At 32.9% G+C, this 70,152-nt stretch overlaps 4 protein-coding genes across 11 annotated transcripts in view; 2 read left to right on the forward strand and 2 right to left on the reverse strand.

Annotated features, from left to right (window-relative positions):
• Positions 1 to 3,674: 3,674 nt before the first annotated feature.
• LOC127728240 (uncharacterized) lies at positions 3,675 to 7,244 on the reverse strand. Of its 2 annotated transcripts, none has more exons than XM_052235510.1 (2): positions 7,136 to 7,244; positions 3,675 to 5,547 (listed from the first exon to the last, which is right to left on the reverse strand). In XM_052235510.1, exon 2 carries the CDS (start codon positions 5,545 to 5,547, stop codon positions 4,000 to 4,002), a length of 1,548 nt encoding a protein of 515 aa, XP_052091470.1. In that variant the 5' UTR covers positions 7,136 to 7,244; the 3' UTR covers positions 3,675 to 3,999. The 2 variants fall into 2 exon arrangements, with proteins under 2 accessions (XP_052091470.1, XP_052091471.1); XM_052235511.1 differs by lacking the exon at positions 7,136 to 7,244 and adding an exon at positions 6,383 to 6,601.
• Positions 7,245 to 20,311: 13,067 nt separating this feature from the next.
• On the forward strand, positions 20,312 to 56,959 carry LOC127728235 (far upstream element-binding protein 1-like). Of its 7 annotated transcripts, none has more exons than XM_052235482.1 (21): positions 20,312 to 20,446; positions 24,347 to 24,428; positions 24,730 to 24,771; positions 30,473 to 30,512; positions 30,928 to 31,109; positions 31,502 to 31,573; positions 32,420 to 32,477; positions 38,141 to 38,363; positions 38,679 to 38,777; positions 39,381 to 39,428; positions 44,976 to 45,029; positions 46,294 to 46,396; positions 47,318 to 47,415; positions 48,521 to 48,719; positions 49,203 to 49,366; positions 49,799 to 49,944; positions 50,272 to 50,322; positions 51,502 to 51,680; positions 53,651 to 53,815; positions 54,326 to 54,500; positions 55,229 to 56,959. In XM_052235482.1, exons 1-20 carry the CDS (start codon positions 20,372 to 20,374, stop codon positions 54,484 to 54,486), a joined length of 2,241 nt encoding a protein of 746 aa, XP_052091442.1. In that variant the 5' UTR covers positions 20,312 to 20,371; the 3' UTR covers positions 54,487 to 54,500; positions 55,229 to 56,959. The 7 variants fall into 7 exon arrangements, with proteins under 7 accessions (XP_052091442.1, XP_052091443.1, XP_052091448.1 ...); XM_052235483.1 differs by having other exon boundaries at positions 30,931 to 31,109; XM_052235488.1 differs by lacking the exon at positions 53,651 to 53,815.
• A 6,946-nt stretch (positions 56,960 to 63,905) lies between these two features.
• On the reverse strand, positions 63,906 to 67,462 carry LOC127728243 (uncharacterized). Its single transcript, XM_052235514.1, has 2 exons — positions 67,415 to 67,462; positions 63,906 to 65,707 (listed from the first exon to the last, which is right to left on the reverse strand). The coding sequence occupies exon 2, from the start codon at positions 65,703 to 65,705 to the stop codon at positions 64,320 to 64,322; it is 1,386 nt and encodes a 461-aa protein (XP_052091474.1). The 5' UTR covers positions 65,706 to 65,707; positions 67,415 to 67,462; the 3' UTR covers positions 63,906 to 64,319.
• A 212-nt stretch (positions 67,463 to 67,674) lies between these two features.
• Positions 67,675 to 70,152, forward strand: part of LOC127728242 (uncharacterized) — a 4,505-nt gene continuing 2,027 nt past the window's right edge. The window contains exon 1 of the mRNA XM_052235513.1: positions 67,675 to 67,891. The gene's annotated coding sequence lies outside the window, so the exon portion shown is untranslated. The remainder of the gene's footprint in view (positions 67,892 to 70,152) is intronic.

The following is a 70,152-nucleotide window of genomic DNA, read 5'->3' on the forward strand; positions in this document are numbered from 1 at the left end:
AACAACAAAAGGGGCTACTACATAATCACGATTGTGTAATCCCAATTCAAAATAAAGTTGAAATTGACAAGTAGCTTTGCAACCACTGTCATGATGATGGGTGTACTTGGTTCATTGGTCAATATAAAATAGGAGATGTGGTATAATTGCCAATGAGAAAACAATTAAACAATTTTAAAGTCCAAATGAAGCAGATTCAAGCAACTTTAGGTCACCATACGGCCTTTAACAATGAGCAAAACAAATACAGTATAAAGGCCCCGACATGACAAAATGTGAAAAATTTCAGACGAAAAAGCCAACGGCCTGATTCATGACAAAACAATAAACAAAAAAATAAATAGCTACCAACGAAAACTACTGAATTACACGGAGACTAGGGACAGGCAACCCTCCTCTAACCCGGGACAGTCATGTAACAGAACAACATAACTTTTAGTATGACTGAAACATAATCATCTCCGTTCATTTGTTGTGGACTTTTTTAGTTCACATTGAGGAAAATTTCCTACTCATGAAAATCTGAAAATCTACAATAGTTTTTTTTTAAACTTGCAAATAATCTAACATGGAAATAGTATAAAAAAATCCCTAGGATAATATAAGAACGAGACAACCAGACATAAATGCACAATAAATTACGTGTAACAGACAACAATGAAAAGATTGAACAATACGAACTCCCGTAAAAGTAATGCTTGGTTATTTTCAAACAAGAATCAGACGCGGTTGTGTTAGAACGACAGTGGTTCTCTATTGTACTAGTAAGAATATACAAGATGAGGTTTACTTAATCACTTTAGTAATACCTGTCAAGAGACATTACATCATCGATGTATAGCAGAAAACAATTTTGAAATTTAAGCCGAGAACCAATCCCTTTGGATGGACGCTGTTTTCTTAAAATATATATATATATATATGTCAAATTTAGAATTAAAATCTAAGTTGAAGGACAGTGTCTGCATGTGGCGTGTATATTCTCCTCACGTGTGGCATTGGTTGCATTATGTAAGATTTTCTGAGAAGATGTATATGTTTTATTCTTTTATCATGTAACAATTGTCAATTTTTAAAATATGATAAACAAATGGAGGTAATTTAAGCAACTATGTCTTCTTTAACAATCACGTCAAAGAATTGTTTTTGCAATATTAGGGCTTTTGAAATACCGAATCTTTCGGTGCTAAATTATCATTTGAGGACGTCAATTTATAATTCTACCGAAATATAGATACGATGAATCCAGTACATAAATAATTAGTTAACATGAATGCAATCTGTTATGTTATAATGATAAATATTTATTTCAGATTAAAATATTAAAATTGCAATTTCTGTATCTAAAATTATGTTAAAAATTTGAAGTAAATAATATTTTTTCACATGTTGCGTTTCTTTTGTTGGAGAGTATACAAGTCGTCACATTAATGGTTATTGACTAACTGGAACGGTTATTTTGATTCAAACACATTTGTAAAATCATGGCCAACGATTATGAATAAAAAGACATAATGGTATAGGTCATTAAGACCCCAATGCAACGACAAAAGTAACATAATGAAATGTGTTTTGCAAAATAAATGCTATTCACAAATTTCTTCCCAAAAGGTTGTGGTTGTGACCAGTTGCAGACCACATGAAGTCCTATGTTGCAAATGAATGATTAGAAAATTAAGAATAGCAGATTACCAATTAAGGTCAAGGTACAGTAAATGGGCTATGATGGTATGATACTAAACACCTAACGTGAGGAATTGTGTTTGATTTTCATATGATGAAGACATAATCTTTCAATCAGTTTAATTGAGGTCTGGAGCTGGCAGGTCAGTAACTGCTAGTAGTCCTTTGTCAATGTATGTATCATTGTCATTTTGCTTAGTTTCTTTTGTTACCTATTCTAATCGGATTCGGACTTCTTTTAAACCGAGTTTTACTGTGCGTATTGCTGTGTGTTTGTTTATTCTACATTAGCTAGAGGTGTAGGGGAGGGTTGAGATCTCACAAAACATGTTAAACCCCGCCGCATTTTTGCGCCTGTCCCAAGTCAAGAGCCTCTGGCCTTTGTTAGTCTTGTATGTTTTTTAATTTTAGTTTATTTATATGTTTTGGGGTTTAGTGTGACGTCCATTTTCATTGAACTAGTACACATTTTTGATATAAGGCCAGCTGAAGCCGGCCTCCGGGTGCTGGATTTTCTCGCGGTGTTGAAGACCCATTGGTGGCCTTCGGCTGTTTTCTGCTCTTTGGTCGGGTTGTTGTCTCTTTGACAGATTCCCCATTTCCATTCTCAATTTTATGTCACAGATTTTGGTATAATTTTAACTCATTGAACTGTCACTTAATATAAAAAAAAGTAAAATCACAAAAATACTGAACTCCGAGGAAAATTCAAAAAGGAAAGTCCATAATCAAATGGCAAAATCAAAAGCTCAAACACATCAAACGAATGGATAACAACTGTCATATTCCTGACTTGGTACAGGCATTTTCTTATGTAGAAAATGGTGGATTGAACCTGGTTTTATAGCTAGCTAACCTCTCACTTGTATGACAGTCGCATCAAATTCCAAATATCGAAGAAATAATGTATTTATCTCTTCTTTTTTCTTAAATTACATATATTCACCTATTTTGAAAGAATTCATTCTGTAATATTTTAGAAAATTGAAGAGATAAATGCATCATTTTTTCGATATTAAGTTATAGTTCAACGAGCCAAAGTTGGGCCAGGATCCCAGGCTAATAGAATTGTGTACCAAACTTTACAACTTTATAGACATCTCTATATGATTCATCTGATCTGATCAACTGATACGTGTTTGTGCTTGATTTGTATTCTCTCGTGTTGTTACAGTTAAAGCGTGTTCATTCTGAGTTTTTGTGCTTGATTTGTATGCTCTCGTGTTGTTATTAAGGTTAAGTTTTCGTGATAAGTTCCATTTCTAGGATAAACTATAAGCAGTAGATCAATTATATTTAGTGTATGGAATGATTGTAAGGTGTATGCCCATCTGTTAGGTTTCATCCGTCCGTGACCTCATATATATAATTGTAAGGTGTACATATCTGCCTGACAGGGTTCATCTGACATTGACCTCATTGTCATCGTTTATCGGTCAACGTTAAGTTTTTTATGGTTAGTCTGTTCAGGGAAGTAAAATGAAAAGGTCAATACAATACTTCCATGGTCTGTTTCTCATATACTATTATTAATAGGTAAACTAATTTTGGTGTGTGGAATTACTGCATGGTGTTCGTGTCCTTCTGGCAAGGTTCAGCTGACCTTCACCTCATTTTCATGGTTCATTTATCAGTGTAAAGTTTTCATGGTTAGGTCTGTTTCTCATAAACTATACGCAATAGATTAACTTTGTTTGGTGTATAAAATGTTTGTAAGTTCTACATGTCCGTCTGACAGTGTTCGTCTGACCTTAACGGCTCCGATTTACATGGATCATGGAAAATGTTAAGTTTACGTGACACTTGTAGGAAAACGTTAATCGTATAAGAGACTTTCAACATAAATTCAATCAAGTAAAGAAGGCGAGATATTTCTGTGTCTGTACTCTTATTGATTTTACCATAGATGTATTTTACCATTCAAAGTCGCGATCGGATAATTACAGAGAGACTAAACAGGGTGATAAGGAGAAGGAAAGGACGATAAATGATTTGTTTAATTTCAAAAATTTTAATAGTCAGGCTGCCCCATAACTTATCGTCATCGTTTTTATGCAAAGAATTCAACTACCAGTAAAATATCTTCCAAAAAACTATCAATAAAAAACCTTCCAAAAAAGTTTGGACTTCGATATATCCCTATTTTTTATCCAAAAATATCCATTTAAAAAGATGGAGAACTGACACACAATTGGTATCGTCATTAGGCAAACATATTAATGCATCCAAAAAATGGTGAGATGTCTTTTGTTGAATTATGACGTAAACAAGTCGAAAAAATGGAACGTTAAGAAAATAAGACTGTTTTTTGTTTTTTTATATTGGAACAAATTGTGATCTATTCGATATAGAGATATTTCCACGGATACCAGATGTGACACTTCCATGGATACTAGACGTGATATTTCCACGGATACCAGATGTGACACTTCCATGGGTACCAGACGTGATATTTCCACGGATACCAGATGTGACACTTATACGGTTACCAGACGTGATATTGCCACGGATACCAGACTTTTTATTACCGTCGAGTTCGTTCCTGTAATTTATAACCTTGAAAGTTTTGATGGCACCATTTTGCGGATCACTACACCATATACCTCCTTTCTCGTCAATTGTAACGAGTCTTCCAAAGTTATCATTGTCGTCTGTCTGTCCAACTCCAACCAGTTTTCCGAATCGATCTACCATATGTAGACATTCATCGTTGGAAGTCATCATGAAAAGTCCATTTGAACTGCCACAGAGTCCTAATGGAAAAAACTGTACACGGCAACTGTCACCTATTCCAAATAATGATAATGGAAATGGAACAATCGGCCTGCCACTCCCGTTGTAAGTATAACACGATTTGTCTTTTTCGTGAATCACTATCATTTCTTTGTTTTCTTGGTCGACCACAGATATGGCCTTCCTATTTTTGTCGTAAGCCAGTATACTTGGATATGCTAAAGTCTTAGTGTTGCCCAGTAACTTATCTAATCTGAACAATGGTTCTCCTCGAATTGAGTATACCTGCAAATTCCCTGTTCGTTTGATAAACTTTTCCTTACGCACCAGCAAACGATTTGGGCCACACGCCAGTATATTTCCATTGGACAATTCTACCAAATCAAGTGGATGAAAGTCATAGCAAGTTGCGAAGATGGACCAGCAACTGGATGCGTATTTCAGTATTAATTTCTTAACAGGAAATGTCCCCAGCAAAGTGTTAATGTCCGTTTCGATAACTCCACTACACTGCAGTTGGGGCGGTGTCTTTATCCTTATTTTTTCTTGTATTCTATCAGTCTGATCAAACTTTAAAATGAAATTAACTTGATCGGGCACAACATAAACTCCTCCATATTTAGACGCTCGTACAGAATGAATGATATGACTCCCGTCGTTGTTTTGTGGAATGTCTATAACAAAGTAAGATTGCAGTTTACAAGTAAACATTGTTCGAACTCCTTGTAGCAACAAGTGTAGTGGGATTGAAAGTTCATCCTCGTCGTTTTCGTCATCTGGGGAGTTGTTATTAACGATTGAGTGAATGTGAGACTTAAAGCACTTTTTACAAAATAATGAACCACAAACAAGACAAAAACTTGATATTTTTTCTGTTTTCTGGCAGTTAAGACAATACTTTTGTGGCTTTGGTATATTAACGAAATAATTTGTGATTAACTGACTAGGTCCTCTCTTTGGCAGGTTAAACTTAGATCGACACAGTGGACATACTAAATCTCTATTGTCGGTTTTTATGTCGTCGGAATAATCTTTTATGCATTTTAAACAAAACGTATGCCCGCATTCAAGTATCTTTGGTAATATGATTCCGTCAAAACATATTGGACATGTAAATTCTTCTGTCGTCATCTAAAAACAAAAAAGATTTAACTATTTTAGTGTGGTAGAAATCTCTTTATCAAGTACCATAATCCTAGCTGCAAATGATAATCTCGTACCGCAGCATTCGATGAATTACGATAGAAGTTGGATGGAATATACGTATGATTGCTTACATCCACGACATTTTGATTTTGGTGGGAAATTGTCTCATTGGCAATCGTACCATATTGATAAACTGTTAGGATTTGGCAACAAACTGTAGAGAGTTTTCTATCTGGTTCGGAAAGTTTAACAATTAACATTTACGTGAGTAAACAGATGGGTTTTTTTTTCAATTTCCCATTTATTTTATTTTTATTTACTGAAAAAAGCAATCATCAAAGCAAGATGAAAATTATGCCAAAGCTACATGGGAATTTGTTTGAAATGAAAAAGAAATAGAATTATGCAATAATTGAGTTTTTCTTTTTCCAATTTATTTTTTTTTAAGTAAAGTTGGTGTGGGGTAAACGTCAATGCGGCAGCAACTAAACGACGCAAAATCCATCGATGGTCTTCAGCTGTAGATAAATGTTTATAAAATGTGTAAAGCTCTGAATCACTTGGTGTCTGAGTAAATATGAATAATTTAAAAGAGATTAAAAACATATGGCATAAACACCATATATCATAAAAGACAAAATAAAAAACATTGTATTAACCGAATCGGTTCCTGGCTTGGTTCAGGCATATGAATTAATATGTGGTGGGATTAAAGTAGCGTTTTAGATGTCACCCCTTTTAATATAGATCAATGGAATAACAAAAGATACACAGAAGAATGCACAATAGAAAAAAAAAACAGTTAAAAAAAAGCACTTACCTCTGAAATACCGATAAAATAAGTAGGGAAAACATCAGGTATAAACAAAACAGTAATACATTATAGCATGTCAAATATTGTTCGTAATCACTGAAATCATACTCAAATTACTTCAAAAATAGGCGGAAGATGACTTCAACTTTACCACTCGGAACCCTTGATTCAATATTTCCTTGTAAGCAGTTACCCTCTATCAAGGAAATCATGGTAGGAAACGCAAGCAATGGAATATCTGGAATAACCTGCTAATAATATCTATAGAACATGACGTCCTATACTTTTATATTCGAGCGGCGGCACTACTTAGTAAATTTCATACTGTAACGTCTGAAACAATTTAGCAAGACATGTTCTTTTGTAATGCAAAAAGTAATTTGTATTATATTTCAATGCAAAAAAAAATATGTTTTTCCATGTAAACAAATTTCCTAATATATGCAGTTAACAAAACGAAAAAAGTTTTTCAATGAACCAATTTGTGTACGTTTATTATACTGTGTTGGAAAATATCTAAGTCTTTTAAATAGGGTTAAAATATTGTATCAATTATCAATTTCAATTTTGTCTTAATTCATATGTTTTATGATTCTGGGAAAAATAATAGGAAATAACCCAATGTCCTTCCTTTCAAAATTTAAATAGCCGAGAGCAGTTGCTATAAATTCATGAAGGAGAAATGACAAGATTCTTATTTTTACTGCACAACTTTTATGAAACTTTTAGAGAAAATGTTATATAAATATTACTAAGTACCTTTTACACAACACCAACGATGTTTGACAATATTTCCGTCTTTATCACCACCCCAGACACACAGAAACCTACAGTAGACTCAACACATAATTCAAAACAAAACCACCTTAATGACATGGATTCAATTCATGTTTCCTCAATTTCCTATTCCGCCTTTATAGTTGTTTAAATAACCTCAAATCTGCACTAAGGCTAGATGGGAATATTTATCATTATTAAAAAAAAACGGAAAATAAACGAGAAATGTGAATTAGCCAATCTGCACTCGAGAGAGTCCCTTACGAGAACTCCTGATGAAAGGGCGTCCATTATGACGGTGCAGAATTATGAACAGATAATAAATATCAATAAAAGAATACAAATGATAATATATATGGATAGAATTTCAAAATAGATATAAATCCATTGTTATTTGATACTTACTGCCTTACGAAAATATTACATGAGAATGGAACATGCTTTCGATTTTTGTTTTTGTTTTTCGTCGTTTGGTTGAGGATTCATTGACCTATACCATGCAGCATCTACATTTTTCATACGTTGCACATTTTAGTGAGAATGATTAACAGCTTTAGAAAATATATTAGAAAATACAAGAGGAAGATAAATAAAAATAAAGAGAGAGAAAATATTTTGTCGAAATGGTACTGTTCATATCATTAAAGATGAAGAACACTTATATCTAATTAAATTCTTAAAGCAAGAATATTTCCACGCTGTTCCTTTGCTTTGCATGGGTTTTATAAAGTCAATATGGTTCCTGTGTCATGAATACTACATATATATCATTTCTTTTTCATTCTAAAAATTGTGAAAAAAATATAAAAATATTGGTCATATTAATAAAACTAACAAATCAATTATATCCTTGTCGTGCACACGGAAGACAACAATAGTGTGACACTGATCAATATTTGGTTTTCTGAATTGGGTAGATTTGGTGTCTTTCCATCTTGGATTGAAAAATAGCAGGTAGCAATCGGTTTAGATCTTTTATATGAAATATGAAAATTTTGAGAGAGGAATGCAGTCTATTTGCAAGACTTTTTAATCTAAATGAGAGAAAATTATATTTAGTATATTATCATTATGACTGTTTCTTACAAATACTTTAATACAGAATAGTTTTGTCTGATTTATTTTTTTCCTAACTTAGCCATATCGGGGTGGATAGCTCGGATCATCTTTAATAAAGAAATCTATATAGTAAATTTATCCATTTTGTTTTGTTGTGAGAAAACGTGTTCCATGACCCCAATTTTCAGTCTGGTACAAGTTTCTGAAAGCAAATTATAAGAAATATCTTCTCATATTTCATTTAAAACTTCGATCGTTTAAAGTTCTTTCTATTCAATCAAATTTGTTGTTTTTTTATGTCTAATCTATACAAAATCTGACAATTTTGCAAAACTTGTAGCATGAAAAATAGCTCCGTGACCCATACATTATATTACTTTTTTGTAAAAGGCATTATATAAACTATACAATTTGGCAAAGTCTTAAAACATTCTATCGTTTTTTTTTTTTTTTTATTTCATTTTATAAAGATCCCTACCAATCTTAAAAATAATATCATTGGCCAGAATGAGTTGTTTTAAAGACCCTTTCAGGTAGCTTTAATGTTGAAGACATTATAAATATAATAATACGAGACGTGGTTTGATTCCCAATTCCCAATGGCATAAGAGAACATGATTTATCTATTCCCTAATATGGAATTAAACTATAATTGCAATATAAAGTCAGGATTCTACTTCGTCAAAATTATCTCTCCATTACGCCACCTAATTTTTATAATCGTAAAAATGGAACCCATTGTAGTGATGACGCTGTCAATTTAGCTCTTGAAAACCGATAAATTTATCCACATAGCATCATTACGATTCTTCTATGCCAGTTGTATTTTAAATGACAAATTTATCTACTAGTTATTATGCATCATTAATGTACTTTTATGCATTTGGTCAAATTAAAACTATTGTCTGATCGGTTGTTAGGGGGAATTTTTCGAAAGTTCAAATATATTTTAAAAAATTCTAATTAAATATTTCATGGAAGGGCAGACTAAAAATTTTCAGAGTTTGAAGACTAATTACCCTAGATAACACACACAAAAAATGAACTTTTTTTGAAGTTATGCATTTTTAAGATCCACTTGAAAAGTCTGTCTTCAAGTAATTTTAGAAAAAAATTTGTTATTCGAACACACCTAGTCTGTTTTTATGACTCATTAGAAAGGTATTTCACTTGACCCATACATTTCATTTTTTAGTACGGTAAATTTCTAATGTTATTATATCAACATAGAGCCTTAATATATAAAAATAACAGAATCTGAAGCGAGATGATCATGTATCAAATATTTTTCTTTTATACGTTTTCAAGACAAAATAGTCAACTCAAACACGCCTGAATATAAAAAGATGTACTCGACTTTCTCTTTTCGATGGACTTATTGCACATTTTGGGATTTTTTTCCCAAAAACCTGTAGCCGGAGGCAGAGATGCAAATTAATGATTTAAAATGATCAATCTATTATATTTCTTTGGATTTTTTTCGGCGGAATTTATGCTTATGCACAAAAAAGATCCACATGTATTTGCACCTACTACAATCGACTGTTTTGTGAAAATTTGTCTATTATTTAAAAGATTACAAATATCTTGAAGTTTCATACAATAATTTAAAGTAAAAACACATACATAAAATGCTTAAAATCCTAAATTAGGCACATTCATTAATTAAACTTTTAAAGTCCATTGAAATAGATGTAAACAATTCAAATTTACCAACTTGTCCTTTTTACCTTCTCTAACAAAGAGTTCCATTTCTTTTGTTTAATTTCTACTGGGTTTCCACCTGAAGATAAGAAGATGTGGTATGATTGCCAATGAGACAACTCTCCACCAGAGACCAAATGACGTTAGATTTATAGTTCACACTTTCAACAATGAGCAAACCCCATACCACATAGTCAGCTACAAAAGGCTCCGAAATGATAAATGTAAAACAATTCAAACGAGAAAACTAACGGAGTAACGGCCTGATTACTCATTGATGTTAAGTTACAACAATACGAAGTCTTTTTGTAAAGAAGTTTCTCAGATAAGAAACAAAATATTTGTTGGACCGGACAAACAATGTGGTTGCACTCACTCCTAGATTGAAGGTATAATACAGACAAGTAATTCAATGATTATATGTACCGTAATAAAAAAAAAAACCCTGAAGACAAGCTTAGGTAACTTATCTATTGATACAGAATCATTAAATTTCATGCTCTTATATCGACTGCTGTATGAAATGTTATACTAGTACTACACTGTAATGGACTAAGCTGACCCGATTTAATGTGGGTATGATTTTGTGTTCATGTAATGCCTATAGAGTAGGTCGTTAGTTTTCTTGTTTGAATTATTTCACATTTTCATGTCGGGGCTTTTTAAAGCTGACTATACGGTGTGGCTTTTTTTTTTCTTTTTTTTTTGTGTTGAAGGCCGTAGGTTTACCTTTAATAGCGTTTATCTTCGTCATTTGAACTATGGTTGATAGTTGTCTCTTTTGCAATCATACCAAATGTCCTTATTTTTATATCATCCCCCTTACTTTATAATTGTTGCACATTTTGTCATGTCGGGGCCTTTTGAACAATTAAAACTATGTTCAAGCTGTGTTGTCTACATGAATTGTATGACTAATGTCGGACATGCAGAGATGCAAATTAATTTTTTTATTATATATATCTGTTTTGTTTCCGAACATGTCTTTTCTAAAAGTAATTTACTAGAATACTTTTTCTATCCAAGTTTCGTAACAATTCATAAAGGTTTGGCAAATATGATGCTATTTACGAGGAGCCAGCTTTATTAATTTTCATGATTAATATCATTGGTTTAAAAAAAAACACCTTGGCTCTACCACTGAAATTGACAACGTAGTAGTGAACGGCGGGAAAGATTTCACGACGTTGTTGCGAATAAAACTTATTCCAACGTAGTTTGGCGCCTTATTGGCGTCCCGTTTGCCAATAAAAATTAAGGTTTATTGCTTTTATTGAAAAAACAAGCACATGGACCCCCAGTTTTTTCTTTTGCAATCAATCAAGTTCTGTTTCAAGAACGCTCCGCCAAAATTTTAAGAAAAAATCAACCATAGAATTTTTTCTGCACTTCTGTGTAGACGCAAAAATATTTTCATCTTCTTTATTTCACTTGTATTAAAAGAATTTAGGATATAATTATTTATTTCAACCGTTAACTTGTTACAGCATGCTGATGCCATGGATCAAGGGAACATTTTACAAAAAACCCGGTTAAATTATGACTGTTCGTTCAAAAGTATTGGTACTTTTCTTAAAAGTCCTAATTTTTGAAATTTCAGGGTTTTTCCTTCAAATATGCAAATTTCGAACCAAATTATCTCAAAAAGTAAGTCATGAAGGTATATTTTTCTTTGCATATTTCAAAAGTACACATCGAAATTGACCTTCTACCAAAATTTCAAGAAAAAATCAACGAGGGATCTCTACTGTATCGTATGCCCTTAATACGTCGACGCGTTCAGCAGCCATGTAACACTTTTTGAACACATAGAACATGTTTAAAGCCAAAGTGTTAAGATTCAGAACACCAGACGTTAGCTTTCAGAACAGTTGACATAAGTGTTCAAAGTGATGGTGTTCAAATGTGGAACATGTTCTATTTTCAAGCGTACATAATTTTCCATAAGTACTCAACTTAAATAAACTGTTATAAAAACTATATTCAATCAGGCAAAATATAACAATAAAACATATTTTAACAAGCAATTCTTTATGTAATCAAATGAGCATATTATATGTAAGAAAAGTACACCAGATACCTTATGATATCACAAGTAATAGTCAGTGAAATCACATACATAATGTTTTTAAACTGACTTAAATATATATCACAAATAATGATTTTCCCCTACATGACTAGATAGTTGCAACATCATTTGTATCCTAACCAAAAAAGCATGTCAATGTGATAATTAGAAAGTTTATGATATAGGTATTTGTCACAATGAAAGTTTAAAAGTTTGCAAATTCAAACAGTTCTTGTACGATCACATACAATGTACGCTCCACTTTTCAGTGCATCTTCACTTAAAGCTATCAACTGGGTGGCATTTTATGTGTTGTTATCAACTTCCAATGTCAAAATCCTCCACAACAAGGAATGTCTATGAGCCTATATATCCTGCAAAATAAAATTAAAAATTAATAGAAGAGAGTTTTTCATAAAGCATCAAATTATGCAATGCTTATTATGCTTTAATGTCGATATATACTAGTGTACAAATTGATAGTCTATAGCAATGAAATGCAAGTTTTGACATTATAAATTACAAAAGTCGATTTCTTGACCTAAGGTGAACAGATAGAAATGATACACCCACATAAGCTATTAATATACATATATTGTCATACCTTTTTTCGACATCTTTCTTTTTTCCACCACTTTATAGCATGCAGAAATGACCTTTTTGGGATTATTGGCTACCGGTTCCTAATTCAAACATTTTAATCTTACGATTCCTGCAAATATAAAAAACAAATGCATTTTCTAAGTCAAAAATGGTGTTCCAAATGTTTGCACTAGTGTTCATCAATTGAATGTGTGGTGTTCAGTTTTTAATGCCTTTGTGTTTCATTTTTGAACACTTGATGTTAGAGTTCTTAACACTTAGTGTTCATCAATTGAATGTGTGGTGTTCAGTTTTTAATGCCTTTGTGTTTCATTTTTTAACACTTGATGTTAGAGTTCTTAACACTTAGTGTTCAGCTAACGTATGTGGATGTTGAAAATCATCATTTATTCTGTATAACAGACAGACTGTTTATTCATCAGTTTAGGAAATCATCAGAACAAAGCTGACAGTTATTTACGTTTATATATCTAAAGCCCGTTTTTTAATTCGTCTTTTATGTTGAATATTGAAAATTTGGATATAACAGTTATGAATATTTGACAAATATATATCTGGCATGAGAAAATAACAAGGAAGCCATCGAACTACCTATGGAGATTATTCTAACTTGTTACTTACTTCTTTCGTGTTCATATGGGATAGAAGTCCCTTCTCCAGTTCTCTTTCTTATGTGTATCCATTCTTCGTTTAACCGCCTAAATCGCCAGCCGATATCTGTTTCCGGTATTTGGTATCCTGGTATATTTTTTTTAACACGAGGTGTTCAAAATTTCGAGCGATTTGAACACTGATTGAACATGTAATGTTAATAAAATGAACGGATCATGAAATAAGATAAACATCGACATATTTTTATTACGATATTATCATAATAGGCCTCATTGATATGCATAATTATGTCACTTATAAGTAAAACTAGTATATATAAATAAATAATAAAATAAATTCATAAACTATACATATATGCCAGCTTGGAAGTTTAATATTCATTCATATCTCATATTTTTTAAAGAATTTCTTTTTGAATTTGCCAATTGGAAGGATAGAAAATCGGACAAACGACTATCTTCTTTTTTATATCAGAATTTGAACACCGGTGTTCACTGCGTCTGAACACACATGTTAATCTTTTTAACACAAACGTTAAAACTTTGAACACGTCTCTAAGCATGAATATGTGACGTTAAAATATTGAACATTCGGTGTACAAATTTTGAACGCGTCCGGACGCGTCAGGCGTCAGGTATATTTACAGTGCAGGATCGTTTTAAAAACGTAACGATTTTTACACGCAAATGCAATGGAAATGCACGCAAGAGTAATGATAAAGCGCGAAAATGAAATGCACCAGTTATTAAGAATCAACTTCGTGTCTAATGCTGATATATATCATTTCATGGAAGAAAACGTATACACTAAATGTAAATCATTTATTCATAACCGGTAGAGGACTGATTTTTTTTGCGGGTCGAATGAATCAAGAAATCGGTTTTCCTGCTGCTACTTTTCCTAGTTTCATTTTTTTCAGCTGACATGTGTTTCAATAACTAGACATGCTGAGCAATAACAGTTAAAAGTCGCATGAATACGTATTCAAATGATGTTGAATCATCGAATTACAAGCTATTTTAAATCGTTACTAATTTCCCTTTAAAGGAATTACGAATAATGAATTTAAAAATTTATATAAGATTACATATTCTGGATAATTTTCTTAAAAGATTCTTCACTTTTTTACACTTGTCCCTAAAATCAAAATGTTATCCAGCGCTATAAAGTTTTCTTCAACATGTCTTCTTTATTCATTTTTTTCTATAATTACTGAAAATTTGCCATAATCTTTAGAGACCCTGTAAAGTTGGAATTTTTTGAGCCATCTATACAGGGTCTCTAAAAACACCACAAAGGATATCCTTTGTGCACAAAGGAGCACAATTGTAGCACAAAGGTATGCGGTATTTTTAAAGACCGATCTATACAAACATTTATAATTTAATGGTAACATGTAAATACGCCATAATGTTGTTGGAACCTCAAAGTGCACACACATTGGACTGTGATACTGTCCATTTCAGTAAAGATTATAGAAGACTTATCAAAATATTCTAAATGTTAAACATCAAACTTTCATTGACTTATACTTTTTGAGATACTTGTATACGGTTAATAGTTGAAAATTCTTCCCCTTACCACTATCTAAAAATGGAAGTTGGTCTCTTGTTGGATTAAAAAATGTTCAATGAACAACTACGCATTGTCTTGCTCATCATGTTTGCAGTTTACAATTTTTGTTTATTATAATTAATGTTTGCATGATATGCAAAGGTAACATAAAATTATCATTAAAGGCCAATAACTGTAGATCTTATCCTGCTGATAATTTTTGAAATTTAAAGTTTCTCTTTGTCTATTATAGTTTTCACGATAATAAGCAAAAACTTAAATAATTGGTAAACATTGTCAATGAGGAACAAGATTTTGGAATAACGGTATATTGTCATTTACAAAGATTATACTTATGTTATTTATCCCTATGTCCGTTTCTACAAAGATGGCATATTCAGTCTAGTGGTACGACCTATTCGTGGGGAGGGGTTGTCTTTTTGACAGATTTTTTTTACACAATCACGTCCTATTTGAATTCTAACATTTGTTGAAATCATTATCCAGCGTTCGGATAGTGCCTAGCCCCGTTCTCTTTTTCAGCGATCCTATATGTACACATAAAACTAACCAATTAAACTATTTTAAAATACAAAATTACATAAGTGTCCTTCCAAACAACGTTAAATTGATGGATCATCTGCAAAGTGCTCCACAAAACCTCTTTTCGATTTGTTAACATCAATTGATCAGCAATCAAAGCCGTTGGCTTCAGAGTAACTGTAAACAAGCAGTGTGAATCAGATGTGAATAATAAAAAATTCCGAAGATTTGTTAGAGTACACTTAGTACATACAATCTAAGAATATTTCTCTTTGCAATTTCATTTCCCTATACTTTACACTAGAATTCCTCATTCTAAACTTAAAGTCAGATTGATTGAAATAATGAGTCCAACTTTGTTTATTAAAAAGACCAACAAAGATATAAATATCTTGTTTAATAGGAAGAGATAAAAAAAAACCAAAAACACTCTGATTTAAACAAAATATTCTCTAAAATTGACATCATCAAGATGTTTTTTGTTGACAACACATTTGTCATGTTTGAAGGACGTGTTTTTCTAAAAACAATCGGCATTCCTGTTGGAACCAATTGTATTTCTCTTCTTGTCGACTTGTTCCGTTAATCATTCGAGGCAAACCTCATACGAGAGCTTCTCAGGAAGAACGAAAAGGAGTTAGTACTATCCCTTAACTTCACGTTCCGCTATATAGATGATGTCCCCTCACTAAATAATTCAAAGTTTTGTGACTATGTCAAACGCATCTATCCCACCGAAAATGAAATAAAGGATACCACAAATACAGTTTAGTCTGTTTCATTTATTGACTGACAATGAGAGTCGGTTAAGAAGAAAACTTCACGACGAAAAGGAAGATTTCGGCTTCCCGTTGTGAACTTTCCGTTTCTATGTAGAAGCGATCGCATATGGAGTATATATCTCCCAGTTGATACCGTCGACATATTAGAGCTTGTACTTCCTATCATGATTTGGATTTTCCTTGATAGAGGATTGCTGCTACAAGGAGGCTGTTGAATCAACGGTTTCGAGTGGTAAAACTGAAGTCGTCCATTCGAAAGTTTACGGACGCCATCACGAATTGGTTGGCCGTTATGGAATATCTGTGTCATGGATACACATGTATTCCAATATTCGTAACCACAATCGTGTCCTTTTCATCGATTGTGACATCACTTAATTAGACTTATTTTTTATCACAGAATTTGTGCTTACCGTGAGCAAAATGACGGGTCACGGCTTTTAGTGTTGTATCATCTGCTTATCCTTCCGGTGCACTTGAGATCATCTGCATTTAATGGTGGGGTTCTTATTTCTCATTCTGTAGTTTTCGAAGTAGTTTGTTGTGGACTTGTTTGTCTTTTCGTCATCTTTTGTTTCGACTTATGAGTTTTTAATATCCCCTTCAGGCCTTGGTATCGTTCACCTCTTTTTTTTTATCGTCCTAAATATAACTCAAATATGTTTCTTCTTTTTCTTATACAAGGGAAAACATCAGCTTGTTGAACATGCCTAGTTGCACAGTATTCAGTTAATAATTGAAACTATTTTTTTTATATTTATATTTTTTTAATTATGTGTTTATTTGTATGTACAATTTTTGTTATTTTGTACGTCACATATTAAGAACACAACTTTCTGCAAATCTATGAAAAGGAAGACTAAACTTTTAGATATCGTCTAAAAATCATTAGAGAAATATAGATTCCACCACTGTTACAAATGTGTTACGATATTTCTCCACTCTCAACAGTTAAATTTTAATTATTTAAAAAGCTCGGCAAGCCTCGCGCTTTAAATATTAAAATTTAACTGTCTCGAGTAGAAATATATTTTAACACACTTGATGCAATGGTGGAATCTATATGTACCAGTCTACATGAGCTGGAATTTTGTATTATTTACCTGCCATCCGTCAGATTTATGCGTCAACAGTATCTGTATCTGTATGTCTGTATGTGCACAGTGCATGATCCGATCGCGGATATATGTGCACTGAAAGGTAGGCTCGTTGGTTATTCCAACTGTTGGAGGGCAGTTTTGAAATCCTCAGCTGTCTTTGAGCATGCTCTTTCAGATTGTTTGACTGCACTACTAGTATTGTTTTCGGAAGTAAAAAAAGTTCTTTCGGATGTCTGACAATCTATCATTTAAATGATCTGTCATTTTTGGTTTCTTGTCTTTCTACAATTTTCAAAGGCGGCTTTTATTTGGGGGGGAGAGACAGTTCGGGTCCCCTTATGGAACTACATATGGTTAAGCATAGATTTTTTTTATTGTCCAACTCCTTTCTTTGAGATAATGTGTCGGTTCAATAGCCGGCACCAATCCCTCAACCACAATCAAGCCTCTGACGTTTTCTCGTTCCTGGAGAGGTGCATGGTAGTTCATGCTTGGAAAGCATATTTGTCACACATCCTGTTTCTCTGGATTTGTAATCGGGCAGGATGAAACGTGCTCCTCTTTTCTGTATGCTATCTATCTTTTCTATTTCCCTGATGGCAAATTGGTCCCAAATGACAGCACCATATTCCAATACCGAACTTAACATGGCTAGGCAATTCATAAGAAGTAAAAAAAAAAACCAGAAACATCTGGAGTTTCTCCACTAAGAGGAAAGGATGGTCTATTATACAGTGACCCTAATATACAAGCAAACATCCTTAATGAACAATTTAAATATGCTTTCTCTGAGAAGATACATCTTCCATGACAAATAAAGATACAAATCCCCATTCCACCATGCCAGATATAAATATTAACAATAATTGATTATTAAAATTACTTAAAAACTTAAATCCCCATAAAACCACTGTCCTTGATAATCTGCCAGCATACTCTTTACATAATTTTTCAGAAGAATTGTCTCCATTTTTGACCCACTTTTTCCAAATATCTAGTGATTCCGGTAAAATCCCAATACATTGGAAGCAGGCTAATGTTGTGCCCATATCTAGATAAAGGTGACAAGCAAAACGCTATTAATTATAGACCAGTTTCATTAACTGCAATATGTTGTAAAATTTTGGAATATGTTTTAACAAGCAACATTCGAAAACATCTCACAAATAATAATATATTAAACGACAGTCAACATGGGTTTAGGAATAAAAGTTCTCGCGAGACCCAACTCATTATCAGTACAAGTATTCAAGATCTAGCAAAATCATTGGCAAATGGCAATCAAATAGATGTTATACTTTTAGATTTTTCTAAAGCATTTCATAAAGTCCCCAATCAAAGACTAGTTCAAAAATTAGATTTTTACGGTATTAGGAATCCAAACTTAAAATGGATCACACGGATTATTTTAACTGACATGCAACAGCAGGTACCTTTAAATGGTGTTAAATCTTCTAAATTAGCTGTTGACTCTGGTGGTCCTCAGGGAAAAGTATTAGGCCCCACATTATTTTTACTATTTATTAATGACTTACCGGAACATGTAACTTGCAATGCATGACTTTTTGCAGATGATTGCTTATTATATAGAAATGTAAATAATAATTCTGATGCACAATTACTTCAAAATGATTTGTCTAGTTTAAGGCAATGGGAACAGGATTGGCAGATAAATTTTAATCCTGAAAAATGTTATGTAATACATATATCAAAAAAACTTAACCCTTCTGCTTTTGATTATACATTACATAAACATGTATTAGAATCTGTTAAAGACAGTAAATATTCGGGTGAACCTATAAACCATGATCTCTACTGGGGTACCGACATATAAATAATATTACCTGTAAGGCACATAACTGAACCATAGGTTTTTCTCAAGTTCGTAGAAATTAAAAAAAAAACTGCACACGTAAGGTTAACCGTACACATCACTTGTCCGTCCAGTCGTCGAATACTCTTCCCCTGTTTGGGATCCTTACAAAAAGCTCCACATCACTCAGGTTGAGCAGATTCAGCGTAAAGCAGCCAGTTTTGTCTATAATGATTATAAAGACAGAATACCGGGTGCAGCTTCCAACATGATCAATTCTTGGCAATGGGACAGTTTACATAACAGAAGAAAAAAAAGTTAGATTAACAATGCTAAATAAAATTAATTGGGGTTAGTAGAAGTTCCAAAGGACAATGTAATAAAATCTTATAGATATACTAGGGGGCAACATAAATTCCGGAAAATTGCAACTAATAAAGACTTCTACAAATATTCTTCAAAGTTTAATCCAAACACCATCTCTGACTGGAATATTCACTACCTGAAGCAATACTGGGTATGTCTGAAACTCTGGAATCCTTCAAAAGTGACATATCCACTTGAACATTTGAAGATTCCACACCAACTTATTAAATCACTAAAGCCACTGTACATAATGTATATATGTTATTCAATAGACTATTTTATTATTTTTATTATAGTAATTTTAATTAAGTCCATATTTATACATAGCACACAATTTCCGGGAAGTTTTACACTCGGCTACCTAGGATTCGACTCCCGTGTTCGGAAGAAGAGGAAGGCTAGTTTTTTGCACTTTAGGGGCCGGCAGGTCGTAAGTTTCCTCTCAAAAAACCTAGCGTACAGCTTGCCTTGCTTGTAATTTTCCCTATATGGCTAGTCCACTTTTAGGTCATTTGATATAAATAGACCTAGGTACGGGTTTGTTTGAACTTGCTCTTATATGTGGCTGTCTAGTTGATAGGAGTGAGTTGATTTTTGTTTAAAGCTCATTATGTTACATTCTTGCGCTAAGTTGTCATTGATGGCCATACTTCCAGAGCTTGCAGATCTTCTTTGATCAGTACTTTAGTACTTCAGTGCTTTGATTGCCACTTGTTGACCAAAGATTGGATAATAAATTTGTTTCGAAAAAAAATGAAATTTGTTGTATAAGTTGCAACTAGTCTCATATGAAAGCCAGTGTTTTTGTCATACAGATATCTGTCTAACACTCGAAGCAGAGATACGGCCGGGATGCCAGACTAACAGTATCTACCCTTCGGGACCTCTACTATAGACTGCGTCATTGTTGAATGCGCACATGTTCAGTGGGGGGTTCACCTATTTTTATCCAATCAGAAAACCAGAAGTTATTCATCGCAAATTTTTATTCCGCCATTTTTGTTGTATCGGGAGATGGATGCGGGAGGCCCTGGTCAATTTGATGCACAAAAAGCTGCTTTTGCTGACGCTGTAGCCCGTGCCCGACAGGTATCGATAAAACAAACACTTTCATTTCAGTTTATGTCTACATAGCAAAGTATTGTTATATCTGAGTTTTGTTTTGAGGAACGTTTGACTCGATATTCCAACCGCGTGCGTTTCTTTTCCCCACGCTTTGCAAACCTCGTGCGTTTCTTTTCCCTATGCTTTACAAACCTCGTGGCCACTGAACAAAAGAACACATTACTTAAGAAAATCCGAACATTTGAAACTCTCACAGATACAAAGCATTTCACATTAATTACGTTTATCTTAAAAGTCCATTGTTTCACAACGAATTCCTGGATTTATCAGCGGTTTTCGGGGAAAATTGAATAGACGCTTTTTAAAAACATATATAATTTGGATGATATTCTTCAAGGTTCAGATAATTACGGTATTAGTAAAATGTTGTTGTTGATAGTTTCTTTAATCTATCTAATTATTGGATATGAATGAACTGTCCTGATCCTAAGGTCAAATTTGACCCAACAGTATTACTTTGTTTCCTCGTATGTTACATCGTTTTTTAAGAAATTTCTCACATAACTTTAGTTAAGGTGCAGGTTCGGGATTCAGGGATTGCACATCTTGAAATTGCCTTGATCTTGCTATATTTTCATTTAGAGCTGTTACATCGTAGATTTCTTTGTTGGTTCACTACCATCATCTGATCTCCTACCATAGTTTTAACTGAGGAACAACTCTCAAATATGAATGCTACTTATTATTTGTATTAGGGATATTATAAGGTCCACAGTTGTACAAATGAGACCCTTGTTCTTTCTGAGAAATTATAGGATTTTTTTTTTCATTGGAGACCAACGATTTCAGGCAGGATTTCGCCAACATATTAGTTGTCGTAACCATTAAATTATTTTATCAAAATATGAGACAATAAATCGATTCCATCATTGTCAATTTGTTCATTTACTGGGGATACATGTATGCAGTTTTTGTGTACATTGCAAGACTAAATCTGGCTAGTGACAAAATATTAGCTATGATTATGAAAGCACCTTGATATTTCCAAAAAGTGCTATTTTATAGGGTCTAATACTGGTTATCTATACTACTAAAGGAGGAGACCGATTTCATTGAGGCACAACTCATCTGAAACCATACAAAGTCGGAAATATTTGTGATATGACGTATAAATGTAATGTTTTGTACTTCCTAAATTTGTCTTGGAAACAATCTTTTTTCCACAGAAAATGCCAATTTTTGAGAAAATATCCAAATTCGGAGACCGTTATCAATCCGTGTCTTGTAACTAATTACAGACTCAGACTTGGAAAAACCATGATAATTTTCTGGATTTTGTTTACGATCTCACAAAAAAATAAAAATAAAAAAAAATTTCCGACCTACTGACCATATTTTTCAAAATGATGTTATTGGAAACCTATTTTTTTTATTGCTTATAAGATACTGCAACTTGAGTATGTCTACAGATTTGGAGTAGCGTCAACGGTTTCTGAGATACAAGAGGGGTTGATTCCTTATGAAGTGTTTTAGATTTTATTTTTCATCCGATTTAGATGGGATTTTTTCCATTGTGTTACACATTTTGATCCCTTTCGGTAATGTCAATGGATTTTACGTAGCTCATATGGTTGTTTAGTTAAAAGTGTAAAAAACTACTGAAAATCACACTTTTCTTAGGGTATTATAATATTTTTTTTTCCAACCAAGATGAATGGGGTCTTTTGCATTATGTTCCTCATTTTCATCTCTTTAAAGAAATAGAATTAAATGCATTAACAATGTCCAAATCCTTACTGTGTCCACACACTTTGTTTTTCCACACTGCGATTTTGCGGGCATCTTCTAGTATTGATAATCAAGACGATAGTTTTGAGATATGCAGAGTTCGCGAAAACTTATTTTGACCCGTTGATGGGACAGACAAAGCATGAATATTTGTCAGTCCTACAAAATTTTAGCCAGTCCTACAAAATCTCAATTTTATCCTGAAAAAAATTAATAACATATTTTATCGAAAAATAACTTTATTAATATTAGTTTTATTCTTCGCACCCACAGGCAAATTAACAATGAAGGACCAGTTCAGGTCTTCTGATTGTTCTTATTTAAAGTCATTTTCACTATCCATTTCATCATTTGAATCACTTTCTCGGCTGTTACAGTATTTGTTTGCTCCATTGTAGGGTTCAATCGCCGATTGTTTGCCAGGGATGGCTCTATGAACAAATTTAGTAGGCCACGTGTAGATCGCCACTTTGGTTTGTTTATAATAAATCTGTAAACCAGTCAAGGATGGGCGGTATTTACCACCCCTGGTATTTACCAGTGGTATTTACCGCCCCGGACAATACTACCCAAATGGTCAATACTGGCAAATACTGGTCAATTGAAATGTTCATGCTTCTTTTGACTGGCTTATCTATCAGTTCTAGTAAAAAAATGGTTGATGAGGGAAAACTTTATTCCTTTGGCATGATTCAGTTTATAAAAATGAATGATATTGGTATGTTATTAATTATTAAAACATTAAAAATGACTAATTAAGTTCTTGGGGGTAACTATATTGCATACTTTTGGTATACATATAAAATTGAGCAGCTATATCAGTTATTTTAACATGTATAAATCAAGATATTTTTTTCTTGAAAAGGTTTGAATTTTACAGGTAAATAGAATTACAAGTGACTAGCAATATAGATTATCAGAGCATTACCTATTATATGGCTAACAGGTGTCAAAAGTTTAATTACTATAACAACTGTCCCCTAATAAATGTTGACATAACAGGAAAAAAGTCATAAAAGTGATTTCTAAAGATTGTTTTAAACAATGAATTGATTCCTGGCTATTCAACAGCATGATAAAATTGTTCTAAATGCAGGAAATGTTTTTTTTTAATAAATATATAACATATATATATATAAAACAATTTTATTTAATTTTTTAATTGCATCTTTCAAAATAACTGTTAAGAAAACCAGATGTTATATAGTCTCTCTTAAGTGACTGACTTCATGGTGTTAATGACTATATCTGTTGTATGATTAAATTAATATTTGATAAATCTTCATTAAACCATGTTCATGAACTAATTAATTGTGACTTTTTGTCCTATTACAATGTAGTAAATAAGTGACTTTCTGCCTTGTGACTATATCTATCCATTTACCAAGTAATTGACCTGAGGTAGGGACTAGTTTTATAGTAAAGTCCTATCAAAATTTCAATTGACCAGTATTTCCCAGTATTTACCGCAGGCATGGTCAATACTAGTATTGACCGCTTTTTTGCCAACCTTGAAACCAGTACGGGAAATTGGCAGCGGGTACATCTGATAACCGATGTAAACACTTATTGGAAACAGTTGCGGTACATCTAATAACCGATGTAAAAAAGTGCCGAAATATGCACTACAACGGCCGTTTTTACATCGGTCATTGGGACCGGCACTAGCCTTCAAAATACTGGTCCGAGCCTCATTTTGACCGACAGGACCGACCATTTTCGCGAACTCTGGATATGTCATTTTTACTTGATTAAACTACATTTCAACCTCATTTATTCAATTTTCGTGTTTTGTTTGCAAGTTCTTTGTATATTGATTCGGCAGACATAATTATTCAAAAGCAAGTAACTAACAAGATTAATAACATCAGCCATATGATTATACAAGGAACTTGCATATAAGACACGGAAGAAGTTGAAATAAGTTTTAAGTACTTAGATGATGTCCTTAATTGATCTTATGTAAACAACTTGGTTCTGTCAATTTTTTGCTGTAAATATCTGTGTAAATATTGTTGATTTTTACAATATAATTACTACTTTTCTTCAAGACACTTGGTCAGTTTACAAAAAGTGTATCAGTTACTTGACATGTTTCCCAAAATTACATGTTATACATATTAAACCTCTTTTCAGATTGCTGCTAAGATTAACCAGCCTGGACAAGGTGGTGGTGATACAGGGCCATTGAAACGCTCATTTGAATCAGACGGGCAAGGTACTAGAATAAAAAATGTTATATTTAATTTTTGTTAAATGATATTGTCAAAATTGATTGTGAAATGATAGGTCTTAGCTGTTTTATCATTTAAAGGTACATTGTCTTAAACAGGGACAAAGAAAAGCTTAAAGGGAAAAAAATTCACAAAAAGAGGTATAACGTTTCTTTTTTAACTTTCTATTTTTGATAAGTTTTAAGATACTTAAAAAAGGAAGATTTCGTCATATTTATTGACAGTGTGCCTCTAAGTGAATTCACTTTGGTAGGGATACACATGTTGCATTTGTTTTCGTTACAGGTGAACCTGAATTCAAGAAGAGTACTCCTGATATTAATGATCGTATGTGTGATATTTGTAAAAACACATCTTTCACTGCACATCCTGGTTCGGAACAAACGTCCAATGTTTTTCAATTAACATTTCTTTAAATTGTTTAGAAACTTTGCTATTTTTTTGTGTTTTTGGTTTATATAACGGTTTTGTATTGCATCCTTTTATCTCCTGAAATGAATCTGAGGGTATAATAGCAAACAGTATGTACTGAAGGAAAACCTAATGACCAATTTTAGCCTCAGAATATTGCAATCCGATTATCTACAATACAATGCCAAGCAGGGTTGAACTATTGTCCAAAGTATGAGTGTTATGGTAACTGGTGAAAAAGTTCAGATGAAATGCTTGTGACAGTTGACAACATCTGATTTCATCTGTCAATTTTTGATTTAAGGGACAAGTGAAGTAGGGAAAATAATGAGCTTCTAGACATTGTAAATGACATGAAATGAATTTTGAACCCTTCAGTGTTTTCCTTAGAAACTTTTTTAAGGATAGGCAAGAGTCACCACACAAGAATTTTAGGGAGGAGAAACTTTTCCCTTGCAACCAAACCAGGAGATGCGAAGACTGAACAGAGAAAAAAGGGGGATCAAAATAATCTTTTTAATGCAAATAAATTTCCTAGCATCTATACCTTTTTCTTATTTTTAGGAGCCTTTTGCACAAAAAAAATCTTTTTATTCCCTTGCACAGGCAACATCAGGTAATTTTACTGAAAAATTATGGCGATGCAAATTTCATTCTGTTTTTCTTTTAAAGGAAATGGGGAATCTAGGCAATAAATGCTCTTTTGTCTGATGTGTTTGGTTTTTATACGCCCGTCAAAATGTGTAGAAGTCCTACTATGCATATACCCTAAGGAAAACACTGCCCTTTGATTGACAAGTATTTAAATGTGTATATACAAGCTTTTTTGAATATCAGAAATATAAACGTCAACTTGACAGTCAATTTTTCTGCAAATGCAAAGCAGTCTTTTGTATTGTACATTGATTTGGTTGAATAGATTCATAGTCCCCATTGAAGCAGTTGATTATAACATATCATGCTTTTAGAATTATGCATTTCATTGAAGGGACTGAAGAATAACAAGTTCTTGGTATGCCAGTACTTTAAATTAATTTGTACATTTTTTTATAGGCTTATATAAAACTTGCTGTTTTGAAAATATATTAAAATCAGCTAACAAATTTTTATTGACAAGTTAAAAATGTATAGAGGGAAGTACAAACCTGTGTTTCCATTGTTTTTATGGAAACAATGTGCTCTTGAGAATGCAAAAAAGTCCTCAAAATTGACTGATAACCTCAACATAAATGTGACGGTTTTATTAACCAATGGAATAAAGTGGCAAATTCTAAATCCATTCTGTTAGGTCTTAAATCAGTCAAATTCAGTTCCAGTTCATAATTTTGAGATAAAAGGATGTAAAGACAGTTGATTCTATTTTAAACAGCTTGGCATATATAATCATGAATTATTTTCCAATGTCATAAATTAATCCTCATGCATGTACACTGTTAATGTGGATGTTCAAGGTAAGTGTTTTATCTGTGATATCTATGAGACAATGATATTTCTTTTGTAATGCAGAGATTGAATTTTCAGTGTTGACTATCTGAAGGAGAATCCTGGAGGAGATATTTAGAAATGTTTGTGGATTGTACATACATGAAAAATATTTTTCAGAGCACTGAGAATTTGAACCCTGTTTAAAGAAACTATTAATGTTATATTTTACTTAATAATAAGAGCATCAGGTCATTTTATTTTACGTATATTTATATTTTATAAATTTATCTACATTTCATTGTATGTACATACACACCTGACTCTTGTAATTTACTATATTTGTCAACTAAAAGTTTGGTGTACAGACCCTTGTCTCCACACTTTACTTGTAATGTTCTGTCAACACTCCCTTACTATTCTTTTCGAGGACAATTTCGGGATACTCTGGTATCATCTTAGGCCAATTAAAATTAATTGATATATTTTCATCCCTGATGGCCCCTATGAAATCATCCCGCTGCGATTTTTTTTTATTTTTAGAAATTTATGAATACCGGATTTTGTTCATTTCTGTGACCTGTAGCAGTAGATAATTTCGTTCTTATTGGAAATTTTTTCGGTTATCATATTTCTTCCGAGTAACATTTAACCAAAATAATTAAGTCGACATATTCTGCTGCTCTATGATGACAACATTATCTTCGGAGAATATAGATTGATTACGGAAAGGACATGAAATATTCGAGTAATAGGCGGTATCCAAAAAACGCAAATCACGGTATGTCACAAATTTCAGTGATTCGAAAACCGTGGATATATTTTTATTTAAACAATGACTATGCGATAAGAAATTTGGACTGTGAATGATATCCAAAGCGCAAGAATTGTGGAACACATTGGTACAAAAAACATGACTGGAATAAAGAAATTGACACAAGCACAAACTTGTGCTATTTATGACCGTATATTGAGTACAAAAAGTCGGCCAACATACAAAATGTATTATATGAAGCCACAAGGCTGTCATTTTTTGTTGACAAACAACAAATACCCTCTGTCCCCCAGCACCCCAATAGAGTCATTAAACAACTTCTTCTTTTTGGTTGGTCCATGTTTTACAAATTGTATAATTATATTTGCACCTTGCTTAAGAATGAAAAAAGCATCAACCCTAGTGCTTTCAACACAGTTTGAGTTTTCATTTCACTCGGTACTCATAAATACTTGTGTTTTATACCAATGCATATGCTCACTATAAATCATAGCTTAGAAAGCAAAATAATTTGATGTAGGTAGTTTAAAAGGGAGCATCTCTCCACCTTTTTATTATTTACTGAAAATAAAGTTTCTAAAGCAGTTATTACATTTAGAACAGTGGTTGCCAATCAGAAATATTATTTAAGAATTTGAAAAATGATGGAGAATCCTTATATAATCATGATATATATGTTGTGTACAAATTGTAATGTTGTACAAATTATAATTTGTACAGAATTTTTGTACAAGATATCAGTATTTTGTGAATCTCTTTACATAATTTGATAAAATAAGCAGTGTCTTTGGTTAAGCTTATCACTGCTATATTTCCACAACTACATGCTACAGTCTTGCACATAGTACTGACACAAAGTTTATATAAAAACACTAAAATATATTTTGTGGACATAGAATTTGGTATTAGTCAAAAAATAAAAATACAATCTAAACCAATCAGGTGTCCTTATTTGTAGTTTTATGACATAGAGGACAGTGCTTAATGTTAGGTTGAAGTATATAAATTTTATATAAAACATCGAACTGGATAATTATTGAAGATAAACTTGTATGACCTGGTGAAAGAAGGTGTGTGTCAAAATACTGATAACTTGTACAAAAACACTGTACAAATTATAATTTGTACGAAATAACAACTTGTACACAACATATATATATATAAGCCTATTAATATTACCCTTGCATACGAAGAACACATTACAAAAGGGTTTTGGAGGAAATAAAAAATAAAATCCTCCCATTCGCCCAATTTTTTTCCAAAATCTGAATGAAAATCTATTTTTGTTGGCCTTAAATGATATACACCTTCAGAAAATCCAAGGGAGAAATTTCATTGGTCAACCTAATTATGATCCAGACAGATACTTATAAGCAAAAGCATGGACACAGGATCAGGAATTCAGTCAGATTGGTTATAATTAAAAGTACATTTTGAACAACATCAATATTGACTTTAAAAAACTTAATGGGCCTTTTTTGTGTCTAAAAACTAAACCTGATCTTCAATTATTAATAGCCATATATAGTTCTTGATCAGTACTGTATTGATGGTTTAGGCTTGTCTAAAATTGATATTTTTTACAATAATGTTTTGATCCATTAAAATTAATGTTGAGTTCGGAACCCATGAGAGCACAAATATTTTACTTCTTAGTAGCTAACATGGATAATGCTTATTTTATCAATTAATTGATATTGTAATGCTTTATGATTTCAATTAAAATAATTGATATCATTACTTTGTTTCATCTTTGTAAATGACTTTCACCAAGAATCTTTTTAGAATCCTCAAAGCAAATTTAAAATGAAGTTTGGCATCATAATCTTGAAGGTTGTTACACTTAAAAAATATCTGATGATGTTGCTAAGTAACAAAGACTGCTGCTTGAGCACTTGCAAAACAGACAAAATGGGAATGTTATACAGCTATCTCTTGAAATAATTAAAAAAAATTAGTATTGGTAAATAGTTGTGTAAAAAGAAGTTACAGATAACTTGTTTCTTTCCCAAAGATCTACTTTATTAAGAATACAGATGAAAAAATCATAAATATAATGATTTTGTATTGTATTAAGAGTATTCACAGAATGCATATTATCTTTGATTTTGTCCTATAATTTTTCATTCCTTAATGAGCAAGAAAAATGTTTCAAAATAACTATAAATATTTCTAGTGAAACCTTGAATTTCATGAAAACTTAAAGGGACAGCTTAAATCTGATCAAACCAAAATGAAATTAAACCTAATGATTACAACTCTGAATTTGGACAATTGTGGCTACTTGGAGCCTCCAGTTTGTTCTAGACAATTTATATTATCTGGTTAACTTCTGAATCAACATCTATGGGGGATGAATTGGGTAATGTAAGCCATTTATTGAGCCTTTCAAATGGTGTAACTCAACTCAAATATGGAGAATTGTCATCTGAACTTGGAATCACATTTTTCACTTTTCGCCATTATATTTGCTGCTCTGAAGTAAAGAAAGTATGGTGATACATAAAGACCAGATGTCTGCTGAATTTTGTTTACGTTACCAGTTCATTTACAAAAAGCTTCTGTCTAAAGTATGGGATACACACATTTAGTCTATTAATGGGATTTAAAAAAAACATGTGTAAACATAAGCTTGTTCACTTTGCATAGTATTTTTTTTGACATTGGACAGTAATCCCCACTATGTGCTAAACTTTCACTTGTATGCATGACATCTCTATATGTTTAAATGGAAAAGCAGTCTTAATGTTTACATAGAATGCATTACCTTGTAGATTTACCTAACTAACTTTGTGTTTCTTATAGATTAATGCTAGCTTTACTTGTAGATATAGCACAAGTCCAAGTTGTCTCAGTGAACTTAAAATCTTTAGTCCATATTGATATTTAGATATTTTGTGAAATTGGATTATGAACTTATTATTCTTGTTTGATATTTATAATATTTCTTGTATACATATTTGGACTTGTGTCACTGCAAGATGTCATTGTGTGTTTACAGTTCAGTTTTTGTTTGGAATCAATTTTGTTCGCAGAACAGGGTCTTTAACTTCTTGGTACATTCTGTAAACAAGTGTCCAACATTTTTTTTTTAGACCAGTCTTCTATGTGTCCAGTGGTATTTATTGGAAATATTTTTCCTAAGAAATATGATTAACAAAAAAAGAACATTTCAGACTATGAGAGGACACAATGACATTAGCTACACATGTAAATAGACCAAGTAAAAGTCCTTTATTAAATTGATCACCATTATTGAGAAAGAAAGTTAAGAGAGATCACAAAGAGAAACGTTCATTTTCATTAACAGTTCTAACTAGTCCTTGCATGTATTAATGTATTGGGGTTTAAAAGTAGGCCTAATTCTCTGGAAACAATAATATAGCTGCAGTTGAAAGTGACCTTTTTTTCTATCCACAGCATTAGGATCACAGATAAAGTCCAACCAAGATCAACAAAGGTATGTCGTGAGTAATATAAAAACCAAGTAAAATATTGCAGTGTTCCATTGCTGTGGTATTGTATTGATAAAGTGGCATCAGTCGAATGAATGAAAATAATTATTCTACTTAAAATGTTTGAACAAAAAAGATAGTCATTGGAATAAGCCATGGTGTTTTCTTTGTGAAGAGCCATACTTTTTGTTAGAATTTGCAGAGCAAAAGAGAGGAAAGATTTGATTTTAAATATTTTCACTTTCATAAACTACTCTAATTGATAGGTATTTGGTTCTTTTTGTTATCATCAGGACTGTCATCATTTTTGTGTTGAATTTTAGAGAAGAATTTTGCACACCAGAAAAGCTCAGCCTTTTCATTTGATAATAAACATAGATCAACAAAATTATCTAATAAATATGAATTTGAAATTTTTAGCAGAAGTTCAGCAGCTCAAGCTGCTAAAGAAGCAGCTCAAAGAATTAACCAACAGCTCGGAAAAGGAGGACCTACGTCACCCCCAGCAGTCAATCCAGCTCTGCAGAAGCCCGGCCCACATGCAGGTCTGGGGATGGTGGTCACAGAAGAATTTAGAGTCCCAGATAAGATGGTTGGGTTGAGTAAGTTCTTAGATTTTACAGTAGAATAAGTTTGTTTTATTGTATTTGTTAGGAGAAATGTTTTTCTTTCCTTATAACTCTTAATATGAAATGTTCGTCATTTAGTCAGCAACTATTATTCATAGCTTCTTCATATTTGGTACCAAGTTTCATCTAAACATACTGTACCTTGACATGTTTTCAGATTCGTTGCTGTTCTACTTTCTGTTAATGAAAAAATTGATATATTTTTTCAACTATAATACTTTTATATGATATATTGGTCACAATTTGCTCAGCAACTTATTTCATAGCTTCTTGATATTTGACCTTAAAGACTTTCAACATAAGATTCAATCATAATCAGTTAGCAGGCGAGCCATTTCAGTGTGTGCACTCTTTGTTTCTTATAGTAATAGGAAAAGGAGGAGAGCAGATAACAAGACTACAGGCAGAGACTGGGTGTAAAATACAGATAGCTCCTGGTGAGTTTCTATGTTTGTTTTATTGACTGGCAAACATCTACCAGTAGAGAAATTATAAAGGACTCAATCTTGGGATTTACAATTATTTCATAGTTAAACTCAAAGTAATTAAAAAAAAATTGATTTCTGCTATCACTCCTCTTTTGCTTATTTGAACTTTGCTTCATTGTAATTTATTTTACCTAAATTAAGCATTTAAGAGGAAATGGCAATGAGCTAATGTTACAGTAAAGTTACATTAAACCAAGGATGTCAGTTTTTAGAAATATTGATCTCTGCAGACTAGATCCTTATTTTGTACAAAATATGAGTTCAAAACAAATCTATTAAAAAAAATAAACAAAGTCCCAACTTGTAAAGTAAGAGGTGTTCTGAAAGTTAAACAATTTAGAAAAAAAAATGATTCTCCTGGTTTTACATTTATTTTGACATGGGTAAAAGACTTGGAAAGTGTCCACATAAGAAACATTTATATTTGTTTTTCCCTTCCAAGTCAACTAATGAAAGTTCTTTATTTTCCAGGTGAAAAGTGCTTACATTTTAATGATTTTGAATATCAGTTTTATCTAATTAATCATTGTTAATTAGAAAATCAAAGAGAGAAAAAAGGTTATTGTTCAATGGATTTTACGATATAAGAGGACTATGAAATCCTTTTTTTCTTCTTTTATTTTATCTGCATTATATTTGTCTAAAGCTGAAAAGTTATTTTTAAGAAAAATATATGAAAATTAGTGCTGACTATCTGATTCCGTAACTGTGTTACAGGGAAATAATATGGAATCGGCATTAAGTAATTATTCTTTGAGATTGTTTGTAATCTAAAATCTGTTGATTATCTTTTAGACAGTGGTGGACTTCCAGATAGGCCATGCCAACTAACAGGGAGTGCTGCTTCTATTGGGTACGTATCAATATGCCAGTCTGTTTTTGAATTTATCCCCCAAAGTACAGCGCTTTTTGATCAGTTTGGTGATGAAGAAAGTCACTGTATGGTTTCTCTTTATCTATGAATTTATGACCATATATTTGACAAGAAGAAGCTGATGACTTGCAGATGCCTAGCCTTGTTATACTTTTGTTACAAATACTTGAAATGTCATTAGGAGTACTTGGACAGAAAGAAAAATATAGGAGGTGGTGAATGGGTAATTTATCTCAGATGGGAAATTATGCCAAAATGTGTTTTGGATTCAGATAGATCCAAATATCCTAATCCTAAAGACATTCCATACTTGGACATCAGTGGGAATGATGTAACAAAAACAAATCAGGTGTGAATATCCAGTGCGTATGTATTTTGATAATAAAACTTCTTTTCTCTAAAACTAAGGTCATTGTCATTTCTCAGTTAACTGTTATCAGATGTGAAACCACAACCTGAACTGTTTGGCAATTAAATCTGTCACAAGATGATAACATACTGAAGCTCTTACAGATCATACAAATTCAGTCCAGACTGAAGATTTTCGGGGTTTAACACCAACAGAAAGCTGAAATGAGAAAAAAACGATACCTTTGAAATTTCCTTACATACTAAGAATTCTTTTTTGTCTGTTTAAAACCAATTTTTGTGGTTTTTGTCTTGTCGCAGTATGCGAGACATAGGTATTACTATCCGGCAGCAGCATAAACTTTTTGTATGAAGATTTATATTTCACTTGTATGCAGATACCTTATGTTACGAAGTTTCCGTCTGTCATATGTCCATTGTCCTTGACCTCATTTTCATGGTGCAGTGACTGCTTGAAAAAAAAGATAGTTTTTTTGTCATGTGAATTTTTTCACTTATGAGTAATAGGATAACTATATTTGGCATATGGGTTCCTTGCAACGTCTACATGTCCATCAGACAGGGTTAATCTGACCTCGACCTCAATTTATGGATCAGTGATCAAGGGTAAAGTTACGTGATTAGGTCCGTTTCTCAAATACTACAAGCAGAAGTTCAACTTTATGTGGTGTATGGAATGATTGTAAGGGGTCAGACTGGCAGGTTTCATCTGACCTTGACCTCATTTTCATGGTTCATTGTGTTTTGGTCTGTTTTTCAAGTACTGTAAGCAATAGGTCAACTATATTTGGTGTATGGAATGATTATAAGGTGTACATGTCCGTCAAGCTGGTGTCATCTGACCTTGACATCATTTTAATTGTTCATTGGTCAATGTTAAGTTTTTGTGTTTTTAAAATACTTATTGCAATAGGTCAACTATAATTGGTGTATGGAATGATTGTAAGGTGTACATGTCTGTCTAGCAAGTATCATCTGACCTTGACCTCATTTCTATGGTTCATTGGTTAACATTAAGTTTTTTGTGTTTTGGTCTGTTTTTCAATTACCATAAGCAATGGGTCAACTGTATTTGGTGTATTGAATAATTGTAAGGTGTACATGGCTGTGTGACAGTTTTTATCTGACCTTGACCTCATTGTCATGGATCTTTAAAAATGTTTAGTTTATGTGATACTTGTAGTAAAACCTTTATCTTTAAGACTTTCAACATAAAATCGGTCAGTAAAACAGGCCAGACATTTCAGCGTGTGCACTTTTGTTGTATAGGTTTATTACGGCTTGTACGCAAGCTTTGGCAAAACTACAAAATCAAACATCCACGATTTTTTTTTTTTTTTTTTTCCTCAATCCCCAAAAATTGGTACCCACGAATCCATGTATTTAACGTGCCTATTGTAAAATTTTAAGGCTAAAAAATCATAAACTGAATTCAATTTTTATACGACCGCAAAAAAAATTTTGTGGTCGTATATTGGTATGACGTCGTCGTCGTCTTCCGAAGACACATTAGTTTTCGTACTCTAACTTTAGTTTAAGTGAATGGATCTCAATGAAATTTTACCATAAGGTTCAATACCACAAAAGGAAGGTGGGGATTGATTTTGGGGGTTATGGTACCAACAGTTAAGGAATAAGGGGCCAAAAATAAGCATTTTTGTAACTTCCAGACATAACTTGTGTGTAAGTGTATGGATCTCTCTGGCATTGTACCACAAGGTTCCATATCACAAAGGGAATGCAGGGATTGATTTTGGGGGTAATTGCCTCCAAATTTTAGGAATTAGGGGCCAAAAAGGGGCAAAAAACAAGCATTTTTCTAGTTTCATGACAATAACTGGTGTGTATGTGTACGGATCTCTCTGACATTGTACCACAAGGTTCCATATCACAAAGGGAATGCTGGGATTGATGTTGGGGGTAATTGCCTTCAAATTTTAGGAATTAGGGGCAAAAAACAAGCATTTTTCTAGTTTCATGACAATAACTTGTGTGTAAGAGTATGGATCTTTATGAAATTGTAATACAAGGTTCCATATCACAAAGGGAAAGCTGGAATTGAGTTTGGGGGTAATTGACCAAAAAGCTTAGGAAGAAGGGGCCAAAAATAAGCATTTTTCTAGTTTCCAGACAATAATTTGTGTTCAAGTGTATGGATCTCTCTAAAATTGTACTGCAAGGTACCATACCACAAAGGGAAGGCTGGGTTGATTTTGGGGGTAATTCCCTCAAAATTTTAGGAATTAGGGGCCATAAACGGGCAAAAAAACAAGCATTTTTCTAGTTTCCAGACAATAACTTGTGTTCAAGTGTATGGATCTCTCTGAAATTGTACTGCAAGGTACCATACCACAAAGGGAAGGCTGGGATTGAGTTTGGGAGTGGTGAATCATAAGGGGGTTCAAAAAATTTGGGGAGGGATTTTTTTTTCCTTTTTTTTCTTTAGAATTTTCCATTTTAAATTGGTTATTTCTGATTTGTATATAAAAGCAAATAATAATGATATGGTTTGAATAGGTAAATTAAAATTTTTTAAGTTCTTAGACCACTTTCATTTTGTGTCAGAAACCTATGCTGTGTCAAATATTTAATTACAATCCAAATTCAGTGCTGTATCAAGCTTGAATGTTGTGTCCATACTTGCCCCAACTGTTCAGGGTTCGACCTCTGCGGTCGTATCAAGCTGCGCCCCAGCGAAGCATTTTATTTTATGCCTTATCACAAGAAAAGAACAAGGCTTCTTAACGACATCATGTCACTATGAAATAATTATAATTTCATTTAAAGGGAAACCTGAATGAAAATATAAAAACATTTTTTTTTTGAAATACCAAATAGTCATTCAGCCAAAAAGGCTTATAATGCACTTATAATATTAGTCTATTCTAAATCATTGAGATTGAGTTGTGAAATCAAATTATGTCATATTACTATAACATACATTTGTCATCCTTGAGTGACTGGTTAATTTTGCATTGATGTCAATTTCTGAAAAACCTATTGTAATAAGATCAGTAATATTTGTAGCTACATATGTCTACATACATATGTAGCTCAGCACTGTTTAGCTGATTTTGCCTCACTATGACATACATTTCAATTTTTTTGATAATGTCCATGTTTTCCGAAGGCTTTCAGTGTAACCAGTAGTCATCTTGTATTGTCTAAGACTGTTCATAGTAATGATGCATAATCTGTCTGGTATTGAAATTTATTATAAAATTCTTATTTTTGGTTCAATTGCTCATCCAGAATAAGAAAACTTGCAAAATTATAAGTTACAACAGCAGAGTTCGTGAAAACTTATTTTGACCCGTCGGTCCGACAAAGCATGATTATTTGTCAGTCCTACAAAATTTTTGCCAGTCTTACAAAATCTGTCAATTTTATCCTGAAATAAAATTAATAACATATTTCAGTGTTCCAGCTTGAATCTCAGGGCAGAAGGGTGCTAGTTGTCTGAAAGGGCACTTTAGCGTTATAACCCAGATTTTAAGGGCAATGTTGGACAGTGTATAAATTACCTTGAATATTGCTAGGCTCAGCTGGAGAACATTAGTTGTATTTAAACCATATTCAGAAATTAATGTGTTCTTGATATTGGTTCCAGTAAGAATTTTTTCCATCAAATTATCATACCATGAAGCAAAGCATATCATTTTGATGTTAATCTAAACAAGCTTGTACATTTGGTATGGAAAATAATCATCAGGAATTTCAATGTTTTATAATTTATACCAAAATAAACAAGTAGTTTTGAAAGATGGAGTTATACATTCAAAATTGAATGTTGAATGTAATTAAATTATCTACATTTAAATTACTTGTTCAAACATATAGTATATATATTATTGAGAGTTATTTATTATCATTTGAATTGTTACAAAAAATTATTTTTAAGTGCACACCAAAGTGCTCCTCAGTAAGGAGTTTTATAAATATAACAGGTGAGACAGGAGATAATCATATTTTATATTGATGCAATTATATATTGCAGAAGGTATAAACAGTTACTTTTTTCTCCATCATTGTTAAAGATAACTTTGTTGAGTGTTCCTATGTCAGGAGGATTATAAAATACAAGAAGTATTAAAAACAGGAAGTGAATCTTGTTATGTTCAAAGTACAAATTTCTTTGATTCCTCTTTAAATTTCATACTCATGGTTATGAAACAAAAATTTTTTTACCAATTAAGTCAAAACTATGTATGCCTTTAAAATTGTTTAAGATTTTATTTTTTATGTTATGCCTACTGAGATAAATTTTTTCAGGTGTACATGCTGTACATAAACATTACAAATGGATAACATGTGGACATTTCATTCTGTATTAAATATCTAGTTCAATTATCTTAAATCCACTAATTAGCAGTAAACAATCATTAACAAAGGTGATAAAACTGCCGAAGCACTAGGTATTTAACTTAATCCCATTGTCAGTTAATTAGTGTTACACAATCAGGTAACAATTTTACCGGAAACGCCGGTAGGCATGAAATTTGAAAATTTTATTTTTTTGAAAAGGCAGAGGGGTGCATTCTTTTACTTTGGAGGGCAGAAGGGCGGGGGTAAGGGCACCAAGGGCGGGCCGCCCTTCTATTTAGGGCAGGCGGGAACACTGTATTTTATCGAAAAATAACTTTATTAATATTAGTTTTATTCTTCGCACCCACAGGCAAATTAACAATGAAGGACCAGTTCAGGTCTTCTGATTGTTCTTATTTAAAGTCATCTTCACTATCCATTTCATCATCTGAATCACTTTCTCGGCTGTTACAGTATTTGTTTGCTCCATTGTAGGGTTCAACGCGGATTGTTTGCCAGGGATGGCTCTATGAACAAATTTAGTAGGCCACGTGTAAATCGCCACTTTGGTTTGTTTATAATAAATCCGGAAATTGTCAGCGGGTACATCTGATAACCGATGTAAACACTTATTGGAAACAGTTGCGGTACATCTAATAACCGATGTAAAAAAGTGCCGAAATATGCACTACAATGGCCGTTTTCACATCAGTCATCGGGACCGGCACTAGCCTTCAAAATACTGGTCCGAGCCTCATTTTGACCGACAGGACAGACCATTTTCGCAAACTCTGCAACAGTATAAAAAAACTTGAAATTAAAACAAAATATATATATATATATCTTATGAGGACTTTTGTGGCACACACATGTATCGGTATACTGTAAAAGGAAACTAAATAAATGATTATTTTATTTATTAGTGGTTGCAAGCAGCAAACTAATTTAATGAATATTTTCCTTAATAGTGCTTGCAAGCAGCAGATGCAGGATATCATTGCCAGAGGACAGAGTGGTAATGGAATGGAGATGATGGGAGGAGGAGGAGGGGTTGGTGGTGGTGGTGGTGGTGGTAGTGTTGGCAATGGTGGAATGTATGGGGACATGCAAACTGTTGTAGAAATGTTGATTCCAGGAAACAAGGTCGGACTCATTATTGGAAAAGGAGGAGAGACCATCAAAGTCTTGCAGGTAAAAATTGACTTCATTACATTATCGAATGGTACTGGATTCCTTTGTGTTGCAGAGTGAGGTATTAAGATTTTCCTGTTTATCTGTCTGGTACACCAATGTAGCCCCTGATTTTTACAGTCTCAGTGCTATGTTTGGGGAAGCAAATTTTTTCAACCTGGTCTATATATGAGATAGCAAACTTGTCTATAAAACTTGAATTTAATATTTTAAAATTTGAATTGCAACATGCACCATTGAGCAGTTGCTGTAATGGGTCATAGTGATAATTTGTATCTATACTCTTGGAATGACATTGATATTTATTTATTTTAGGAAAGGGCAGGTGTTAAAATGGTTATGATACAAGACAGCAATATTCAAACAGCCCATGAAAAACCTTTGAGAATTACAGGAGATCCTCAGAACTGTCAGGTATGATAATATCCCTCTTTCAACTAAAATATATAGAGGTATTAGAAAGTATAGATTACTATGTTGAATTCCATAAAAGGGATGGAATGAAATAGTTACTATTGTGTATGGTTGTCCATAGCTGAAAAATATATGTAGAAGGGAAACTTAGACACCATTCATGCATTTAGTTTTAAAACTTTGCAACATTTAACAATGTAAATCAAGTTAGTTCCTTATATCATGTTTTACTGCAACAATTATTGTACAGAAATTGTAATCATGTGAAGGTTGTTTGTCAATAAGTTTCTCAAAGTGTTCGGGGAGCCGAGAGAACCTAATAAAGACTATGCAGCTTTCTGGTTTTTCAGCATAATGATATTTTAAAATGAGAGGTTTGAATACAGTATATTTCTGCTTCGTTTTTCTCTTGTTTGTTTTCTGTTATATACGTATAGAAAATGTTTTTGATAATCTAAATGAAGGGCAAGTGAAAATCTCACAAAAAGTGGTGCACATCATAATAATATTCAGGAATTGCTTACATCCATATCGAAACAAACTTTTCAAGTTTTTTTCATGTTTGCCAATGCTTAAGTGTTTGGGTTTTTTTTCCATTTGTAGAGAGCAAAAGAAATGGTCATGGATTTATTAGCAGAGAAGGAAATGGAAGTAAGTATTGATGTTAAAAAAAAAATACATATTAACTCATTAAGTAGTTAGATTCCATAGCAAGTTCAGATTGAATGTACTTGTAATATGTCGTGAAAATATACCATGAAAAACAAACTACACTATTGGTATAAAAAATTCGTAAGGGTTCCAGGGAACCCAGTGTGTCGCCTATTTTTTCTGTTAATCGCAGGCTCAACAAAAATGAGGAAGTAAATCAATAAAAATATTCCTCTTGATACTATCTTTTGATTGTAAGAAGCTTCTGTCCAAGTTTGGTAAAAATCCAGGATAGTTTATGAATCTAATAAATGTTTAAATACTTTAACTGCAGACTGAATGTAATGTTAACTGGAAGAAAACAAAATTTCTTTCTAGATACTAGCATTTGATCATAAACAAGCTTCTGTCCAAGTTTGGTACAAATCCAAAATAGTATAAGAAAGTTATTAAAATTTTAAAAACTTTAACCACAGAGTGAATGTGTTGTTTCCTGGCAGAAAATCCAAGTCCATTTAAAAGTAAAAAATGGAAAAAATGGATTTATTTTTTTTACAAAATTTCCTTCTGGATACTATCTTGATCATAAACAAGCTTCTGTCCAAGTTTGGTACAAACCCAGGATAGTTTAAGAAAGTTATTAAAATTTTAAAAACTTAAACCACAGAGTGAATGTAATATTTCCCAGCAGAAAAACTAAGAAAATTTATAAGTAAAATACTGAAAAAATGGAATTTTATTTTTACAAAATTTACTTCTGGATACTATCTTATGATCATAAACAAGCTTCTGTCCAAGTTTGGTAGAAATCAAGGATAGTTTAAGAAAGTTATTAAAATTTCAAAAACTTTAACCACAGAGTGAATATTTGTGGACGCCGCCGACGGAATGTAGGATCGCTATGTCTCGCTTTTTCGACTAAAGTCGAAGGCTCGACAAAAATGATGTTGGAAATCACACAGGCTTCCACTGATTACTTTTTTGGTTTTGGTTGTTGACAATGCACATAATTAGAGCCCATATGACCATTGTTTTGTCAGATGGGTGTCGTCATGTGCTACATCAATGTAAGATTTCGCTAACACCATTAGGATGTGTATACATTCTGTGAATGGGGTTTGATAGTAGACCTTACAACACTTTATCCAAAAATAATGATAAAACTAAGGAAGCATATGTATTGATAGAATCTAGTAATTAGACCCCTACCGACGAAGTCGAAGAGGACTTTAGGTTTGCACTCCGTCCATCAGTCCGGCAAATCAGTTTTCCACACTTTTATTCTTCATGCTTTAAGATTCGATATTTGGTGTATTGTTTTATCATGACAAGTTCAAATTTTGTTCCGGTCTGATGATTTTGTGCAGAGTTGTGGTCCTTGGACTTAAATAATTCACTTAAATAATCAGTTTTCAACACTTTTTTTCGTCATGCTTGCAGATATTGACTTGATATTTGTTATATAGTTTACACCATGACAAGTTATAAATCAAGTTAGCATATTGTTCCAGTACAATTAATTTTTAACCGGTAGGGGACTATGTATTGCCATGCAATACTCTCAGAATGCTTGTTTTTTTTACTAATAGATGTCAATGACTTTTAAGACTATAATATACAGGCCAAATTTGATGGTTTAGACATTGTTTCTAGATGACAACAGATTTGACATTTACTGGTCTAGAGTTCTGCCCCTAAATTTTCTTTGAACATAGTTTGTTTTAATTTTATTTCCTGGATGATAGTTAATCTCTACTTTACAAAACCTTTTGGATTTTGAAGAGAGTGGACATTTTTTGTTTAAGAGTTATGCTGTAATAGAGGGTATGTGATCACTAGGTTTAGCAAATATGATATTTTAGTGTATAACATTTTTTTAAATGATTAATTGTTCCTCTATAGAGTTTCTGTATTTGTGTACATTATACCAAAGTTTCCCCAAGTTTCCTTGTTTGTCAATTAACAATTTTCTTAGAGAACTAAATGTAATGTAGTATTGCTTGGACTCTTTAACAATATTTACTCTAATTAAGGATTGTGTGTATATGATCATATCGCAATTTCTTGTGAACTGCAGAGGTGGTTTTTTTTTAGGGGGTTGGGAGGGGGCATTCTCCTAAATTTTGAAAATTGTTTTGAGAGCTAATTCTCCTGTACTTATATAAAATAGAATTCTACCAATTAAGATAATTGCATCCCTTTAATTCATCATTTCCAAACAGTCAAAACACTTAACATAAGAAATAGTAGAAAATGCACATAATTAGAGCCCATGTGATCATTACTTTGTCAGATGGGTGTCGTCATGTGCTACATAAATGCAATGTTTCGCTAACACCATTAGGATGTGTATACATTCTGTGAATGGGGTTTTAATAGTAGACCTTGCAACACTATCCAAAAACAGTTCTAAAATGAAGATGCATATGTTTTCAGATGAAGTAGTAATTTTTCCCAATAGAAATTAATATTGATGACTTATTATGCCCATGCCCTGTCTTGAAGAGGTGGGCTTATATAGCACAATCAGTTCTTCTTCCTATTTGAAAGACCTTTTGGGATCCCCTCTGTGGGAAAAGTGATGACACAGGAAGAAAAGGAAACATAATTAATTTTAGTATTATAGTTTAACAGTTGGTAACCATACTGATTGAAAGTAATTTGAAGAAATAATCTTCAAACTATGTAATTTAAAATATACATGCAAATACACAACGTTTTATTATCATTATTTATTGAGATAATTGCATTAGAAGCTTGGAACCCGGGAATTTAATAAAATTGTTGATCTTTGCTGCATATTAATAAAAAAAAAATATGCAAAATTGATGGATACAAAATCTAAAGCTCTTTCCAGTTGGCAATTTTCAGAATGTTCCGTATAGTCCTTAACATGACACAATTTCCCAATATACTTATTTTCTACAACTAAGTTTTCAAGCATGCTTGTCTGCTCATTCACTGGAACATTCAATATGAATGTTTGAATATACCTGAAATGTTTAAAAAGTTAAGAGCCTTAATTACTAAGAAACTTCAATGATTGGCATATGAATTAGTAGGAAATGCACATAATTAGAGCCCATATGACCATTGTTTTGTCAGATGGGTGTCGTCATGTGCTACATCAATGTAAGATTTCGCTAACACCATTAGGATGTGTATACATTCTGTGAATGGGGTTTGATAGTAGACCTTACAACAACCACAACTCTCACTATTAAACAAACCTAGTGGAAAAATTCAAATAAATGGGTACAACTTATGATCAGCTATTGAACAAAACCCAGCGGAATTGTTATCTGATGGGTTAAGTTTTGAAGGTCTACGATGGAAAGCTAACACTTTTATACCATTCTCTGGTGTTTAATGTGTCTTTGGATCTAGAATCGTTTCAAACAAGTCATACAAATTTGTCAAGTAACATGGTTTTTAATAGATTTTTTTTTTCAAATTTAATTCCAGTTATTGTTTGAGGGTTGTACAGAATGCTGGTAACTAGCTCCAATTGTTTCTGTGCATTTACTTGTGAATAAGTTCGCTGATGCTTTTCAAACCTTGCTATGTTGTTACAGATGACAAAATGGAAGTCAAATGATTTTCACTGTTGTTCAGGATTAATGGTCCTTGCAATTGGTTGACTGGAAAGCTGCATTTCTGTCAGTTCTGTGCAATTCAGTTGAAAACTATTTTAACCAATTAGAAAAGTTTCTATTTATATGTTGTTACTGATAAACAAAAATGGAGGTACAGTACATTCTAAAATTCTAGTGGGTCATTTTTGCGGTTGAGTTATCTTCATTGCTTTAACAATGACGCTAATAATGTAATAAAAACACAATATGCTGTCATTTTGACAGCTTCTTGTTTAGCTTCATAAGGAGACCAATTTAAGACCATAGATGATAGTGAGGGCTATTCCATTAAAAAGTATGTGGAAGGGTAGGAAGGGAAGTTTAATTATTGAATGTGGGTCATGGGTCTTTTTTCAGTATGCATCTATTACCATTATACAAAATTATCTAAATAATGGTTCTTGGTTGTAGGGATATTTTGAAAGTCCCTTCCTACCCTCCCACATACATTTTAATGGAATAGCCCTGATAGAGGATGTCAGTTATTTCATGGTAAACCAGATTCACAGCCAGCAATGTTAAATGCATAACTTTTTATGTAATTTGATAACTGAAAGTTTGCAGGACCCAGTTATTTATAGATTAATAACTAAAGTCATTGATGGTTACTTTAGTTGACTTATTATTGAATCTTCTGATAACAACAGTTAAAAAAGAAACCAAATGCACATAATTAGAGCCCATATGACCATTGTTTTGTCAGATGGGTGTCGTCATGTGCTACATCAATGTAAGATTTCGCTAACACCATTAGGATGTGTATACATTCTGTGAATGGGGTTTGATAGTAGACCTTACAACACTTGTTCAAATATGATTATATCTACACTTAAAGTTTTAATTGTAGGATTATTTTAGTATGAAGGTGAGCATTGCCCAGTTGTACAAAAGTAAATCCCACAATAGGGGTTTGGTTTATTGAGGGTTTAACAACTATTTTTGTACGACCGCCAAAAATTTTTTGCTGTCATATATTGGTATGATGTTGGCGTCGTCGTCCGAAGACACATTGGTTTTCGCACAATAACTTTAGTTTAAGTGAATGGATCTCTATGAAATTTTACCATAAGGTTCAATACCACAAACGGAAGATTGGTATTGATTTTGGTGGTTATGGTACCAACAGTTAAGGAATTGGGGCCAACAATAAGCATTTTTGTAACTTCCAGACAATAACTTGTGTTTAAGTGTATGGATCTCTCTAAAATTATATTACAAGTTTCCATACCACAAAGGGATGGTTAGGATTGGCTTTGGGGGGTTATTGCTCAAACTGTTTAGGAATTAGGGGCAAAAAAGGGGAAAAAACAAGGGTTACTGGTTAATAGACAATTAAAAAGCAATGTAAGGGAGGTAATCCAAAAACAAAATTGTATAATGTTGGGGGAGGGGGGGGGGGGGGAATTTTTTTTTTCATTTCAGATTTCAGAAATTAAAAAGAAAATTTCTTCAAATATTTTTTTTTGGAAAGAAAAAGGGGGTGGGGGGGATGGTAAAAACAAATTTTTTTTTGGGGGGGGGGGGGGGGTCAATACGCAACAGCATAGTGTATTTCACAAAAGCAAAAAAAAAAGTGAGGGTACATTTTTGGGGGGGGGGTCAATTCGCAACAGCATAGTGTATTGCAAAAAATTGTATATAAATTCAAATCATATAACCAATTCTAAGTTCTTTGACTACAGTTATTCGGTGTCAGAAACCTATTATGTGTCAAATATTTAATTACAATCCAAATTCAGACCTGTATCAAGCGCGAATATTGTGTCCATTTTCGCCCCAACTGTTCAGGGTTGGACCTCTGCGGTCGTATCCAGCTGCGCTCAGCAAAGCATTTTATTGATAATTATAATTCAACAACATACTTGCATGTAGATATTTGTGTATGAAACTAACTGATTATGATTAATTTCAGTCTATGGGAGGTGGATATGGCAATTTTGGTGGTCAGAATTCTAGTGGATCAGAGGTAAGTTGTAAAGTGAATTTTCTGTTTTGAACTTTTATCACTACATGCACACAGTTGGCTTAAGTTTAATTCAACTTTAAAGAAAGTGTTTAATTACTATAGACTTTAACCTGGCTATAAACCACTCGTATTCAGTGAAAAAAGTCTTAGTTCTTATGGTCAGGTTAAACATGCAGATGAAAGCAGAAAAAAGAAGACTACAGTTCTTGACATAACTAATTGAATACTGGTAATCAAAAGTATGTCAAAGAATAGGATAATTTATCCAAAATCAATCAGGACCATTTCATGAACCAGACACTTAAGATATTTATACCAGTTCGTCTTTAGAAATGTAATCTTAAGATTGCAACGAATCATTTGTCCTTGGGACTTGCTATTAGATTAGACCTGTTTCATTGAAGTTTTTGGACCAGTTCATAGTTTAACCTTGAACGGAAAAGACATGAAATTACATATGTGCAAGGAAGTTACTTGTACATCATAAACAGGGTTTCCCCTTGGTCAATTTCTTTTTTAGCCAACTCAAATAAACATGTTTTTGATTAGAACTTGTTTTCCTTCTTGCTCACAAAAAAAATTCTGTTTGTTGCATTGTTGTCTCATTTATTATAATTTTACATATCTTTATATTCATATTCAGTTCTTGACATAACTAAATGCATTATTTCAAGTTCATTGTAACATATAAGAACAAAAAATTCTTGAACTTTTTTAAAGGTACTAAAATTTGACTTCTGGGAACATGGGGTTCATCATCAATCATGTTATTGGATACTTCCTGTCTAAAAGGATCAAGAAAAAAAACCGAGATTTTTCTTACTTTTGAACCCTTTCTTCAAACTATTGTTTTCTTTTCCAAACCATCTTTAAAGTAAAAGTTCAGACGTATATTATGCTTAAAACAGGTGCGCTGCTAAAAGGATTGTGAAGTACACATTGCTATCAAATGCAATCAGCTGATTATTGATTTTCTGACAAAATTGATACGTGTGACGAGTTCTTCAAGTTGAAATCCTAGTAGTCTGATAAGGGAAAAAGTCTTGAGAAACCTGTAACAAAATTAACAAGATGGACAAAGTCGAAATGTTATATCTCTTTCATCAATTATGATTTTTAATCTCCACAATTATACTTTTTTTGCAAAATGTGAAACTGGCGACCACCAGCGGAAACCCTGATCATGAATAAGTTTACATGTGTTTAGCTTAAATAATTCACTTTTAAAGGATATGCATATATGGATTTTTTTCTTCTTCTGCAGATTCAAGTTCCTAGAAGTGCAGTAGGGATTGTTATTGGAAAGAATGGAGATATGATCAAAAAAATCCAATCAGAGACTGGTGCTAAGGTTCAATTTAAACCAGGTTTGTTGAGATTAGAAGAGGTGAAAATAGAGATGTAATCAGATACAAAAATCTTATCTGAAAAGTTGATGCTAAGGTTCAGTTTTAAGATCAATTAAAGCTAATTTCCTAATGCTTGTAGACTTTGGTTGGCTTGCTTTCTTTGTTTGTATAAACGTTTGCTCAAGCATTGTAATTTAGATTGACATCTGCAAACAATATAAGTAGACAGAGTTAAGATTTGAATATTTGGTAAAGTCCAATCAAATCTAAATATAATGTATACACTTTTAACTCCACCTATTTATATTGTTTGCAGATGTCAATCTTATTTCCTAATACCAATGCTTGAGCAAACCTTTATACAAACAAAGCAAGCAAGCCAACCAAAGTCTTAATCTACAAGTATTAGGAAATAAGCTTTAAACTATCAATCATTTTAGATTTGGATGTTGGCATGCATGATCACCAAATTTCCCCAAACAATTTTTTATAACAGTATAGTGAAGGATGTAGATGTAACAACTTATGTTAATATTTGGTTTAATCAACTTCATTCTGTCTAATTGGTTGTCCCATGTAAGAGTGCTCTCCTGATTTAATCCCTAGATAGGTCAATAAGAAGATTTGAAAATTGCTTCCTGCCTCTTTGCTATACATTTAATTTGGAGATTGGATTTAGTCCTTGTTAGACCTATGTTCCTGTGTAAACTTGATATAAAGGAGGTTGTTGGTATAAGATAATGAGCAGCAACTCATTTTGCACATTTATAATCTTACTTTATTACTACGCTGGATGTATTTTTCCTGAATGTGTTAATTGTTCCCCTAAATTTTCAGCATCCATCCATGATGTTTGTTCAGCAATGAACCTTATAAAAGAAGTTGGATACAATAAAGTAGAAATGTTTGATTATCAGGTAAAAAAATTGAATTTTGCAGATGATGGTAGAACAGATAACAGAGTATGTACTATTAGTGGTGCTTCAGATAAAGTTCAAGCTGCTATCCAGATGATTCAGAGGTTATTACCCGACGAGGTCAGTATCTCCATTATTGAAATTATATTTTTAAAACTAGATCAAGTGTGTTGTCAGTTTGTAATTGACAACTAGTATAAATTTATCTTGACAACCATCTTATATATTTTACTATAAAAATGCCATAAAACAGAAATTTTCAACATATTTTTTATGCCCCCGCTGAAGCGAAGGGGGCATTAAGTTTTACCCTTGTCCGTCTGTCCGTACATCCCAAAATTGGTTTCCATTCTCTAACTTAAGTTTGCCTCAACCAAATGTTATCAAACTTATACACAATGCTTATTACCACAAAACACAGATCAAGTTTGAATTTTGGTGGCATCACTTTAACAATTCTAGAGTTATGCCCCTTTATAAATGGAAAAATTGCAAAATTTTTAGTTTCCGTTCTCTAACTTTAGTTTGCCTCAACCAAATGTTATAAAACATATACACAACCGTTCTAGAGTTATGCGTGTTTACAAATAGAAAAGTTGCTGAATTTTTTGTTTCTGTTCTCTTCTTAAGTTAGCCTCAACCAAATGTTATGAGACTTACACACAATGCTTATTACCACAAAACTCAGATCAAGTTCAAATTTGGGTAGCGTCACTTTTACCGTTCTTCAGTTATGCCCCAATATAACTATATATGTTTTTGGTCAAGGTAGTTTTTGATGAATTTGAAGTCCAATCAACTTGAAACTTAGTACACATGTTCCCTATGATATGATCTTTATTAGAGTTTTGACCCCAATTTCAAGGTCCACTGAACATAGAAAATGATAGTACGAGTGGACATCCGTGTACTATGGACACATTCTTGTTTAATTATAATCAAAAAGCATAAACAGAATTTGAATGTTAACTGTTTGCCGTCAACAGTAGCAGGATACCAAGTGGCGATATAGAAAACATACTGTACAGATATTGCTAAGGTTTAACTACACCTGTATTTGTATATAATAAAAAGTTGATAAATACAAATCATGCCTACTCGCACACTTAATTGGTAACTTTTTTCAATTTAAAAAAAAAAAATGATCATATTCATGATGCACATTTCAAGAAGTGTTTTTGCAGTTATTTTAGCATTTGTTTAATCTCTCTTTTCTCTCTTTTAGGATGGGGATTTTCCTTTTCAGAGTGGTGGAATGGGTCGAGGATTTGGACGTGGTAGAGGGGGTCCTGGAGGGGGAAGAGGTGGATTTGGGCCAGGTGGGGGCAGAGGAAGAGGAGGTGGAGGAGGAGGCATGGGTGGTTTTAATGATGAAAACTTCTTCCCTGTACCAGCAGACAAATGTGGCCTGGTTATTGGAAAAGGTATGACTTATTCTAAATAAATTTGCTAAATTTTAGGAGTACTAGTAATATCAGTATTTTAAGGATACTTTAAAGTCCTCACTTGCTTTTTATTATTTTTAAGAAATTGGAAAAACTTTTTAGCAATTTATGAAAAATGGGATTTTAAGTCAATACAAAACAAAGATAACTGGAAATCACAAATGCTTTCAACATAGTTAAATTTTCGGGAATAATCTTTTTAATATCAAGAAGAATTTTTTTTCTCACTGTTGGAATAGTGATGAAATTGTGTGACATTTGTTTTGAACAAGTGAATGTAAGAAAAGAGAGACAAATAAATAAGTCAACTCAGCCATGCCATTGATACCAGGGAAGTATTAAGTTATCAAGATGGAGGTATATAGAAACAACTCACTTTTTCTGATTCCTGTAGATGCCATTGTTACGGAAAGTAAATATGTATTAAAAACTTTTACTGATAGATATTTATTATTGTATTAGGTGGAGAAACAATCAGACAGATCAATCAACAGTCAGGGGCCCATGTTGAATTGCAGAGAAACCCAGGTCCAAATCCTAATGAGAAGGTGTTTGTAGTCCGTGGTAACCCACAACAAGTTCAACAGGCTGTTCAAATGATAGCAGAGAAAGCTGGAGTTCCAGTGGTATGTTCTATGGTTATAATTTCTGAACTCTTGAAATTTTTTATATGTTGTATTTCATTTGTAAACAAAAAAGTATCTGTGTAGTAACTTTTTTCTAGCTAAACCTCCCAAAAGTTGGAACAGAATAATCCTAGTAATCTTGTCCCTATCCATTTCAAAACAAGGACCTAAGTCCAAATATGGAATTTTCAGATGTAAATTAAAGAAAAAAAATCCATGATAAATTTTTGTCTAGGTAGTGTCCCGCTCAATTAGTTTGAATTTGCCTTTTTGAGCCTTAAATGAAAACTGAAACTCTAAAAATATTATTCTGAATGTATGTATGACCTGGATGCTGACACTGTTGAACCACTGTATATATGAAACTTGTTAATAATGCTTTAGTAATTAATTTATGAACTAGCAACTCAGCAAAAGATTTATTTGTTCCAGGGTCCAGGTGGTCCTGGAGGACCTGGTCCAGGTGGTCCCCATGGTGGTATGGGTGGACCCGGTGGTGGTCCAGGAGGGTATGGAGATCAGTTTGGTGGAAATGGAGGTCCAAGTCCAGGAGATCAAGGCCAGTTTGGTGGTCCTGGGTAAGCAACTAACAAGTTCAGTTTCTATGATGAAATTTGTACATTTTTTTCTCTCACATGAGCTTGAACCAAAGTTTTGTGATATAAGTTTGCTGCAATTAACAAAATTATAGTTAAAATAACGTTAAAGATGAATGATAGAAATCTTTTTTGAAATTTATTAATTTTTTTGGACAGACATAAATAATATTGCCAAATTTTGTTCACAGAATTCTGTTTTAAGGATTCTTGTACTTTTTTTTCGAAATCTATGGTCAAAATATTGAAAACCTCCAAAATGGTTCATGTTGGCATTACTGAATCATAATTTTGTGGAATTTTTGCCAGGCCAAATGATGGAGGGAATAGTCCTTATGGTGACCATTATGGTCAGTCTGGGTAAGTCCTTGTTCAGTTGATCACAGTTTTTTTCTTTAGATATGTTTTGACTAACACACTGTAACTTTAAATAGATAATATGGTATCTTGTATCAAGTACTTGAAGAATTGGTCTTCAAAAGTTTTATTATAAATAGGGGGGGGGGGAAGCTGGAAGTGTTTCACTGGATTTTAATTTTTATAGCTTTTTACTAACCTTTGCTTGAAAAGTCCTTAAAGGAATATTTACGTGTGAAAAGTAAATTTAGATTGAAGTTTTTCTTTTCATATCTTATTATGAGCTCAATAATCTAGTTTGTAGGATGTGAACGTGTAAAAAAAGCTCTGTACATATGTGGATTTAATGGTTTGAAAATTGTTTCAGGTTGCAACAAATTAACTTATTTTTATTTTAAAATGTAACACACATGGCTCTTTAAGATTATCCCTTATCCCTGGATATTTATGTCAAAAATAATTTCATAATGAAGTAAAAACATAGTAAAAGTCACTACCAGTTCTGTAATTTTCAATTGATATGTATGATATAAGTGGAAGAATATTTGATTTTGGGATTTAACTATCTATTTTCTATAATATATACCGGTAGCTCAATTTTGGGTTGGGGATAACTGGTATTTCTTTTTTAAAACATTAGTAAATATTAATAAGATGAACATATTACTACAGTTGCTTTTGTGTTTAATCACTTTATTTGAAGTGTCTTCCTTGGTTCTGTAGAATAGTGCTATAAAAAAAACTAAATATGAAATCACGATAATGAATTTTTATTTGTTGGTAACCTGCTTTAAAACTAAAACAAACCCTACCTTGTTGAGGATTTGTTGTGAAAACACTGTTATAGTTTGCAAGGATTTTATGATTGTCTAAGTCACATTTTTCATTCTATACATTTTCTGTCTGAGTGATGATAAACAATACTTTGAAACTAGTTTTCAGAGTGCTTTAACACACTTGACCATCTTGTTGAACTAGTATGTTTTAATAGAAACCTTTCAAATTGTCTTTGTGACATGACCACATGAACTTTTCAATTCAATTTCAAAAAGTTATTTTATTGAAAAATGTATACAATTGAATATATATATATTTTGTTTTGATGTTGATATAATTCTATCAAATTATAGAGGTTCAATATTATAGAATATGTTGAAATTGAATTACATTTTGCTTTAACAGTGGAGGTCAACCCCCTCAACAATATGGTGGACCTCAGGGTGGACAAGGAGGCTGGGGAGGTGGTGGTGGTGGTGGAGGAGGAGCAGGAGGAGGTTGGGGTGGTAACAGTTATGGAGGACCTCAGGGTGGTCCAGGATATCAACAGCCTCAACCTCAACCATCTGGAGATCCAAATCAGAGTGAGTAAATAGAAACATGAAAATAGTTTTGTATAACTATATAGAATTTAGTATGACTAGTAATTCCAATGATGTTGCAGGTTTGAGATATAACAACCAGATAACAAGTATGATGGGGAATGTCTACACTCTTTAAAACGACATTTATTAGTCCCCTATCGAAGGGGACTTTCGGTTTGTCAGTCTGGCAAATCAGTTTTCCACACTTTTTTTTCTTCGTGCTTGAAGATGTTGATTTGATATTTGGTATTTAGTTTTATCATGACAAGTTACAGAACAAGTTCAAATTATGTTCCGGTCTCATGATTTTGTCCAGAGTTATGGTCCTTGGACTTGGAAAATTCACCCAAATAATCAGATTTCCGCCCTTTTTTTTCTGATGCTTGAAGATGTTGATTTGATAATTGGTGTATAATTTTGTCATGACAAGTTACAGAATGAGCTCGAATTTTGTTCCGGTCTGATGAATTTGTGCAGAGTAAAGGTCCTTTGACTTGGAAAATTCAGTTGATAATCAGTTTTCAACACCTTTTTCCGTCATGCTTGATGATACTGACTTGATATTTGTTATATAGTTTACACCATGACAAGTTATAGATCAAGTTAGCATTTTCCAGTACAATGAATTTTTAACAGGTAGGGGACACTGTATTGCCATGCAATACTCTCAGAATGCTTATTTTATACTGAATTTTTCTGAACTTGTTGAGAACATGGATCCAGTTGAGTGATACAGGATCTTTAGAGCCTTTAGTTAACAGGAAGTATAGATTTAATAGGGCTTTTCTTGCCATTTGATTTAGTGCCAACTATAGGACCAGGTTAAAATAATAAATTGTGTCCTTATTATTTTTAAAAACTATCACTAAAAATTGCTAAAAACATGTCCAAATCCTTAGTTTAGGAGATCCCCTCTTGGAGGAGGGTATACTATATTACATGACTACTAAGTTTCAACCTGATGTCAACACAATTTCATGGTGAACTTCCTTAAACTAAAACTTTATCTTGTCTGGGGAGAGGGGAGGGGGAAATAAAACAAAATAATGGTTTAAGAATTTTGCATATTGTTTCCTGGTCTGTTCAGTCCCTTTAATAGTTGATCTCATATCAGGTTAAAAGTTTTGGTTTAAGATCGTATAATTTAATTTTAGATGTAACACTCTTCTGATTGACCGAAAGTGATTTGTCTATCAGCTCATAGACATAATTTTGTCATGGGACTGTGACGTCTCCAGCGTTTTTTAAAAATTTACTCCTTAAAAATGGAATTTAGAATTAAATTATAAGGAATGACTAATACTTTTCTGTCTATTCGAAATAACCTAAAAAAATGTGGTGCGCACTTTTAAATAACCCATGTAGGGTTTTTCAGTGCGCACCAGATTTTTTTAGGTTATTTCTTCATAGACAGAAAAAATAGTACAGACATTCCTTAATTACCATAAAATTGTGGTCACATCAGCTTGAAACTTTGTAAGCATGTTTATTATAATGTGAACTTTCTAAAATGTATGCCAAATTAAGGACACATATTCTGGTTTCATTTTTGTTAAAAAATAAATGCAAATTCCCAATTTAGTATGTATGTCAAATCCAAAATATGTGAAGAAAATTCCTGTTCCTTGTCTTTATCATCTTAGTCGAGATTTAGAATTAATATACATTAATGTCTACATAAAAAAAAGTGAAGTAAGGAATGATAGCTGTGTTAACACATTCTGTACATTAAAGCTAATTAAATTTAAGTACTAGTACATTATAAGGTAGAATCAGTCTAAAAAATTTGTGGAAAAAAAATGCAACAAAAAATGGTTTAAGAATTTTGTTTTGTACTTCAGAATTGTAATGCCTTTCTTGAAATTTTGTTTATTTGCTTGAGCTTTAATTTACTAGTAGTTGTACTTTTGACCTTCGACCGACCAGAAGAGGAAATTGCATTGCTTTAAAATAAATACTATATGTAACAGGTAAACAGGCTCAAGATAATGCTGCAGCATGGGCTGCTTACTATGCCCAGTTCTACAACCAGACTCCGTATGCTCAGTATGGTGGACAGCAGTATCCTGCAGGACAACAACCCCAGCAGCAGCAACCTGTTCAACAGCCACAACAGCCAGCTTCTCAACAACCTTGTTAGTGGAACATGCTCACTTTCAATATTTATCTTCTTTTATGTTGTAAAAAGTTAAAACTAAATATACCCATTTTTTTCACACTTTGATTGATTGTACCACAAATACAGTAGGACTTCAATTTCTAAAACACTAGATTTTTGGAACAAATTTTTTTTTCTTACATGTTTTAGCATTGATTTCAGGGGTGGTTCTATATGGCTTTTGAGGGGATTTTTGCTATTGTCACTTCTGATTTATCAGTAACAATTTCTAGATTATACATGTTGATTGGCGTCCGGTACAGCCATTTCCACATTTTATTTCCATGAGCAAAATCATTCCTGATCATTTGTATACACTTTTTGGCATGCACCATTTTACTAAGTTTGTATAATTACTATAGAATACCGGGTAGATTAAGTAAAAACCAACTGGAAAATTCCCCAAAATATACCCTAGATTGTCTTCAAAACTTTGAGAGATAATTAGTTGGTGCAAAAATACTTGAATGTAATATTTTTTTTACAGCAGCCATCAACCCACAAACTGGCCAGCCAGATTACAGCCAAGCATGGGCAGAGTATTACAGACAGCAAGGAATGTTTACGCAGGCTCAGATGGTCTTGCAACAAGCTGCAGCCTTACAAGCAGGGGCAGGTGGTCATCAGCCTACACAGCCTCCTCAGTAAATTACTAGTAACAGGTACAGCCTCCATAACACTTCTTTGATTATAAGAAAAAATAATTTTTCCCATTTTATTCATTCTTTCCACACTTAAGCATTGTAGCTCACAGTGTCTATGGCTGAGAGTCGCAACATATGTTGCTTTTCCAATGTGTCGTGGTTGGTTTGAGACACAGTTATGAAAATAATAAACATCGATTATTTCAAACTGAAGCATCTGACTCGGAAAATGTTATAGATATGTCCAGGAGGATGCCAAATAATGTTAAGTTAAAACAACTGATTGAAATAACACCAACTAAGTTATTCTAAGCCTATAAACTACCAATGTGTTGTTTAAACACAAAATGTTGATGTTCATAACAAAATGAATCTCCCAAGATTGAATGAGCACAGATGCTTATTACAATAAGATTGAAAACATTTATTCTCATGTTAAGATCTGAGCAGATGGGGATAATGCATAACCTTTTTTTTCTTCTTTTTTTTTCAATCGCCCTTATCTGTTATTTATCTGAAAATACAGATGCAAACATTTACAAAATATGGTGACAAACCATTTTATTGTTCATCATCTGTAGATCATTTAGCATGTAACCATATTTTCATTTCTTCTGCACATCTATTTATGGCTCTTGTTATATGGATTGATTTATAAAATTGTGCAGGAATATATTGAAAATATAGAAAAATTGCAAGATAAGGAGGACTGTTTATTGTAAATGATACATTTTCTTTCTTTTCAGGAATCGAATGGCAATATTTTGGTCAAGACTTTTATATAAGACTGTTGTGAAAGAATCATCATATTTAACATCCACACAGAAGACATAGGCTACTATTGAAAAGTGCTCATCTTGACAATGAACATTTAATTAAGACTTTTGCATTGGGGTATTCTTTAATTTGTTAAAATTGTAAGTGCATTTTTTCTATATAAAGTTGTTTTCTTATTGATAAAAGTATATGTTTATTGCCATTTCATGTTGCAAATTGTGATTCATTATTTTATGTAAAGAAGAGTATTTTATTATCATTGATGATCATTTTATCTTGATGCCCTTGTATTGTATATGATATAAAACATTTCTGTACTTCAGTGCCAAATTTGAGTAAATTTAGAATACCCCAAAGCAACTCTCTCTTTTTTTCATTGTCAGGGATTATTTTTTTTTGTCTGTCATAAAATATAGTTGTAGGACATAGTTTGTTTTATACTTTTTAGACAATACATTCCAAATGGTAAATGCTTATTTTTTTGTTTCTTGAAAATATTGCAATTTATTCACTGTTATTTATATTATGTATTCTTGAAAATTATTTTGCATTGCAATCAAAACTCTTAATATTGATCGTGAAAGACTTATTCTTTTTTATTTTGTGTTAGTTGTAGTTTTTCAGAGAAAGACACATGTTTAATTTTAATGAAAATAATGTGCATTGAATTTATTGCTGTTAAAAGATTTCATATTGATATCATGTTTTACTTGAAATGTTAAAAGTATTTTAAAGAAGATAATGCCTTTTGAAATGATAGAGATATATAATTTCATTATTTTGTTGAAATGACTTTTTGAATTGTTTTTTACATGATAAATTTGCATTGCATATGATATAAATGAAAACTTTTTCGTATTGATATATTTTCCATTGCATATTGGTCGTAATGATTATTTTAGTTTCACTTGAACAATGAATTTTTAAACATTTGAAATATTGATATTTTTTTGCCATGTCTTATTGAAGTTCAAAATGTATGTTTCTAGTATTATTATATGATGCATTGAAAAAACATGTCCAGGAGGGGTAACCTCCCTTAACTAAGTGAGATTACCTCTCTTTCTTTGCTTAAAATGATGATTATATCCAACTATATTATTGATGTCTGTTAAATTGATGATGATGATACCCATGTGTTGATGATGAGAATTCTATTATGCATTGCGTTGTTCATATATATTGAGATCGTCGATTCTTGTTGCCATAGAAGCTGGTCCCCCAAAGCTACCTGCCCATTGGTCATCGTTGTACATAGTGTGTTGTATATCCCATACTTATTCAGGTTTTCCTTTATTGGACCTTGCGCCAAGATATTGTTTATGTATGAGCTGTTGGTGTTATATAATTATTAGTATATTCTATCTAGGTGATTTGACCATTAATCTTTACATAGTTCTTAGCCATTTTTTCTTGATATTTGCTTGGTATATGTTGTTTTTAATTTGTAATTGGTATTCACAGATACACACAATCATCCATGTTACCTTAACTGATTGATCACATTGAATGTCTTTTTTATATAGAGTAATGATAAAAGCATTTTAATAAATAACTATGTAAACCCAGTGATAACTATCTCACATGTATTTCTTTTGTGCTGTGTATATGTATACTTTTTTTTACCCTCAGAGGGTTACACATGTCTACCCGAGAACGGGTATGGTTATGTGACAAAAATAAATATGTTTTAAAATGAACTTGCTTTTATGTGATTGCTATGGTTAATTTGCCTCTATTTATGTAGATGGGGACAGAAATTGGTGTTGGCAGAGGCTGTAATGGAGAGAGAAAATTTGAGGTGGCAGCAAATTGATACTAGTCCTGACCGAAACGGCTTTTGATTGGAGAAAATTATGGACATAAAAATATTTATGCATGAAATTGAATATCTATGGCATATTTGTTACTTGCTTTAAATTCATTGAAAATTTTTGTGAATGATTGTTGAATGATGCCTTATTCAGACTGTTTTGTGCCATATTTTGCAATCTCGTTTGTTAATTGACATTCTTATGAAATTTGATATTTGCATTGACACAACTGTATGTTGCTTTTAATATGACAAAATCATCACTGCCATAATTTTATATATAATGACATATGCCACTTTTAGACCAATTTTAAATGCCTTTTTATATGCTCATTTCTGAATGATATCTTGCAAATATTTATTTATTATATGCAAAATGTCCATACAAATACTGCATAATTGAGAAAAATATAGATATTTTTATACACATGATTTTGTTCCTTTCAAAAGGTAATGCTCACTTGAGTTCATTGTTGATAGGATTTAACATCAGTTCAGTTACTCAGACATGAATAGATTTTACTTATTGCCTGAGTAACAGCTATAATGATAATCTTATCTCCAAGAGAAGAATTCGGTTTCCTGAAGAGAAAAGTAGTCATTGAACAGAGGCGACTATATCCTTACAAAGTCGAGGGTAATCTGCTATGGCCTTGTCATTTCTTCCATCTGTTAGTTCTTACATGTTACATAATACATGCTTCTGAATTGAGTATGACTTCACTGAAGTTTTCTAGGCTTGTATGGAATGGAATTACTACATGCTTGTTCACAAGATTAATAATGAGTTACTGTATAAGCAATTTTATACCTGCCAGGCAGCTATTTCTTGTTTAGTGAGTGTGATGTACATGGCACAACATTGTGTGCAACTTATTAATCCCAGAACATACCTGTTCAAATGCTTGATTTAAATAGGGTCATACAACCTGTACAACCAACTTCTATACCGAGTTATTTTACTAAAGATATCGGCTATTCCTTAGAAAAAGTGTCTTAATTGATAAACAGTCTTAAATTATAGCCCAACTTGTATTGCATTCACCTGGTCTACCTTTGTCCAACTAATATTTCAGTCCCAATTTTCTTGGTTACTACTGAATAGGACTAGTTCATGTTTGTTCAGTAGTTTGACAGTGATTGTAATGTGTGAGTACTAATCTGATTATAATCTGTCGGACACCTACTTACTGTTTGCCACAACTTTGGAAATGATTTTAGAAGGAATTTTATTCATCTATAGACTGGAATCTGGGTCTATAAAAAATTACAATAATTGTTTTACAAGTATCAATAAAATCACTATGGATTAATGGATTAATCCAGGCTACTCCCCTTTTCGTTCTTTGGATTCAAAATGAGCAATAGGGGAGATTTTATTCTGGCAAAGATGTTTATTGATAAGCTTTTGTTTCTGATCCTCAGTTTTACGTCAATATGTCTCCCATGCAATTTTGGCAGGAACTACAAATCTGAACTTCCTGAAATTTGGTATATGACTTTGTCATGTGAATATGCTATACCTTGCTATAGCTCAAATTACAACTTGTTAATGATGAAATTGGAGACGGACGTCTCTTCACTGTAAAGTCATTTTGTCACTCCAATAACTAGATTGGGTCTTAACCTCAGTAACTACATATGTCGGCAATATTTGGTATAGGGAATCATTCTGAAGCCAAAACAGATGTTGATGGCTTTGCCATCTTCAGTTGCTTGTGTTCCAGGTTAAGGTGTTGGGCTAGAACTGTGTATCAATATATTATATGCCACTAATATTTTGCAAGTGAACTCCCTGTTATGTAAACATGTTCTGACTGGTTTTTACGGCTACAATGTTCACCTCCCCTTGCATCTGTTATTGTACATTTTTCTTTTCAAAAAAATCCTCCTGCAACCAAAGTTAGTCTGCTCCATCAATAAGTGTCTACTAAGAAGTTTGTGGTTTTCGTCTAGGTTGGTCAACCAACATGGCCACCGTGGCTAAAATTGTACATAGGGTAGAACTGCAGGGTTTTGCTAATCTGTCGAAATATTAGCCATTAGACAAAAACTATCATGGTAATAATGTACAAGCTGTGTTTACCCTAAAAAGTTTTGATAATTTGTTGACATGCAATGTAGTTCTTGCCCCAGAAATATTGATCTTTTACTTTTTTGGCAGTTCTTTTCTATTGTTCGGGCTATAGAAAGTAGGAAAGAAGTGTGAACTGAAAAATTTTCAAGATTGCAAGTTCTAACTCCCTTCATATATTCCAGGAAATTATGAATACCCCATTTGGAGTTACTGCCCTTGAAATTTAAGGTTTGTATTATGACCTTGCCCTCGCAGAAAGAGCGTCTCGATCTCGGTGGCCTAGTGGTTTAAGTAGTTGAACTACTGTATCACTAGCCTGTCAACACTGAGGTTGCGAGTTCGAATCCCACACATGGCAGGTGCGCTCAACTCCCAATATCTTAATTTACTATGATTGTCAGTTTTCCTACAGATGGTCGGCGGTTCTCTTTGGTCACTCTGGCTTCCTCCCAACAATAAAAATCGACTTCCACGATATAGCACAATAGTGCTGAATGTAGCGTTAAACACAAATCAATCAATCAATCTTGATCAAATAATGTACAGTAGTATACCGATATCGTTCAAATGTGGGAATAAAACAAATATCTCGGGGTCTATTTTCCTAGAATGTGCATATGGGTTGCAACTATTGAAAGTATTGTGCACATGGTTTGTCACATTTTATTTTTGTGGCCCTTGATTTCAAAAATCAAGAATCACCATCCTTCAGATTTTCATAATTTCTGTCAAATATCTGTTTTTGACGCGCCTGCGACGAAAGTTGCGGAAAGCGAGACGTAGAGATTGCTTTGACAGCGACGGCGTCAACAATTGTAATGCACCAGGTCCAGTGACTTTGAATTAATTAGCCATTTTCAATGTTAAATTTTTTGCTTAAATTAGCTTGATAGGAACTACTTGTGATAGATCAATGATATTTTGTATGAAGTTGCATTACTATCAGTACATATCAGTTTGGCGAATATTTTGAGGCCCTGCCCCCTAGGCCATGGTTCAGTGACTTTCAATTAATTAGCAATTTTCAATGATAAGTTTTCTGCTTAAATTAGTTTGATATGAACTACTTGCGATAGATCAATGATATTTTCTATAAAGTTGCATTATTATCAGTACATATCAGTTTGATGACTATTTCAAGGCCCTGCCCCCTTGGTCATTGTCCAGTAACTTTCATTCAATTAACAATTTTCAATGTTAAGTTTTCTGATTAAGGTAGTTTGATAGGAACTACTTACAATAGACAATATTTTCTATAAAGTTGCATTACTGTCTGTACATCTCATTTTGTCAACCATTTCGAGGCCCTACCCACTAGTTAGTCCAGCGACTTTGAATTAATTAGCATGTTGCTGTCCATCAGATTGTCTTGATCTGAATTTTATTCCGACAGGCGAGACATATTTCTGTGTCAACAGTTTATTATATTTTGGAATTTTGTCGTACATATTAGCATTAGGGCTTGAAAATTCTTACAATTTTGTGCACACAGCAAAAACTGCCGAAGTAGCCTCATTTTGAGATCTTATTAAATTACTACGATATGAGTATCAGCTTTGCTCAAAAAGACATACAAATTGTATTTTACAAAGATGTTAATGTGGGCAAGATATATTTTTGGGTCGAGCTGTTACTAATACATATTTTAACCAAAAGTATGCGTGAAAGGGCCATTTTAGATCAAATACGAAAATTTGAAATGTTTTATCATCACGTGACTTCTGCACTTAAATAAATTTACTATTTTTATACGACCGCAAAAATTAAAAAAAATTTGGTCGTATATTGGTATCACGTTGTCGTCGTCCGGCGTCTGTCACAAGGTTTATAACCACTAAAGGAAGGTTGGGATTTATTTTGGGGGTTATGATCCCAACTGTTTAGGAATTAGGGGCCAAAAAAGGGGCCCAAATAAGCATTTTTGTAGTTTCCAGACAATAACTTGTGTTAAAGTGTATGAATCTCTCTGAAATTATACCACAAACTTCCATACAACAAAGGGATGGTAAGAATTGACTTTGGGGGGTTATGGCTCAAATTAGGTGCAAAAAAAAGGGAAAAACAAGGGTTTTTCTGGAGAAAGGACAATTGAGACAATTTAAAAGCAGTGTAAGGGAGGCAATCCAATTCAAATTAAAGAACACTGTTTTATTACCTCCCTTACACTGTTTGTAAATTATATATTAAGAAATGATGATTGTCTTGAGGTGATTAGCTGTCAATTTATTTTTAGCAGTTACTATTAATTAATATTAATTTTAGCCATGACTATGTATGTCATTTTATATTTTAAAACTTTTATGATGTATTTAAATGGGTAATTTTGGTTGCAAACTGCATTAGAAATTTTAATTGAGATACTGACCATATCTTGAGGGAAAGAATTATTTTGGGGAATAAGGGAAAGGGGGGAGGTGAAAAAAATTGGAGGGGGGACAATTTTTCTCATTTCAGAAATTAAAAGAAAATTTCTTCAAATATTTTTTTTGGGGGGTTAATATTCAACAGCATAGTGTATTGCACAAAAGCGAAAAACCAGGGTAAAATAATTTTTTTTTTGGTAGGGGGGGGGGTCAATTTGCAACAGCATAGTGTATTGCACAAAAGCAATAAATAGAATATAAATTCAAATCATATAACCAATTTGAAGTTCTTTAACTTCAGTTATTCTGTGTCAGAAACCTATTATGTGTCAAAAATTTAGTTACAATCCAAATTCAGACCTGTATCAAGCGTGAATATTGTGTCCATTTTGGCCCAACTTTTCAGGGTTGGACATCTGCGGTCGTATCCAGCTGCGCTCAGCGAAGCAATTTATTGCAAATTCAGGGGCCCTTACCATTCCACCTCTTTTACATACTATTCCTTGTTTAAGTAAGCCAAATTGCAATATTGCCTTGTATTTTAAGCATTTCAAAAATTTGGTAAAAAGAGGTCATTAATGCGTACAACAATGTAAAAACACATCTACGGGACACTAGACGAGTAGATCATCATGTGGGCTAATTTGTTTATTGTTTCTAAATCTGTAAATTAGATGCAGTTTAAAATGATTATCAGCCCGGCAAATAAGTCAAGTTCACCACATTTTACACCACCTGAATAAGCATAAATGTTAGCTTTGGAAATAAGAGATTTGACCCCTGAATAAGCATAAATGTTAGCTTTGGAAATAAGAGATTTGACCCCATCTGTTTTTTTTTTATGGGGAGGGGGGAAGGGGGCTAGGATGAAATTTGAAAAAAGGCAGGACAGGAGTTTTGAGTGAAAAAAGGCAGGATGAGCAACTTTGCAAAAAGGCAGGACCGAATAGAGTGAAAAATAAAAAGGCAGGACAGAGATTACGACTAAAAAAAATGCAGGACAAAATTTTTCATCCTAGCCCCCCCTCATAAAAATCAAATGGTAGCTCCCTTAAAAGGGTTTTTAGTCCCCTACCGACGAATCGAAGGGGACTTTAGGTTTGCACTCCGTCCGTCTGTCAGTCCGGCAAATCAGTTTTCCACACTTTTTCTTCATGCTTGAAGATATTGATTTGATATTTGGTATATTGTTTTATCATGACAAGTTACAGATCAAGTTCGAATTTTGTTTCGGTCTGATAAACTTGTGCAGAGTTATGGTCCTTGGACTTGGAAAATTCACTTAAATAATCAGTTTTCCGCACTTTTTTTCGTCATGCTTGAAGATATTGATTTGATAATTGGTATATAGTTTTATCATGACAAGTTACAGACCAAGTTTGAATTTTGTTTCGGTTTGATGATTTTTTGCAGAGTAATGGGTCTTGGACTTAGAAAAATCACTTGAATTATCAGTTTTCCGCACTTTTTTTCGTCATGCTTGAAGATATTGACTTGATATTTGTTATAAAGTTTACACCATGACAAGTTATAGATCAAGTTAGCATTTTGTTCTAGTACAATTATTTTTTAACCGGTAGGGGACTATGTATTGCCATGCAATACACTCAGAATGCTTGTTTAAATCTGTTATTGCTGATTTGCTGCAACCTATATATATATTACGTATGTGGAAAAGTTTAAACAATAGACGGATGTGTTTCTGTGTGAGACCGCAATTAACTGCTTGTCAAAGCACAAATGTACGATACAGTAGCTGCTAATTAAACAAAAAGAAGCAATTAATATGAAAATCGGTATGAACAATTGGCATGTATCTATACTACTAAAATAACGAGGTCCAATTTGTTAGCCGTCATGACGTAAACACGACGAATCAAAGAATTCAACTTTATATATAACTAATATAGGACAATGGTGTTGATTAAAAATTACGCCATTCCAGGTCCTTTTTTTTCCACATCCCCATGATAATTAATATTACCAATAATTAACAAGTTCCGGGTCGAATCCGAAACCGATACCAATAGTATATGTCACCTGTTACCTAATCTGTACGTTCCGCCTCTGTCAGGTGCACCACCAAACGGTATATTTGGGATTTGCTATAAACACGGGTCATAGTCAAAACTGAACTTCGTCATTATACAGGGATTGGCACTACGAAATTCAATCATTTTCACATATAGTTTCCAGTTGTAGTAGAAAACCAGGACGGGTTCAAACAAAGATTTTGAAAGCAGAGAACACTGTGCACCTTATAATCAGCATGACAATACGAATTCTAAAAATCCAGGCTAAAAGTAAGGCGTAGGTATTTTAATTCAGTCATGGACCTGCGATATCGCGGGCGTGTTCTAGTATATTTGGAAATGAATTATGGAAAAAAGCAAGACATATTCAAAAGTATATTGTTTGTAAATGCAAGTGCATGGCGTTAGTTAAACACATCCTAAACTGTTTCTCGCTAGTCAACTCCCAGCATAAATAAGTTTATGAATTGAGCTTTTTTGTATGCTTACAAAAAAAACCCTTTTTTATTACATCTGAACATTTTTGAAATAAATAAAAACCAGTTTTTATATAGATAAAAAGACGAAGTGATAAATCGCTTCTTATTCGTTTTGATATTTCTCTTATATTTTGTGTATGGTCTTTCATTGTCTTAACTGATTTTATGAAGAGCCGTTCAATTAATTTAATAATGTCCTGTTTTAAAGTTACTTGCTCAAAAGTGCCTTGTATATGTACTATGGTTTTTACACAAATATAGCTGAGTGGAATTCTTTTTAAAAGACGTACACGAATCATGGCAATATCCAGTCTGTTTTTAAATGATTTTTATATCTAACTAAACGAAATAGTTTAATTGTTCCAAATTCAGAATTGCTACACCAAATATTTCCATCTATATCAACGGCGACATCTGTCAGTGTTCCAAATCCGTCGGAACAGTTGGCTAAAGCGACACCCTTGATGTTACCATATGGATCCAACACGTGCAATGTGCCGTCTGTACAAGATATGATGAAATTCCCCGATGGACTACAACACATTTCGATTGGCTGAAAAATTCCATGTGTTTGAAATCCAAAAAGGTTTATTGGTGAGTTAAACATAGCTGTTCCACCATTATAAGTTGTTAGTTCGTCTCCATTTTCATGGTATATAGTTACAAATAATCTTTTCTGGTCGCTAATTGCGAATGTTTTACTTCGTTTATTAGACACTGCTAAGTGTGGTGAAAGAAAACTACTTTCTGTGTCTTTTTTCTCAATATTTCCAAGTACATCGCCACCAGCCGAATACATTCTGACAATGCCATATATTTCGTCTTCTTTGATATCACCAGGAGTATTTGCATTTGGACCACATATAATAATTTTACCATCTGATAATTCAGCGAGTCCATAGGGGAAATAATCCAATGTTGTAGCAAAATGCGACCAACCACCGCAGGTATAGCGCAGTATAAGACGACTACGTCTGAAAATCCCAAGAAGGTCTCCATTCTGAAGTTCAATTATACAGGTGCAAGGGTCAGGTGTTCTTATTTTCCCTAGTAAGTCTGTATTTGATCCAAACTTTAAAACAAAGGGTACCGTTTGAGGGAGAACATATGCCCCTCCCTTTCTTGAGGTAATGACAGAGTATACCCAACGCTTTCCTTTGTCGTTGGGTGGAACATCTAACTGAAAAGTTTTGGTCGGTTCACAAATATATTCAGTTCTGATTCCATCATTGAACATAAAATGGAACGGAAGACGTGGGTCGGGTCGATTATCCTCTGTTACCTCGCATTTGGTACTTGTCTTTTTTCTATGATCATATTGACGAAAACAAATCTTACACTTATTCTTAAAGCAAGTTGTACAATATGTTGAAATAGTTTTTTGTACACAAATTTCACAAATATTGGGTGGTCTTGAAATTTGTACGAAGTAATTTGTAAATAAATCTTGAAATCCCATTTTTGGTATACTGCATATGTTCCGACAAAGAGGGCATATAATTTGATTTTTATCCATTATCGAATCTTTATCTGTAGTAGTTAACTTTTCATTTGAAACAGTTTTTTGTTGATCACAGTAATCCTTTAAACAACGGAGACAAAAGGTATGTTTGCACGGCAACAGTTTTGGCATTATGAAATTCTCAAAGCATACTGGACAAGAGTCGCGATCTTCCATCATTCCTGAAAGAAAAGAAAAATGTGTTAATGAATTAAAGGACATGTTCAAGGTAACGTTCTGTTTATCGATATCCCAGTCCGTTGATCTACGTTTGTATGAAGTTTCATAGGAGAAAATCCGTTGATTGATTAGTCTACTGGTCCATAGAGAGTAATTTGTAAAAAGTTGATACAAGGTTTGTAGAATTCTCAATTTCTAAATTTCTCAGTAACATGGTTCATCATTACGAAAAGAATATCGATGAATTCAAGTGTTACGTGTTTGTTATCTCTGAATTGAAATGAATGGCGACAAGAGACTCCTTCATATCTGCATTACAGTCCTTTCGACAATAAAAAAAAAAATTGAAGAGAAAAGAAAAAAAATGAAATGTGCACCAAAATATGACAATAGTACTGAAAAAAACCTAACGAAGTTGATGCATGATAAATGTTTCCTGTGCAAAGAATGCAAAATGCAATATATTTTCATAAAATTACAATTAAGATCCGTTGATGAATAATATACATCTAACTCACGGTTCGTTGACAATTTGTAATTATCAAACGTTCGAGAATTTAATACACCTATCTTTTTCTTTCATTTTTAAAGTGATTAAGTCGGTCTATATCATGAAAAACACATACAGACATAACTGCAAGGAAGTCTGTTAGTTTGACTTGGGTTTCCAAGTAAATTGTCAATCTCTAATTCCTTTATGAAGCAGTTAATGTAAATTAAATAAATAAATGTAATTAACTTGGACTGAATCCATTGGTATTTTGACAAGTCTTGTTTCCAATTTATGGATTTAGGCTCACGGTATATTTTTGGTCATTTGGTTAACATTGCACTTTTGTTAAAAACGTTCAGTTAAACTGATTTTAAATTTCAATGAAATTTTTGCCAATAATTGCGTAAGATCTTATTTAAGTTTGGATTGAAAGCACAAATGGATTCATGATTCTTTTGTCCACTCGTTTCTCCCTTTTTCACCTCGTGAGTTACCTGTTGCATCTGCCGTACAAATAACCGGAGCGTTGCCTATTGCATCTGCCGTACAAATAGCCGGTTTGTTACCTGTTGCATCTGTCATACAAATAGCCGGTATGTAACCTTTTGCATCTGCCGTGCATTAGCCGGTGTATTACCTATTGCATATGCCACAAAAAAAGGCAATACTTACAGTACAGTGCATTGTTTTGATAAAAACTCTGAAAAAGATTTTGGTGTTTGTCATTAGTAACAGTTAGATGTACTGCCCTAAGCGTCTGTGTGTCGATGTAGAGAGCATCGGGTTATAACACGCGCTTCATATGTAACACAGAGTCCACGTATTTTGAGTCCGGATCCCACCTATGGAGCTCGAAGTCCTATAAAGGGAGCCTTATGGTTGGAGCCAGAAGCCCAACTTGGCACACTGCTTAAAAGAGCCCGGGTCCATACTGTGGAGCCCGGAGCCAATAAAATATGAAACAGGAGCCAACGCAGACCCCGTGTTATCCCCTAAATAGCCATTTGAATGAAAGTTTGTAAAAATAAAGGTCAAAATGTAGCCGTTTGTATTTTTATGAAATAAATACAATTAGAATAACAAATCATAGGGAATGACTTCCATTTGAACACCCCTGTTTTAAACAGTAAGCAAAATATACAGGTAAAAAATGGGGGTGGGGGTCATAGTCCAGTCTAGCTACTAAGTGTAAACGAATCGAATCCGAAATACTTACCAAATAAGTTTAAAACTGAAACCAAAACAAGGTGATTGGAATTTCCAAGTTAGATAACCCCTGTTGTAATTAGATTAACCTTTAATGTGTCTTATTTAATGCAAACAAAAATGCATACAGTTTTTTTTATTTTATTCGAATTTAATTCAAAAATACCATCTTTACAAATGGACATTATGAAAACATATTATTTCTTTTTTTCGAATCAATGATGTCATATTTCTATATTTGATATTTATTTTTACTTCCTTCTACTTAAAAGGTATGGTTTCAACGACAGTAGTACAGTAAAACTTTCACGAAACTTTTTACTAAAAATCAGATTTTTTTTCACTGTTTGTCGCTCGTGAAAAGATCTTATTTTAATCAGATTGGTCATGTATAAAGTAGCCTAGTCACTGAGCTTGAAACAAGAATAGCCTTAGAAACATGATTATTTACTATGATTAGCTGGCTTTGAACTAGATTTCAGTACTTGTGAGTAATCTGTGTCTTCAATATTATTTTTAGTTGTTTTTGTGCTTTGTGTCTGTCCCAAGTCAGAAGCCTGTAACTCAGTGGTTGTCGTTGTTTTTTGTATATCATATTTTTTTTGCCTATTGTTTTTAACAAAAAATAGGCCGTTGGTTTTCTCGATTGAATTATATTTTTTCATTTCAAGGTCTGTTATCTTTTTGCCCTTATCCTTTATACAGTATGGGTTTTAATCATTGTTGATGACCTTTAGGGACTTATCATTTTTTACCTGGGAGGGGGCTGGTCATTTGGAAATCAAACATATAAAATTTTCTTGCCCCCCCCTAATATTTCACTATTTTTATTTGATCCCCCCTTAAAACATTTAAAAAAAATGTGATCCCCCCTCTATTATACCAGGAACATACATATATATTAGATATTCTGTTCCCAGATTAAACATCCCAACATTTTGAAATGGAAAACACTTGTCATGTTATTTCACGGAAATATTGCAAACATGAAATATTCTCAGTGGAATGAGTCTCAAAAAATATTTTTGAGGGAAAATTGCCTTGAAATAGGGCTCTTTCCAAGAAAAATTAGTAGGTGCTTCAATGGGATGCTTTTTCTGACTTTTTTTCTAGTTCCCTATATTGGGCTAAATAAGAAAACTTGTTCATCAGTATATATTTTGTAAAAAAATATACAGTAAAAAGTAAATGTTTTTTTTGAAACAGTAACAACACTTTATTTAGTAAAAGGGATCTGCATGTGTTTAATATATGCCCTTCTATTGAACGCTGCGTAAAATTAAGTTTACGTGAGGCCTTATTGAAAACTCCATTTAGTCGATAAACTTTTATATGGATAATTCATTCAGCTTGAACAATTCAATTACATATTTATTGTCACATATCTCACATTTCTTCTGGTGTTAGTAACCCCAAAATTTTGATGTAGCCTAAAATGTACAACTTTTGATGGAATGAGAGCTATAATTGGACCCAAAAGGATCTAAGTATAATGAAAACAAAAAGGTACATAAGTGGTTTTTATCAACTTAGAATAATCTTTTGTATCATATTCATTTGTAACTATTTTTATGCAGATAAGTTGAATATTTGATCATTCATTGGTGGATTTATTGGTCAACACTATATTTTTTCATGATGCAGCGTGATTTGGATTTTTTGGAACAAATTTTGCACAAATCGTTGTAGATTTCGTTTTAATTTATTCTAAATTTCTCTTTAAACTATTAAGCTGGGTGATTATAACAAAACATGGCTGTAATGCTTGAAATAACCAGTCAAATATAGAATCAAGGTGGAAGAATAGTTATCAAAAGGGCTTGAATCAATTCGACCAAGAAAGGAATTAATGTTAAAAAAAACTCTCTGCTTTTGATTTTTTTTTTAAACGGGAGCAGTTTAGATGGTGAAGAATTTTTACAATAAAAAATCCAAGTCTTCCATGCCAAAATCTAATGCGCTTGAAAAGTCAGATGAAAATCAAAATCAAGCAGAATCAGACTCTTATGAAGCTCTTGAAATGCAAGGTACAGGAGATGACGCTTGAAATAGAATCTTCAGGCCATTTGACATTATAACTGTTAAGCTTTTAGGTCCTGAGGGTTATGTTTATGTGTGATCACTAAGTGAACTAGATTTTATCAGTTACATATACAGTACACAAATTATTATTTATATATGGTTATGAAATAAATTTGATCAATGATGGTAAAAGTATATTCTCATTTGACTGTTGTAATGTTCTTCTAAACATTTTGTCCCTTGACATGTTTGAAGCATGCAAACTACTTATTTCCATGTGCAAAAAAATTTGACCCCCCCACTTTGAATTTATAAAAAAATTGAACCCCCCTTTTCAACTTACAGAAAAAAACTTGACCCCCCCCCCCCTACATTTTGACCAGCCCCCCTTCCCAGGTAAAAAATGATAAGTCCCTAATAGTTGCTTACATCTAAGTTATTTGACCTCTGAATGGTGGATAGTTGTCTCTTCTTATTTTTATATACGTTTCGCACTATAACAGACAAATGTTTACACTATGTGATAAGCTTTAATCAACCCGGGCCTAGAAAAGCTATCAATAAATTTAACAGAGAACATCAAATATATCCCATCATACAACAGTTACACAACATCTTAACTGATAAAAATATACTACCGAAGAGAACCACTGGAGATTCCTGACATTGGAAAGACACAAACATGTGATGGGGTTTAATGAGTTTTTCTTCAGATCTCAACCCCTC

The sequence above is a fragment of the Mytilus californianus genome, unplaced genomic scaffold (assembly GCF_021869535.1).
Source record: "Mytilus californianus isolate M0D057914Y unplaced genomic scaffold, xbMytCali1.0.p SCAF_2, whole genome shotgun sequence".
In the NCBI taxonomy this organism is placed as follows: Eukaryota; Metazoa; Mollusca; class Bivalvia; order Mytilida; family Mytilidae; genus Mytilus; species Mytilus californianus.

What these genes read in the sequence shown, in the direction of transcription:
- LOC127728240 (XM_052235510.1), bottom strand. Translation starts at nt 5,547, where the DNA reads ATGACGACAGAAGAATTTACATGTCCAATATGTTTTGACGGAATCATA.
- LOC127728235 (XM_052235482.1), top strand. Translation starts at nt 20,372, where the DNA reads ATGGATGCGGGAGGCCCTGGTCAATTTGATGCACAAAAAGCTGCTTTT. An exon ending in GACCATTATGGTCAGTCTGG is followed by an intron (nt 50,323 to 51,501) that starts GTAAGTCCTTGT and finishes TTGCTTTAACAG; the next exon opens with TGGAGGTCAACCCCCTCAAC. An exon ending in GCCAGCTTCTCAACAACCTT is followed by an intron (nt 53,816 to 54,325) that starts GTTAGTGGAACA and finishes TTTTTTTTACAG; the next exon opens with CAGCCATCAACCCACAAACT.
- LOC127728243 (XM_052235514.1), bottom strand. Translation starts at nt 65,705, where the DNA reads ATGATGGAAGATCGCGACTCTTGTCCAGTATGCTTTGAGAATTTCATA.